Source organism: Gossypium hirsutum, chromosome A04 (genome assembly GCF_007990345.1).
Source record: "Gossypium hirsutum isolate 1008001.06 chromosome A04, Gossypium_hirsutum_v2.1, whole genome shotgun sequence".
NCBI classification, from domain to species: domain Eukaryota; kingdom Viridiplantae; phylum Streptophyta; class Magnoliopsida; order Malvales; family Malvaceae; genus Gossypium; species Gossypium hirsutum.
This window is the reverse complement of record NC_053427.1, coordinates 3,152,553-3,217,410: the sequence shown is the minus strand read 5'-3', so window position 1 is coordinate 3,217,410 and position 64,858 is coordinate 3,152,553. Positions and strand designations below refer to the sequence as shown.

Below are 64,858 nucleotides of genomic sequence, written 5' to 3'. Positions count from 1 at the left end.
ATGTTGGTGTTATATCTTATAATATATTTAAGTCAAGCAAACCTATAATTCATAAATGTTATTCATCATAAAAAAAATTATTGGGAAAACTAACAAAACAAAATAGTGCTGAAAAACAATGACAACTCGAAACCTATGTTTCACGGTTTCAAAATGTTAACTATTAAAACAACATATTTAGTTTAAAAAAGACAAACACTATATATAAGGTAGCTCTCTCCATTAATTTTAAGCATTAGAAAGTAAAGAATTCAATAAGCATTAGTTACCCTTATTTCTTTGATATTAGCAGCATTTCGAATGGAATTTCGAGGAGTAATATTTATTATTTTTCTTTTTCTTCTAACTGGAGTTGATTCCAATGCCTTCCCAACGAATGATTTGATAAGCAAATTGCCAGGACAACCAGATGTTAATTTCAGGCAATTTGCTGGATATATTGAAGTGGATGAAAATGTTGATGGTCGAAGTCTTTTTTACTATTTTGTTGAAGCTGAGAAAGATCCCTTGACTCAACCCCTCACAATTTGGTTAACTGGAGGTTAAGTTCTTTAAATTCCTATTATTGTAGTTTATGATGTTATGCGGATTTCCTAGTAGGTATCCTATATGAATGAGTTAGAAAAAGTTCACCATGAGCAAGTTAAAGCCAAGGGAAAGCTAGGGCTTCAGCCCCATCGGTTCAATGTTACAATTTCTTTTTTAGCCTCTCCCAAAAATTTATAATTAAATTTAATCCCTTTTATCCCCTTCGAATGGAAACATTATCACTTTTGGCCCTCGTTAGAAAGTAAAGATTCAATTTAACCCGTTTCCATGCAAAGGTTTTAGGTTTATGTCCATCCCTAACACTAAATTTATAGCCTTGATCTGACTATGATTTTTTAACTCATCTGAAAAGTCATACCTTTAAACATATACTAAATACTTGTCGAATTAGACTAGTCATTACATTAGATCAAACCATTACTCTATTTTTCTAGCTTTACTTAAGCCTGGCCGACAAGTTTGTTTGATTACTCACATACAATAAAATCTGTTGTGTAATACTATTCAGGACCAGGGTGTTCTTCAGTTGGAGGTGCCTTTGGAAGTGTTGGTCCTTTCATTGTTACGAAAGATGCTCATGGTCTCCAAACAAATTCCTTTTCTTGGAACAAAGGTTGTCTAATTTCCTATGATTATTTTTTTATTGAATTTTTTTTGTGTGTGTAAGTATATCATGTTTCATAGTTATTTCTTTCATATCCATATAAATTTATAATAAAATATTAAATGTGTTAGAACCATAAAATATTACAGAACGTCTAGTTTTCATCGTGTTTAAATGAATTGCATTGCCTTTCTTATATATATGTATATTTTTCTATTTCCATATCTATATAAAGTTCTGTCTAAAATATGTTTCAGTGTCAAATCTATTGTTCATCGACTCCCCTATTGGATCTGGATGGTCATATTCAAACTCAAGTAGTGATTATAATAACGGAGATGATAGCACTAGTAAGATCATAATGTATATTCTTTGTTATTAAATAAAATAGTTTGGGTATTATATATATATTGATATTTTTCAATTAATTTTGTGGTATGTTTCTTTTATTGGTTTTATCAAAAGCGTAAAACTTTATATTTTGGTCCAGGTTCCTATAGTTAGCACAGAAGTAGACATGTGCCTTCCATTAAGGGTGCAATTTTACTTTAATATCCCAGAAGTTCAAAAGGCTTTCCACGGGAACCAAACCAACTTGTCGTATAGATGGCCGGGTTGCTTCACGTAAGTTTTCCCCTAAATTTTGAAACAAAATAAACTTTTTTTCCCCGATATGTTCATATAATTACTTTTAGAAATTATTTTAAATTCGAAATTTAAGACTCGCGGTAAATTTTTCTATCTCCATATTGTCACCTCTTTCTTAAGAAAAATAAATAAATTACTTGTTTTATTGAGGTGGACGTTGTGTAAAATTTGTTAACCTTGAAATTTTCATTATATGCAACTCTTATTTATTTAGAGCTAATTTTAAATACAGCGAAGCTGATAACGACCTTGACATGCTTCCTGCGCTTAAAAACCTTCTTTAACAATCTGTTCCCATTACAATATTCAGGTTGGTATTGTATTTGTATGCCATGCTTTTCTTTCCAATACTTTCTTGAATTAAGTTAACTAAGTATGAAAAATCAAAGTGAACAATTTTGAAAAGAAATCCTCATGCCATTTGACTGATTTTTTTATTTTATTTTATTAATATGATTACCATGTTATAGTGGAGATCAAGATGGTATAATACCGACAGAGGGAACCTTACAACATTTGGAAAAGTTGGCTGAGGAGTTAAACATCAAGTTAACAAAAGAGGAAACATGGAGTTTTAGAACCAAGGTTTTATGTTTATAAATTTTTATTGAATAACCCGACTCAAAATAATACTATTTATATTTATAAATTTTCTTTCTTAATTTAATAAAATTAATGATAAATATTTAACAGGAAGGAGGGTTGAAGTATGAGTTTGGAGATTTACTAAAATTCTTAACAGTGAAAGGAGGTAATCATCGTGTTACATCTTCTCGACCATCTCAAGCTTTTTCTATTTTCTCAATTTTCGCAACTAACTGGATGCACTAAAGATTAATGATGAAACTTATGGAGCACATGGTCTTGACTCATGTTTAATCCATCATTCACCATAAAAAGACTTGTGTTGTAACCATTTATTGTGATATGTGTTATTTTATGATGCATGAACATCATAAATTTTTATATTATGAAATAATATAATTAATTAAGTCATCTGATATCTAAAAAATTATTATTTTAATAAAATCATTCATCAATTTTTATTTTCAAATTTCATTCATGAAATCAACAATTATAGAGAGCTCTAAATAGCAAAACCCAATATGCGTAAGTATTTCATACATGAAACAAGATTTTGTTTGCTGGAGCAAATAAATTGATTAATGCTTGAAGCTTTCCAAACTTCTCTTATAATTTTGTTACATGCATTTTGTATAATTAGTATATTAGAATATACGAGATACATACTCTAAAACAATGTCAATAGTTTTTTTTTTATATTTTCTTGATCATTACCGTATTATTTTATAATTTATAATGCTATTATAAAATGTGATACAAAATTAAGTGGCCAAGTATGTTTTAAGTGTCATAGGTATTAAGGTATCATGAAAATAATGTGTGGATACCATAAGTTGTATTTATAATTTGATGAGGGGTCTAATTATAAATATCAAAAACTAATTTAATAATTAGTTGTTTAAAATTAGGTAGTGGTCCCCAAGAAATAGAGATATATCTTGTATTTCTTTTCCATCCCTATCAGAGAGATATATAAAGAGAAAAACTATTTTTTTGAAAGATCAAAACCTTCTGAGAAATCTCCGACAATGGATTCAAGTATATTTCCCCATCTTGTTTTGTTCTTGATAATTTAATATGAGTGATCCTGGTTTATTTAATTTTTTATTAGATTGTTCTTGATAATTTGAAGGTAAATGCTTATTAGATTTCAGCTAGATGACCACTTGAAAAAGCCTATAAATAGGTTGTTTGTATTGCACATTGGCCAAACATCATAATTGGGTCACCAAAAAAGAAACAAATTCATAATTGAGTGACCAATTTAAAAAAAATTCATAATTGAATGACCAAAAAAAGAAATGGCCCATAGTTAGGTGACTAGTGGTGTAGTTTAGCAATTGTGGCCAAATATAAATTCTAATCCCTTTACTTTTTTACATGACACCTGTCCAATATCAATTGTTTTTCTTTTCTTTTTTTATATATATGAGAAGCTAATGGCCAAATTATCAATTCCAATCCCTTTACTTTTTTTAGATTATATTAGAATGGTTAAATTTTAGATTTAATCCCTATATTTTGCTCATATTTGAAATTTAATCTCTATACTTTAATTTAAACATAATTTGGTACCTCAATTTTTCTAATGTCATTAGTTAGTTTAAATACTTTAATCTAATTAAAATAGTGATGTGAACTTTTAAAAATTATTAACACTGTTAAAATTTTTAATTAAATTCAAGTCCATTACAATGTTATTTCAAATATCACACCAATAAATTTAATAGAAAAATTTTAACAATGTTAACAAATAAACCTAAATTTTTAAAATTGATTATATCCTTAAAAATAAAAGTATAGAAATTAAACTCCAAATATAAAAAAAAAGTACAAAAAATTTGAGCATATTACAACTTCTAAATTTGTACTCTATGATTTAGTCAAAAAAATAAATAATTTCCCCGACGAGAAACATGGGTAGTAACCATACTAGTCTAATGTATATTTTTGGTACACCTCTTTTTTTTTAGGAGTGCACACAAAATATAACTCAAACTCACAATGTGGGTAATACCTATGACCAATAAGCAAAATATTAGTGTTTTTAATATTAAGGTGCATTTGAAAAGTCACATAATAATTGAATTTAAATATATTATTTGTATAATTTGTGACACCCCAAATTCGACCGGGACAGTCTGACCTAAATTTCGAGCAACACATTAGTCATCATCAAGGTGACTCTCCGTTAAACAACTACAAATCACACCAACCATCCATACTCACCATACATATACAGAATATTTCATACAAGCATTTGGTCCTATTAAACATAAATTTATATCTATAAATTTATATTCCCTAATGTACGATGTAGTGGGCCAAATTTGCCCGGCCCAAACAAACACAAAAAACCCAAAATAAAATACAAGATAAATCAATAAACAAAAATTTTTTAAACCCAAGTTTTATAACAGTCCAATTACATGGCCTAATAACCAATAACAAGCCCAGTTACATAAATCCTAGCCCAAATTTGTAACAAACCCTAACCCAAATCTAGAGGCCCAATACCCTAAATGACCCAAGACCCAAATACAGGCCCGATAGGCCCAGAAAATTACAACCCCAGAACCCTAGGGTTCTTTTTCTCCTGCGTCGTAGCCTTCACCAGGTAGCCAAGCCCCAGCACCCACGTCAGCCACCTCCGTACCCTCGTGCACAGCCCCGTACGCCTCGCGCCAAAGGCCGACGCATGCCAGTGGACACCGTACCTGCGAAAGGAAACAAAAACAGCAGCGAATAGAAACAAAGAACGTTTGTATATTTTTGATTTATTTTTCTTTCTTTTCGGCTATAAAAAGCCAAGCTTTTGATCCTTGTAAGGGGTTATGAACACACGCATACAGAAGCAATAGAAAGCAAAAAAGAGAGCAAGGTGATTTCCTGCTTTGAATCTCGGGTTTATTACGTTTTTTTTCTCTTGATCTGCTTTTTTTTATTTTTCTTTTTCGTTCTTCATATCAAAATAAAAAAAAGGAGGGAAAAGATAGGACTTACCTCGCTTCTGGGCCGTCGGTCCCCTATCACTTCGCCGTAATCGAAGATAGAAGGGGGATCTGTGGCTAAAATGGGCCATACTTCAGAACTTGGAGCGTCGGTCATCACACCTTGCTGCGGACAGGTGCTCTCTCGAGGGAGAGAATGGAGGCGCAGCTAATGAAAAGGGGCTAGGGTTTGGGGAGCTTTGGAAATCTAGCATGAAAGGGGGTTTTTATACCTGCTTAGACGACGTCGTTTGAGGCTTATTACCGTGGCCCCAAAACGGCGTCGCACAAGCTTATGCGCTCGACCCGATCCGGTTTGCTGCCCCGATGACCCACGTGTTTTTGCGGTGAGGGATTATTTGCCATATCAGTCCTTCCCCATTCGCACCCTATTCAAACCAGCCTGCATGGGTGCTCCTTTTTTTTTTAAAATTTTTTCCCATAGTTTACACACGAATTCGCATTGGTCCATATCCCTGCGCTGCGTTTTAAAGCTGGGCCTATTCTCAGTTCTAGTCCCTGTATGCTGGCACGCTTTGCACTTTGATCCTCCTGGACTATTTTATTTGTAAATCAGTCATTTTCTTGTTTTAATTTCATCTTAATTAATTTATTCATACATTCATACATTGGTTATTTTACTATGTTTTGTATATTTCATGTAAATATTCTTATATACATTATTATATATTCATGAATATATATGTATATACACATGTAGTTTGTATTAAAGTTGGTCTCATTTCATATACATGCTGCTATCAACCCTTTTTTTTACATATGATTCCTTAAATCTATTCTCGTATTTTATTATAATCCTATGAAATATTTTTTAAATTATTATATGCATGCATATATATACACATATGTAACTATATATATCCATTTATTTATTTTCTTTTTAAATTTGTTTGTTTAAAGTTCATTTTATTAATCCTATATTGTTTTACATACACAGTTTCTTAAATTTATTCCCATCCTTTATTGTATAATCTTACATAATATATATGTATTTTTTAAAATCATCATTATATATATTTTTATTGATACCCATGTTTGATATATACACATACCTTATTAAATTTATGTACTCTATATACATAGCTTTCTTTACATATATACATAGGTAAGTTCTTAAAATTATTATATAATTCGTTATAAGATTAATTTAATCATGTATGTATTTCCATATTTTTACAAATAATTATTTTTAAAAGTTATATATATATATGATTTGTAGATCCATTATGTTTCTAAAGATTATATCGTATTATACTTTTTTATTATTATTTTTTAATATATTTTACACGTATTTTAAATCTTTATTATATAAATCCTCGTTTTTTAAAAACCATTTGTTCAACGTTTTGGTGCGGTTTTCGATTTAAACATTCATTTTATAATATGTACTTTAAATGATTAAGTGTATATCCCTAGTTTTTCCTTTTTTACAAATAGATTTTAAAATGCACCAATTCATTAATTCACTTGTAGTACAAACATTTGATTCATTAGGTCGTTTGTGTTTAGACGTCGTCTCATACCACTTTGATTTTCAAATTCTATTTCGTTTCGCATGTATTTTGTTGGTTGTTTTACATTGTAGTATATGCGTTATTATCGCATGGTATTCATCTTATTGACATGCCGATTATTATTATTACGCGATTGAAATTAGGTTAACTTAGACTAATTATATTTAATTACTTGTTCTGCTAATTGATTCATATTTTCATTCGCTAAGCATTGCGTCTCGCATGTACATATTACCCCATTCATTGTTTTCCTTTTGATTTTTGAAATGTGGTTCTAAAACCCAATTTTTTACGATTAATGTCATCTTATTTCAAATCGAATTAATATGTTTTTAAGTATTCATCCAAAAATTCTTCAAAACGAAGACGAAATTTGATGTTCGGCAATTCGCGGAATCGTGCCCTAACGTGTTGGGTTGCAATTTCGTATTTGCTCAAAATAATCGAATTTCCCTTCGAAATTCCATTCATATCTTTTAAAATCCCTTAAACTAAGATGAGATTTGATGTTTGGCAATTCGCGGAATCGTGCCCTAACGTGTTGGGCTGCAATTTCGCATCTGCTCAAAATAATCGAATATCACTTTAAAATTTCGCTCGTGTCTTTTAAAATCCCTAAAATGAAGGCGATATCTGGTATTTGGCAATTCGTGGGATCGTGCCCTAACGTGTGGGGTAGCAATTTCTCGATTGTTTAAAATAATCAAATATCCCTTCAAAATTTCACTCGGCTCTTTTAAAAATCCTTTAAAATGAGGGCAATACTCGGTGTTTGACAATTCGGGAATCATGCCTTATCGTGCTGGGTTGTGATTTCTCGTTTGTTCAAAACAATCGAGTATTCCTTTAGGTCTTGATTCATAAGTATTAAAAACCTTTCAAAACGAAGGTGATGTTCGATGTTTGGCAATTTGGGAATCGAGCCCTATCGTGCTGGGTTACGCTTTTTCATTTGCTCAAAACCATCAAGGATCCCTTCGGAATTTCATCCTTATTTTCTAAGGTAAGGCAATGGACAATGTTTGGAAATTCGAGGAATCGTGCCCTACTGTGCTGGGTTTCGGTTTTTCGTTGAACCAAACAGTTGAGCATCCTTTTGTTAATTTCAAATTGTAGACTTTCGGACGTCGAAACAAGAAGTTTTGATAACCCACTCGGGTTATTTAAACGTTATCGATAAGAACCACATTTCAAAAACATTTTTTAAGCTTTGACATAAGGACAGTAGTTAATCGATTTGGTACCAATTTCGGGCGTAGTGAGGGTGCTAATCCTTCCTCATGCGTAACTGACTCCCGAGCCCATTTTCTCATATTTTCGTAGACCAGAATCGTTGTTTTAGTAAACCAAAAATGTTTTATTAAAATAACCGAATTCTCAGGTGATCCGATCACACCAAAACTAAAGGATCGGTGGCGACTCCATGTATTTGTTTTTCAAACAGTCGATCCCCCATTTTTCTTTTAAACTTAAAATTTAAAATCACGAAAGGGATGGTTTCGACATACGAAATTAACAATTAAGCTTATTTAAGTAAATTAAAATTAATTAAAATTAAAATATAAATAAGCTTTATGAAATAAACTCAATTAAACAAGAAAAAGATAATAAAATCTCAAATGTATGTTTGTTTCATGAGAGCAGTTTTTATGAAATATTTTTAGTAAATTTTCCAAATAACATAAAATATTTTATACAATTCATTCAAACACCAGAAAATATTAAATTTTCATAAAAGTAACCTCAATTTGATATTTAAACTTGACACTTTTTCTTAATTTGGTACCTATACCTTTTTGGGCCCAATTTGATACCTGAAATTGGTATGTTTTCCTAATTTGGTACCTAAGCTTTTTCTTAGGTTCAATTTGATTGTTAAATATTATACAAATTACATAGAACACAAACAACGCTTTTTTTTTTGTTATGCTACAAAAATATTGTCAGTATTAGAGAAAATTTATGTTAAGAAAATAGGTATTGAGTTACGCATAATAAATTAATATTAAATAAGGAAAAAAATTTAAAACCCAAATGAAAAAATTTTCATTATTTTTAATTAATTAAAGAAATAAAACTAAAAGTAATTGAACATATAAAATACAAAAAAAAAATCATATCATCTGTCACCTAATTTTGTCATGCTTCTATTGAAAAGGGATAGCGATGACGTGAAATTACAATTTCATACAATTCTTTATCTATTCTTTATATCATTCTATCCAAACTATTTTTTCTCTATTTCATTCTCACTTAACGAGTTTTTTTTTTTAACAATCTCATTATATAGTTCATCCTCAATCCATAAATAGGACGATAACGTGCTTGAGTCTACTAGAATCCATATCCTCCTGAATTGTTAACAATATTCATACCAATCGAATTAAGACTCAATCCGCCGCTAAACGTCTTCTTAGTACTATTACTCTTCTACTATTAAGTTTGGATATTGATATTTTAATATTATTAAATGAAATAGAAAGCTCGTTCACATCCTAGCGCATCTAGTGTAGTGGTATCATAGTACCCTCCCACGGTACTGACCGGGGTTCGATTCCCCGGATGCGCAGTTTATTCATTATTTTTACCTCTTAAAATTACACCCAGAGAAAACAAAGGCCAAATATGAATTCCACCACTTGCATTCAACGAGTCAGCCCCAAACTCAATAACCTTTCATGGAGATGTTTTCTAAACTCTCTGATGAATTTGCTCCAGTATTACCTCCTTCTCTAGCTCTCTTTTGATGCCCTCCTGCATCCAAGAAATAGCTTGTTCACCGCTGTTTTCTTGCTCCTTTGTAGACATCCGCCGCCGGTACCACCTTGAATGGCGTGGCTCGCCCTACTCTTTTAAGATTCTCTTCTATGGTTTAGCCTTTTTCTTTTTCCTCTTGAAATAACATCATCATCCCGTACTGTTAGTCAAAGTCTTGGAGGAGCCTAGTTAGATTCACCTCAAGTAGCCGGAGGGTCGTCTCTTAGTTTAGGCCAAGAGGACTGATCGCTTGGACTTCTGATAGGAGATCCCAAACGGCGAGATCGAAAAAGGAAGCTTAGAGCTTCCCATGGTTCTAATAGCGACCGACCGCCACCCCCACTTGGCACTTTTGTCATACCATCAGTCGGCCACTGACCAATTTTCCAGTGTTATGAGGATCAGTTGCGGAATAATAAGTTGTGGACTCGATTTAGTCCACTGCCTTCCTTGGTGCGAACTCTTTGCTCGACTCTTTCGCTCGAGCGCAAAGACGTGTCCCTTTTCTGTGCCGATGACGGTTTTTTTCCACGAGTTTTCGTAGGGTCGTGATCTATTATCTCAAGTCTAGTGGCCATGACTTCATTATTACAAGGGCCGCAACGTTTGGAAAGGGATTCATGGCATCAAGGTGAAGGATCATCTTGATGGTCGTTTGCTAATGCAATGGCTTTGAATCAAGTTTAGGATTCTGTTGGGCTGCCTGGTTTAAGCTTTAGGTTGATCCATTTTTAGTGGAAGCTTTGCATCATGTTCTTTTGTAGCTTTGGTTTGTTCAAAGCTCTGTCAGCTTGGCTTTTGTAGTTTGTAAACTTATTTCATATATGAAAATATTAACTTAGGCTTAGCTTAGTAATGCTTTTGAAAAATATTTTTAAAAAGTGATATTATTAGAGGGTGAAAAAGTAATTAAGTAATAAAAATGTTTTTAAAAGAGAAAAAGTTAAAAATTTTAGTTTATCATTTTCAGAAGTATTTTTAAAAAGTAAAAAATTTTAGCGAAAAATAATTTATTTAGTACAACTTTTCTTTTAAAAGTATTTTTTTAAACATTACTAAACAAACCCTTCATTTTACTCAACCTAAATCATAATATCATTTCTTATAACCTGGATAAGAAAATTCAAAGAAAATTTATTAATAGGGAGATTAAAAAGTTTGAATTTTTAAGATTTAGGTGCTGTTTGGATAATTTTTTTTTAAAATTTAGTTTTAAAATGTTTGAATCTCAAAATTCATAATTTAAAATGCTTCTTTTTTTGAATAATTAATTGCTTTAGAAAATTTTAAGTTATTGAAATTTTGCGAGTTAAAAAATTATAAAATTGAATTATGTATATTAAAAACAAATAATATATAAAATTCAACATGGCTATAAATACTTTTAATAAAATTTAAAAATATATATTAGTATTAAATAAAAAGATTTTTTTGAAGTTTAGGTTTTTATTTTGTAGTGTGATGATGCATATCAACTTTAAGAGTAGGGGCGAAGTCAATAAATTTTTTTAACGGTCGAAATTAAATTGTAATTTTTATAATATAAAAAAGGTAATTTACTATTTTAATAGTCTATATCTTTATAATTTTTAAAATATTAAATTAAATTTTTATATTTTTAGGGGAGTTAAAGTACAATTTTATATTTACTAATTTAAAATCTTTATAATTTCAAATTTTGCAATGAATTTCATAGTTAAATGACATGTATAAGTTTTCACTCTAAATTATTTTGAATTTATATATTATCATATTTAGCTTTATCTAGATTTAATATATTCCCTTTTTTTAATATAATATTTAAAATTACTCATAATTTCACCCTTAACTTTTAAATAGAAAGATAAATATGCTTAAACGTACTCAAACTCACTTAGTTAATATATTTCAATTTTAGATTTGATATTTTTATATCGAATTGATTCTAATGCTAGTTTATCATACATTTTTATATTAGTATTTGTATATTCCTTCTTTATGCAATCGTTTCTTTTTCAATTCCAATTATAAAATTTATGAAATAATTTATATAAAAAATCATAAAAGCTTATAATAAATTATAAAAATATAAAATTAATAAAAAAATTAAAATTTTATAAAAAATTCAAAATATCCTAATTAGTTATAAAAAATTATGATAAATTATTAAAAATATAAAAAATATAAAAAAAATCATTTAAATCTCTAAAATTATAATGAACACATGACATCAAACCAACCATTGGATGATGAGATTAGTTGCCAGATCATTAGAGTCATTTTCATGTTGAATAAAATGTTTTTAATCTTCTAAAATTCTTATTTTTATTATTAAAATTTCTATTTCCAGTTTTTAAAGTACTGTATAATAGTTTGGACATTAAAAAGTTAAAAATTGTTTGCTAAGTATTATATGATATAAAGTATTTTTGATATGGTTAGATATTATAAAACCAAAATTTCATCATCCAATAATTGTAAATATTAATATATGTCAACATGAAATATTTTGATGACTATACACATTATCTAACAAGTGGTTTAATAGAATCCATTAGTTAAATATTAATATATAAAATCACTTTAACCATCAGACTAAAAGAGACTTATTTAAATAAGGAAATAAATTTGAATCGAATGTTACTTATCCCTGCTATAAATCGGAAACTCTGGACTCCAAAGATACCTTACTATGTAGCTTTATGATCTTCTTGGAAGAACATCTGATAGTGAAAAATCATGGAAGGGTGGACCTGCATTAGTAACGACGAAGTTAATAGAAGATTGTAACGGTAGAGAGTCGAATTCCTATCGGTTTTGTTGGTTCAATATCAGAAAATAACGGTATGCAATGTATTTTTTTGGCAGAAGAGGGTAAGTGGCAAGGTCCTTTACCTTCCTGTCTGCCGAGAATGTAAAACGGAATATAACTTTTAGATGTTGAATATAATTTTACCTTCCTGTTCGCCGAGAATGTAAAACGGGATATGTGCGACCATTTTGTTGCCTCCTTCATTCCAGTTGACAGTGCCTGGATAATGCACGAATCCATGTGAAGGGCGGGAAGGTCCCAAGACAGGCAAACAAATACCAGACTCATCAATTAAACCCAAATAAACTTGAGCTCACTTCGACACCTTTGAATCTGATATTCGAGATCGAGCAACCTGAATATGACAATGGAAAATTGTTAGGCAAAATACTTAAAAAGTAATAAGAGTTCATTTCCTTCTTAACAAACCTTGATCAAGGCTACGCGTGCTCTTGGCAATAGTTCACGGTGATGAGTGGCGAGCTTAGTGATAGCTGTGATAACAAAACATAGAAGCCTTGATTGTGATGACTTACTGAAGCTCTTACGGTTAGAATTGACCGCAGCTTCCTGTCTCAGACCTAGACGACTTCCAAAAGCGAAGATTTCAATTCAGCATATAACATTACAAAGAAGTAGAACGTAAAACCGAGCTATGGAAATGTTACCTGGATGAAAGATTTTCATACAAAAGTAGCTCTAGACTTTCAAAAAGTTCTCTAGCAGCATCTTTGTGAGTTGGACCACCCCCACCATACTCGCCAACAGCCCAACACAATTGTAATGCCAGTTCTGTCTAAACAAAGTCAGAATATATAAAATTAGATCTGTAACTTAAAGCACAGCTGCTGTTTACCTGGAAAAAAAAATATGATGTCATTTTCGGACCTTTTCTGTGCTGTCATATGCATTCCCGAGCCTGTCGATTATAGGCTTCTGCAGATGGTTAAATTGGACTTTAACTACATAAAATAATAAGTTTGCAAATATACGTGAAACTTGTACGACAGATACCTTCAAGAGTGGTATAAGATCTGGAGAACGATGAAATGCGGCAAGCATGAATTCTAGAAGCCTTCTACGAACCTGCAAATAAAAACTTCTCAGAATTTAAGCAATTCTTGTCTCACCATCTAAATCGCCGTACCGTAACAAGGACATCGACAAGCAAAATACTCAAATTCATACAAAGACACCTTAACTCATTCTGATTGTTAAGGAGGATTTAGAGGGGTATTCCATCCTCTTTAGATAATAAGAAAACCACTAGGCAGTGCTCCAACAAGCAATACAATGAAAGAACTACAATATATTGAAAATATATACACACCTCGTACATATAGTTCTGGTCGGGAAACAGTGCGGAAATCCTTGTCATCAGAATGGGAATTAATGCACAGATTAATGCTACAAAAGAAAGGCAATAACACAAAGTAACAAGGAACATCATCAACTCTTTAACAAAAGCTACATTCTATAAATAAAAGTTATATAAACACTAAAATGGATGTCAACCGGATTAGTAATGATTTAAAACATACAGCTATTTGCATCACGCAAAGCTATAGTGAAATACGCATCAAGAAGCCGAGGTGCTATCTTGAGTATTTGCTTCAATCTATCAGACTGAGGCTGTTCTTTGCAGCCTGTAGCACTGCAGCAATCCCAGGTGAAGTCCAGTGGCGTTCCTGAAACAATCAAACAGCTTTCAAGCGTCAACATGTTTCTAACTCCAAGAGGAAAAACGCAAAATTAGTCATCTAAAATAAACACTAAGCTTAAGCTATGCATAGTAGCTTGAAATTATGATATTGTATTATTGAATGACGAAACACTACAATAATAAAGGAAACACTAACTTGAACTAAAAAAAATCTGGCCTCAATGAAGCAACAATTGCCAAGTCCAAGGACTAACTTGAACTAATAAAATGTCCAAACCCCAATGTGAGAGTAGTTGCCAAGTTTAGACCTCAAATAGTGATTTAACTCATTCATAAATAAAAAGTAGTATACAAGAGCATTGAGACAGAAATCCTTCAGATAGAAAAAAAAGCTTGGAATGGTTACCTAATTATATTTTCCTCCAGTAATACCAAGTTTTTAAGTGCATTTGTCTAATTATAAAATGAAGTTCTTGAAATAGAAAACATACAACAAGGCCATCATTTTCATCCTTGAGAAGTTCAAGAAACAGAGGGTCAGCCACATTTATTGTACTGCTTTCCTCAGATTCATCTCCCCCTCTCTCCCCAATGGTAGTACCAGTATAAGCCTCATCCATGAGAGCAAGTAGCATCTGAATCATATAAAGGGAGTGTTTAGCATTTGAACTACATAATGAGCTTTTAACTTAGAACATACAATTTATAAAGTCCCACATTATAACCTCAGGAGCTTTACTCTTTTGGATCGAAGCTATATTGTTTCCTACTAGTGATCCTGAGCTTCGTTCTACCTTTTCCAAAGCCACAACCAAGACTAGTGCACATAAACAAATGTCAGACAGAACAATTAGTTCAAGAAGAAATAAGAAAAATCCACTTCATCAATCAAGACATGTGACACTCACTTGGCAAGTCCATTAAAGATGGAAATAGTGGGAGAAATGACCCAGGTGTCACCAATCCTGGTAGAACCTTGAGAAATGGCTTCTCTAATCTGCAATGCAGACACGTGAGGATTAGCGGCTCGTATCTTCCTCAAAAAGCAGTTCAAACAAATCATTTATGAGTACTCTAACAGTGTATTATGCAAACCATATCACAGGATTAAATATTTATCTTATTAGTTAGAGACAGTTTAGCCCGCTTATTACTATAAAAGAGTTCACATGCGGTGGAGGTGAGACCAAAGGGAAACCAGGCTGTTGCCAACCAGGCAGTCGACCACCATATCACAATCACTTGAAGATTAAGGCCTCTCTGAAAGGAATAAAACTTAGATAGGAGAACTTACTTTCCTCCATTCCATGCAGTCAGCTTCAGAATCAAAGGGAAAAACTACAAAGATATTAAGAATATTAGCATGAATAACACATGGATATATGCTTGATTCCGCGCTCAGTCTACTTTTCAAACAATAAATATATAAGTATTCATACTTATTTTGGCCCCTATATTATAATAAAATTCACTTTGGTCATTTTACTATTTTTTTCAATCACTTTGTCCTCTCTACTTTCATTCAATCCATCACGTTAGCCCCTCGACCATTTCCGTTAAAAAAATTCTACCTGTTCATGTGTTTGCCCCTTGACTTGTAATGAAATTTTTAGTTAGGCCTCTGTATGATAGTGAAGTTTTCACTTTGGCCCCTTGTGTGTTCAGATTTGATTGGCTTAAATGGCCACACGGGATCTTTTTTAACCGAAATGGTCAATAGGCTCAAGTGGTGGACGAAATGAAAGTAGGGAGGGCAAAGTGACCAAAAAAATAGTAAAAGGACCAAATGAGAATTTCACTATAGTACAAGGCCAAAACAGGTATTAAACCAAAATATAAAATTGGGCAAAGGGAAGATGAGCGATAACAAGTAAAACCACAGAGTATATTTCCAAATAAAACATAATTTCCAAAGCAAGTACTTAAAGATTACTTAAAAATGGTAGTCAGTCAGAACAAGCACATTAGAATGTTTTCATTTCACCTTTACAGGTTTTGTTAATGATTGAAGTGAATGCCTTAACTCATGTTTGTAGGAACAAACCATCCAGAGAATATTCGTTCAGTGCATGAGACCTCAGAATGGCTTTTGAGACAAAATTAAATTTGTACATTGTAAAAATCTTTTGTTGTACCAAGAAATAGGTTATATAAAGCAATATAACAAAAATAGCATCATTTTTATGAACTTAAACAACATTGTCCATTATTCATATATTTAGCATCTTTAATGCTTTAGAAAGCATCATGTTTATCAACAGAAACTGATGATCATACCTGAGGTAGTAAGTTGGGGAAAGATATGAGAAGTTTGTTCTTGTTTACATAAAGAAAATCAAGAGTTGCTGCTGCAACAATAGGATCTGCAAACTCACTGTAATCAACATTAAAATACCCTAAGCAATAGATTCAACGAAAATAGAAAGTTTAACTTTGTAAAAATGAATGCTAATATAAGCAAGATAAACTGAATGCTAGAAGAAAAGCCTCAAGTTTATTAGCATTGGACCAAACAAACTAATTATCAGTCCATCAAATCCGTAAGCTTTTGTTTTAATACATAAAGAAATTCCACAGCTCCATCATTATGCTTCAAATTTATCCACTAAATTTCATAATTATCCACTCTATTGTAGGGACAGGATCAAATTAGTCCTACTATTAAGTAGATCAATTTAGTCCCTGTACTATTAAAAAGAATCAAATAATGCCAAATTTCAACTGAGTTAACCTTTATTGTTTAAAAAATATCATTTTTTGTATAATACAGTTAATATTTTCAAAGCTTTTATGGTTTTGTAAATGAAATATTTTGTTTGAAATTAAATTGCCAAAAAAATAACAGAATAATAATTTTCATGTCATCATTTAAACAGTAAGTGGTAACTCTCATACAATTTAGTCTTATTTGATTCTTTTTAATTAGTACAATGACTAAATTAATCTATTTAATAGAAGTGACTAATTTGATCCAATCCCTATAAAAGAGGGACTTAGCAAGTAGTTTCACCATCTTTTTTTTTTTTTTCCTTTAGAGAAAGAAGTCTTCTCAATATAAACAAACCAAATAGATATGGCAGCCCAAAACCTATCTTATGCAACAAACAAGAAAAACCAATATAAGCTATTGATAATCTAAAGTATACCTACATAAAAATAAACAAAGTAACTGGTATAATACTCTGTATCATTACCGGCTCAAACATGAACGGATGAATGTATGCAAACTTGGATCAGCATCATGTAGAACCACCTCTCCAAAATCAAGGAAAAATTGAAGAATTCCCTGATCAATAAATCCGAAAGAATAAACAAGATAAAATAGTACTACTAAACTACAAAGCTACCAAATATAAACACTTCAACTCTCAAGCCAAAATTTTCCAAAATTCAAATAAAAAACTGAAGAACAAGAAAAGTGGAACCAGTAAGAGGAGTCCGTTGGAAGAGTTAGATTGAGAGAGGGAAGCAACGGATCGTTGGAAAAGCTTGTTGAGATGAGGGTAAACCCTAGCAACCAAATCATCGGAGGTTTTATCTTCTCGCTTGCAAAACTCGCAGAGCTTTTTAACGGCGTGAAGGAGAGAAGGATCGGAGGCAGGGCCATTGGTGATATTGGAGTCCCTGGCACTGTTCGATACAGTTCGGAGATAGAAATTCCAATCTCCTTCCTCGGCGCTCATTATTTTCTTTGTTTTTGAAAAGAAAATTGAAATTTCCCGCAACGGCTCTCTCTCTAAAGAAAACAAACGACACCGTTTTGTGTGTCTTGAATCACATGGCCAACCCCCCTCTGAGTCTTATTTCCATTTTTGTTTTCTGTTCCGTAAATTAAGAGTAATAAACTAACCGTTCTTGAAATGTTCAAAGGATCTGTTTTATTTATTAATTTTATTTTCCGGAAAAAAATTTAATTCAAAGGTTTAATTTTCTTTGATGGAATTATATTTTTGTTTAGTTTTTCCTCCCCATTTCGGTATACATGTAATGAAAAAATTCGAGTTGACGAGCCTTATTTTGTAACTAACTCGATTTAAATTTTTTTTTGATTTGAGAAGAGTCAAATCAAATAAAATTGTTCGAGTTAAATTAAAGAATTAAATATGTCAAGTTAAAATTTTATTACAGTTTAACTAATATCATGTTAGAACATATAAATTTAAAATTTTTTTTAAAGAAAAATAAAAAATATATATTTTAGTACGATAAAAACTTGAATCTTATTTAGATTCTAAAATTATTATTCTAGAAATTTTTTTATTTTTTTAACTTTCTTTATATTTTTTAGATTTTTTTGAAATTTTTTTAATTTTAGTATGATAATGTGACTAGTATCACTAGAACAAAACTAGATCGAACAAATTAAGAATTGATAAACAAATGAATTGAACCGATTGATTCAGAAACTACTTGAAATCGATAAAAATCGAAAATCAAGAAAAAAAGTAATATTTGAACAGGTTGAACTAGTTTAATAAAAATATTTTTAAATTATTTTACATTTTTATAAATTTTTAATTAATTAATCATTATTGGTTCAACAATCAAACCAATTAAAATAGTTGAATTAGGAACAAATGATTTAACTTGTTTAAGCACTAGTCTAGTTATTAAAACAATAACTGTGACATATTGATATTGTATCACATCATCGCCTATAAATTTATATTAATTTTTTATTTTTCAAGAGGTACCGCAACACTTTCTGCATCATTAAACTTTTAAATTTATTAAATTTAATAATTAAAATAAACCTAATTATCAAATTTAAGTGTTAAAAAGTAAGAAAAAGAAAAGCAAATTTAGGGTAAAAACTATATTATCACTAATTAAAATATTTAAATTCAAATATTTGATAATTTTAGTAACTTATTTAATAATTCTAAATAATACCTACCCAGTCAAATAATTCTAGAGTTTATACCCTTCAAAATATATATAGCAGGTGAGTTAGCCGACAGGTTTGACAGTGATATTCAAAGCATATTCTATGTTGGATACTTGAAGGAATTTTTAAAGAAGTAATAAAATATAAATAATTTTTTTGACCTTTACGAAATATTGTACGAATATCTCATGATAGATTTAAAAAAAAAAGAATATGAATATAAAAATACATTAAAATTGTATCAAAATTGATAAGTAATTAGTCACAGTTTTATTTTAAAAAATTTAGTTCATTTATTTTTTAAGTTTAAAAATATAGTTTAAAAATATAGGTATATTTATTAACATTGTTACATTTTTTTGTGCGACAATTTAAAATTATAAAAAAGTTCATTTGATATGCATGAAATAAATGACATTGTAATAAACGTGAATTTAATAAAAATTTTAACAATTTTAATAAATTCTAAAAAAATTCACAGTGACTAACTAATGACATTATAAGAGTTGAGGCATGAAATTATTTCAAAATTAAAATATAAAAATTAAATCTCAAATTTGAATGAAGTATAGGAATCAAAATTAAAAATTAACTATTATTATATAATCTAAAAGAAATTAAAGGGTAAAATACAAAAATAATCACTTTTATTTGCCTTAAATTACATTTTAGTCACTTACGTTATCGTTTTGTTATGAAGTGGTCACTCTACCTTTAAGCTCCGTTACCTCCCTAATGGCGATCTTATATGGCAGTTCAAATTAAAATTATTTAATTAAAAATCCATTTTCATCCTACCAACTGAACATTCAAGTTGGCATTTAAAACTCATCTGGAATACCACGTAAGACTGACGTTATCGAGGTAATAGAGTTTAACGGTAAAGTGACCACTTCGTAATGAAACGATAACGTAAATGACTAAAATATAATTCAAGAAAAATAAAATTAATTATTTTTATAATTTACCTAAATTAAAATTAAAATTAAAATTTAACCATTATATTAATACATAAATTATAAAATAATTTCCATCCACTTATTTAAATAAGTGTTGAAGACACTAAATTTGACCCTATGACTAACACCATATGATACATAAACGACATTATCATAGGCTTAATTTAATACTATATTATAGACGCCCATTATGTGAGTGGTTGATATATGAGTTATTGAATAATGTGGTTTTGCTCAAAAAAAAATAAGAAAAATGTGGTTGAAATTTTGGAAAAATATACAACAAATTATATTTTTAAATTTTTTTAAAGTGAATTTTTTTATATAATTAATTATATATTTTTAATATAATTTTTAGAATTTTATAAAAGGTAACAACATTAAAAACTGAATTTTTTTATCTAACCCTATTTATTTAAGTTGATTTTATACTTGCATTTATAATAATTTTATATTTCTTTAATTTCAAAAATTGATTTTTTATTTCATGCGCATAATAAATTTAGATAGATGTATGTACATATTAAGATTAATTTGGATGTCCATTTGTCTAAGTTCATTTTGGATGTATATTTTTAATATTTTTATATTTTTATAATTTAAAAATAATAATATTAAAAAATATGATACTTTTAAAAAATTAATTATTTTTTAAAATTTTTTAAATTTCCTGCTATAATTATAACTTAAAAAACCTAATGAGTTTTTAATAGTTTTTTTTACATTTTATTTTATTTTATTTCTAGAATTATTAAAAAAAATTCTAAGAATGTCGAATAATATTTTTGCTATAGTTTAAGGGTAAAATTAGTTATTAACTTTTTGAGTTAATATTTCATATCATCTTTTCATTAAAAGATAATGAAAATTAACGAACAAGTGATCAAAATGTAATAATCTAATAACGTTTGTGACTATTTTGTAATATTTAAAAATTAGATGATCAAATATTAAATATTCATATAATTTAACGAAAAGAAAACTAAGTTGTTTGAGTGGGGTGGGTAGTTGGAGCACCTTTCCTTTGACGCAAGCGAGCATTGGATCTAACACCAACAACATATACATTAAAATATGTCACAAATTTAGAAATTTATTTTTAAATATTTTTTAAATTTCAAAATTTAAATTTAATTGTTAAAATTATTAATTTTTTAAATTAAATTTGTTAAAATGATTTTTTAAAATAAAAAAAACACTTGGTAACAATGTAATTTAAAAAAATAATAAATTTAATGTTCCATTTGTTTTATTAAAAATAGCTTATTTTTCTAAAAAATAATTAATATTCATGATGTTAAGGACTAAATTGTAAACTCTGTCAAATTTATAATTGAAACAAGAGAACTGATATGCATGAAATTTTTTTATATGAAATAAGATATTATAATGAATTATTTGATTAAAATGCTTATATGGTAAAAAATAAATTACATGGCAATAGGGACTAAATTGAAAATGTACAGAAAATTAGGTGTGAAACAATTTAATATGTGAATAATGAAATTATGATAAAAGTTTAATGAATGTGATATGAGATGATGAAATATGTATAAAGTATCGTAAAAGTGAAAATTGTTGAAAAATATAAAATTTTTGTAATGATAAAGACTAAATTGTTAAACCTGATAAAATATGCGGATGAAAGAGTAGGAGTGAAATACAAATAAATTTGATAGGTGAAACAATATATTGAGATAAATTATGTAATTAAAATGTAAAAAGAAGAATTTAACAAAATAGTTTTACTAATCTTAACAGTAAATTTAGATTTTAATATCTGGAAAATATTTATAACAATATTAGATTTTAAAATTTATTCGAATACAATAATATATATATGTTTAAAAAAATTAAAGATTAATCACGAAAATAAGGCGAGATAGTGAAGGTCTATTTTATTTTGAGAAATTAATTTTATTATTTATTCTTTAATGAGTGTAATTAATTCAGAGAATTAATTATTAAAAAATAAAAAAAGTAATGATTAATTTCTAAAATTTAATTTAATAATGGAAAGAAAAAGGGACTGATATTTCAGAGCTTATAAAGCTTTCCAGCACTTTGCTTGGTTTGTCTCTTCAGCAAAATTTTGCAAAACACTCAGCAAATAGATATTTCCTTTAAAGGAAAAAAAATTCAACTTTTTTTGGTTTAAAATAAAAATAAAAATAAAAATCGTGGATTACTAGGTTTTTTCGTAATTGACGGTAACCTTGTTTCAAAGTTTTAAAATTTATTTGTCTTTTCTTGATCTTGTCAAGTTTTTAAAGAAATTCTCAGTTTTTTTCTATTAGTTCACGCACAAAAGAAAAAAAAATTTGATTCAAGAAATACCCAATTTGTGTTTTGATTTGAGTAGTTTGAAAGGAAAATGAGTTTTAGCTTTAAGCAATCAGGTTTAGCTACATGCATGAATGTTACAAATTCTGGGTTTCATAAAAGATTAATTTCAACAATTTGTAGCAGATCTTCGTTTTCACCATGTTTAAACCTTCAAAATCCGGAAAGAAGAAATCTTTCAGTGTCAAAACCATTGCATATTTCATCGATTGAGAAAATTAATGAGAAAAAAACAGTGTTTGAATGCAAGGCTTATGAAGCTGACAAGTCACAACCTATTGAAGTTGAAGTGAAATCAGAAGCTGCAAAAAGGTTGAAAATTGGGATTTATTTTGCAACTTGGTGGGCTTTGAATGTGGTTTTCAATATATATAACAAGAAGGTTTTGAATGCTTACCCTTACCCATGGCTGACTTCAACTTTGTCCCTTGCTTGTGGTTCTTTGATGATGTTAATTTCATGGGCTACGAGGATTGCTGAGACCCCAAAAACAGATTTTGAGTTTTGGAAGACTTTGTTTCCGGTGAGTGTTTTTTTTTCCACTTTTTGTTTTGTTTGGTCGCTGAGAAAGTGAGAGAAAAAGATAGAAAATTCTGCTGGTAGGTTTTGTTTCTGATTAAATTTAATTGTAGGATCATGTTGTTTGGAATATAGGGAGGAAAAAGTTAAAAAAAAAAGAATGAAGATGCATGTATTTGAGTTTTAAGAAAATTATTTGTTTGTCTGATTGCTGAGAAAATGAAGGAAAATAAAGGGAAACTAAAATTTGGTTAAAGAAAAAACTTTTGATGGGTATGTTTTAAATGCCCCCATTAACAATTCAAAGACTGATTTTGAAATATTTGGAAGGCTTTGTTTCAGGTGAGTTTTCTTTTTGTTTGGTTGCTGAGAAAGTGAGAGAAAAAGATAGAAATTGTTATGTTGTTTGTACTGTAGGAAGGAATAAAAATTAAAACCGCAGATGTCCTTTGTTTGAGTTTCAAGGAAAGTGCTGTTTGTTTGGTTGTTGAGAAAATGAAAAGGCAAACTTAAACTTGTATTATGCAGCCTATGTTAAGTATAATTAAACCCTGCATTAAGTAAAATTAGTATTATGCATCCTATCTTATATTTAAAGAAATAAATTGACAATTTGATGTGTGTTTCTAATACACAATCCGGTTTTGTTTTTCCGGTTTTCCTAGGTTGCCGTAGCACATACCATTGGACATGTAGCAGCAACCGTGAGTATGTCGAAGGTTGCAGTTTCGTTCACCCACATCATCAAAAGTGGTGAACCGGCTTTCTCTGTCTTGGTTTCGAGGTTCTTGCTTGGAGAGACCTTTCCTCCATCGGTTTATTTGTCCCTTGTTCCGATCATCGGTGGTTGTGCTCTTGCCGCTGTAACCGAACTCAACTTCAATATGACTGGTAAAAATAACAAACCTTCTCTAATTGTGTGCTTATATGCAGTGAATGCTCGGATATTGGAACCTTAGCAAGCTCTTATTGTTTAAAATTCTATTTTACCTTGGTTCAATATATGGTCCTCTCAGCTGGTTATCTGGAATGGCACTGAGATTGTAATTTCAATATATGTGTTCAGGTTTTATGGGAGCTATGATATCGAACTTTGCATTTGTCTTACGTAACATATTCTCGAAAAAGGGGATGAAGGGGAAATCCGTTAGCGGGATGAACTACTACGCGTGTCTATCTTTGTTGTCTCTCTTAATTCTTACACCTTTCGCTGTTGCCGTAGAGGGACCACAGATGTGGGCAGCAGGATGGCAAAAGGCCTTATCGGAAATAGGACCACAGTTTGTCTGGTAATAACATGAAGTACTAAGTTTTATTTCCTCGTTCGGTTTCCATATGATTAGTATTTTTGAGATTTATGTGTTTGATTTTGGAAGATGCTTTGAATGCATTAGATGAACGTATCGGAATTCGTTCGCTGATTAGGATTCCATTAGCTATATGACCGAGTAAGAGAAGACAGATGCATTTTAGTCTCTGTATTTTCACTTCATGATGTCAAGTCCCACTCGTTAGTCTGAACTACAAATAGATGATGGAATGCCATCTGAAAACCCATTGTGTGTCTAATGGTATTGACACGTATGTGGATCTTGAATTCGATGCTTCTTTGCAAGAACTGATCCATTTGGTTTATTTATTCATCGAGGTTGATTAATTATAGTTACATTTAGATGGTACCGTTGTTATCTTTTCACCCCCATGGTCTTGTATGCTCCTCGAGTTACCCATATATTAGCTCTCTCTTTAATTTCCTTCTGTTTATTGACATAAAACATAAATTATGTAATTGTAACAATACGTGATATTCTTACTTATTTCCATCCAGTAACAATGTTTTGTTGTTTTTATCGTATTTGAAAGGTGGGTAGCAGCGCAAAGTATCTTCTATCATCTCTACAATCAAGTCTCATACATGTCCCTTGATGAGATCTCTCCCTTGACATTTAGCGTTGGGAACACCATGAAACGTATATCCGTTATAGTCTCCTCAATCATCATCTTCCACACGCCGGTCCAGCCCATCAATGCTCTCGGAGCTGCAATCGCGATCCTTGGAACCTTCTTGTATTCCCAGGTTAGTGTTCCTTATATGATATTTAGAACACTGCATCTAACATTTCACAAGTCTTAATTTAGCTACAAATCATGTCGTCTACTAGTTTGTTTTTTCTCCATGGTGAGGGATATATTAACAGTGGTTCTATATTATTGATCAAAATCGAGTATCTTTGATCCTACAAGATTTTGGGGTTAGATGTATCTTTTGAATCTTTGATAATTGAGTTCTTTCTTCAATTGAGAGTTGAATGACTTGCCAACCTAAAGAGCGATCTGAGGGTTGCTGTAGTTAGTGTTGAATTACGAACCAATAATGTCGACTTCAGGGATGTAGCAATTGAACCATCTGAACCAGTGTCGACCTAACCATAGGTGTCAGTATATCATGTTGAGAATGATTGAGTTTCGATATTCCCTAATCATGTCCGATCTCTTTTGCAGGCAAAAGCGTGAGGAAAATCAGGGTTTTGAGAATTTTGATTCATTATGTACCATAGATGATGAAAAAAAGAGCAAATATCATCTGGAAGAAGTTACCTCAGATGAGATCATGTTTTAATGTCTTTTTCTTTAGTATTGGATTGATGCTGGATTTTGGTCATAGTGTAGATATATATATATAATAATGATGATTATAAACAATGTCATACATTGGATGTGTAGGTTTTGTTTTTCTAAATGTTTTTAATGCAGCTGAGAATGAAAATGTTTGAATAAACAAGGATTAATGTTGTGAACCTTTTGTCTTTGTCAGCTAAAATGAATAAAGAGCAAAGAGAACATTGTTGCAATGGCTAGAATTATTAGAAGCCTTTTCTAACTTATAAATAGATGTTTTAACACACTCAAATTTACGTCCTCTTGCATGCATTGATAATAATAATGTAAATATCGACTCAATGGGTGACTCAAATTTAATATTTAAAACTTGACAAGAATTTAATTAAATTTATATGAAATTAAATTATTGATGTGCATTGATGATGGTGTTGAAGGCAATTAGAAGGGCACCGAACAATGGTAAATAGAATGCATGGCTCTTCAGTTCATCCATTGTATTTGAAATATATTTATTGTAAAAGCTAATTTAGCCACTTGCTTTCTTGTCTCCATTATCATGTGACCCATGCCTCTTCATGCCTTCAAAGGATGGATACTTACATTAAAATTACTAAAATTGCTTAATTTTAAAGTTTTATTTGTATTTATTTTGCCAAGATAATTTTTTTAAATTTTTTGCAATATTTTTATTAATCTCTCCATAAAAAAATGTTAAATTTGGTTATTAGTACTATACTTTACAAAAGTTATGGATTTAATAATTATATTTTAATTTCATCATTTTTAATTTATGTATCTTTTAAAATTTAAAATTATTGTTATCACCTAACGATAACGGTTAAGTTCATTAAATTAAGTTTAAGGTTTATGTTATATGTAACGATATGTCAATTTATTATTTCCGCATATTACTCATTAAAAAAAATTCGATAATGAATTAATGACTATCATTTACGTCAAGCATGGTAGTCAATATCGTTCCGGTACTACTCATACCGACCAAAAACGCTCCATTTGATGCAAATTCCAATGGATACCGACCATACCAATGTGTACCAATTGATTTTACCTGTACCAATCGCCCTTTGGTACAATTTTTTTAAAAAAATATATTTTAAATTTAAATTTTTATTATTTATTCATACAAAAAATAATTTCAAAATATGAATTTCAAAATATGTTTTAAATTTAATTTATTTTTTATTGTTTATTTTAGATTTTTTGAATTATGAATTATTATATACATAGAATGAAATAATCTTCTTGTTTAATTTATGCCGTAATATTTTTACTTGCTTATTTTGAGTTTGTTGAATGATATGGATTATATTTGTAAAGCTTATAAAATCTTTTCTTTACTACTTCAACTAAAGTTCTATTTTTTATTAGTATTTTATATTTGAGATTTAATTTCATTATTTGATATTTGAAAATACCTTTATATGCATATATCAAATGTTTCACAAAATAGCGATAAATCTAAAATAATACATTGAAACAAACTGATACCGATACGAACAAGTATTGGTAGAAAACGGTACGTTCACTGATATGATACTGACTATCTTGGTGTCAAGACTAAAATTTATTCAATTAGAGCATATAAACTAAATCTATAGCTGTATACATGGTACAATACTAGTAATTAAATTTAATCAAACGAATTTAATGGATAAATCCACAACCTTTGCAAGACTAATGTAGAATTTAAAAAAAAAAAAAAACAACTCAAAATTTCTTCTTTAAAAGTAAATCAGATAAAAAAGAGGATAATTTTCCTTGAAAACTTTTGTAAATGTGTTGATACATATTATAACAAAGCAAGTAATAATACTTATTGAGGAACAATAAGAAACACCATGAAAGTATTTCAGTAAAACATGGGACAAAGCAATTATTTTCAAGGTGGATGAAGAAAAATTAATGGCCAAAAACATCATCATCATCAGACTAATTATACCTGCAAATGCTTATTTGCTGTTTGAACATCCTTATCACCTCTGCCACTGCAGTTAACCACAAATTTGGTACCATTTGGTAAAGTTGGACACAGTTTCTCTAAGTATGCCAGCGCATACGACGTCTCCAACATTGGGATTATGCCCTCCAGTCGAGATAATCTCTTGAATGCTGCATTATATCACAAATGGTTCCATCAGAATCCACTACAAAGAAAACAAAAACTTCGTATCAGTGACAAATAGTAATATCAAATGATAAAGCTGGATAAAATGTGGAATATAACATTATCAATACAAGCACCAGAGTGCAAGGAAGCCGATCAAATGGCATAAGTTAAAGGAATCCAACAACTATACGAAAATAGGTGTGTAGGAAATGTTTAGATGTGCAAAGTGTGACTCTGACTCATCACCTGAAGACCAATTGCATAGGCGATATTTTTAGTAAAAGGATAGAAGGATGCAAGAAGTGCTTCAACCTTCAAGAAAAATTTATATGTAATCAGTCAAAACATTTTTGAAGGGTAACATATTAAAATCGATATCCCATTATAGAGTTCTGAAAATAAACAGTTGAATTCTGAATGTATATTAGATGATTAAAGATAGAAGGTGAAAATTACGTGAACAAGGACTGAATGCGAAGGAACATGTTTCTACTCCATATGAAACTTTCTTAGGTCATATAGATTAATCTTCAGAAGTAACCGGACAAAGCAACTGGCAATGTTCCAATATGAAGTGGCAGACAGGTTTTACCTTCAGTCAGTAATCTCATAATCAGATATGATATGAACGAAGACTTGAAAATAAATTGGACTGTAGTTTCATACCTTCCAATGCTTCTTCATCTGTGACACTGGTACTCAGCACGGCCTTCATCTTTCAGAAAGTTGTGCTCAGGTCGAACACCGGGATAATTCAAGCTGTATAACCACAACAAAATTTGCCGCATGCTTGCCACTATCCGGACCGAACCCTGCTGCCTCTACACCAATCAACCTAATATCCTTGTCGTTAACAAACTCATTGAAAAGTCCCATAGCATTTGAACCTCCATCATTGCGTGCAACCAATACATCCGGTTTCCCTCCCCATTTTTCCAGCGCTTGTTTTCTTGCTTCTTTACCAACCACTGCATGGGACTCTCTGACCATCATAAGATACGGATGTGGACCAGCAATCAATCCCAAAATATAATGAGTTGTCTCCACGTTAGTCACCCAATCCTGGATAGCTTCCGATGTAGCATCCTTCAGCGTCGCGGTGCCTGAATGAACTACTCTAACCAAGAATCTGATAAAGAATCTTCATTATAACACTTACCTCCGCACCAAGAAGCCGCATTCTGAAAATATTAAGTGCCTGTCTTTCCATATCTTGAGCACCCATGTCAATAACACACTGCAAACCGAACCTTGCACACACAGTAGCTGTTGCAACTCCATGCTGACCAGCCCCAGTTTCTGCAATAATCCGGTTCTTGCCCAAATGTTTAGCGAGTAATGCCTAAGCAACGGCATTATTGATCTTGTGGGCACTAGTATGGTTAAGATCCTCCCTCTGAAGTTATATATCTGACCCTTCACCATCGGGACAGCCGTTCTGCAAAATAAAGTGGACTTTCCCTACCAACATAGCCTTTCAAAACCCCAGCTAGTTCTTCCTGCAAATCATAAATAGTTTTCTTGAAAATGACTACTTCCAGTACCAGAAACAAAAGTACATGCAAAAGAGCTTACTAAGCTCAAACATGTTCTTTTACATTTTTTTTAAAAAAGTAATTATAAAAAATATATAATCATAACTTGATTAAAAATTGAACCAACAAAATAAAAAGTAAGATCAATTAAAATATTATGGTATTGCAAAAACGATTTTTTTTAACCATTCATAGAAGTGAAAATACTCTTGATTAGTTCTACTAAAGAAATTAAGTTTATAAGAAATGCCTTTTTTTTTTTCCTTCAGGAAAATGGAAGTCAATATCAAAAAATCAAAACCTAACTTTTAAAACTAAAATAAGAAGAAAGACGATAATCATTTCCAGATACTTATATAAAATCAACAACAAAGAGAAGTCAACAAATTTTCTTCTGTTAATCAATAACAAATTTCCTAGTGAAAATAACAAGCATTTCCCAAATTGGCAAATCCCAAATTAATTTCCTATCAACAAACACAATGCACAACACATGAAATACCTAACTCGAAGTAATTCAGATACGTATTCATTAAGGAATCGGATACGAATACGTATAAAATGTATCAGTGACGGAACTAGCCTGAAATTTGTCATCTTTGGAGAGGGAATGAAAAGCCGTTTCCAGCTCAGAGAGAGCAGACATTAGGGTTCCGGGAACATATTTCCCGAGACGACCGAACGAGCCGGGTCGTTGCCATCTAGTAGGATCCGACTCTATGGGAACCGGATCAACGGTTACTGGTTCTCTACTTAACGTACAAATGTACAATTAAGGGAGAAAAGTTTCGCAGGCGTGTGCGGAGATGTAAATTTACTGAAATTGAATGGAAATATCGAGGAGTAGAAAAAGACGAAGGGCTATTCACAAGGAAGTCCGTATGTACCGATGAAAGTATAGTTTTTGTGTTAGTACCTGTATCTTCGGGTTTATTAATAGTCTAAAATTTTAATAAATTATATATTATTTTTATAAAAACTAATTTTTATATATATATATTATATATATATATGCAAATATATATTTATTACATCAATATAAATTTTAAAATTATTAATTAGGTTGAATAATTTAATTTAAAAATTAATTTAAAATATCAAATTTCTCTACCAATAAGTATAAACTCGTACAAGTTTAGTTTCCATGATCTCATCTTTCATAATCTCACTTTCACCTTTTCACAAACCTCATGATATGTAAAAGACCCACGCAAACATATTTATGATTCAATATTACAACACTTATATAAAATCCATAACATATTTAGAGTAAGTTTATTCACATGTAAAAAGTTTTATAGAAAATATTTTTTATATTTTTTAATGTTTGTTTTACAGAAAATGACTTATAGGTCAATATAAAATAAATTATTTTTTTTGTAAAATAATTTATCATTTTGAAAAATGTTCCTCTATAAGTGATTATATATATATTTATAAAAATTAACCTAAATCAAGTTTAATATTATTATATTAATAATAAAATTTATTTTTATTTTTAAAAATTTTAAAATATTAATATAAAATATTATATTTTTTAATATTATTAAACATACATATTTAATTATTTATATTTAATTATATAATAAATTATTAATATAATTAATATAATTAATTATTTTAATAAATTATTTAATATTTCAATTTTAATTTTATAATAATATTTATTACAATTATAAATATATTATTAATAATGTTTTGTAGTACAAAAGTTAAAATCTGTTATAAGTATATGTACTCTTCACAAATTTATAATTTAGTCTCGATAATTTTATTTTCAAGAATTTAATCTCTTTACTTTTCATATTTAAAAATCAAGTCCAATTGTTGACATTATTAAATTTTTTTGTCAATTTGGTTGATGTCACATTTTCAAAATAAAAAAAAAACTTATTTGATAGTTATATAACTAAAGAATAACTTTATAATGAACTTAAATTTAACAAAATATTTTTAGTATATACAAAAACGATATAAAATATCAATTTATAGATATAAAATAAACTCAATTAAATAATAAAAATATGAGAAAATCTTAAATTTATATTTATTTCATTAAAAACAGCTTTTATAAAATATTTTTAAGAAATTTATCAAATAACAAAAAAATATTTTATATAATTTATTTAAATACCAGAAAATATTAACTTAAAGTAACTCATTTTCTAAAAATTATTTTCTAGAAGTCATTCAGTAAAACAAACAAACTCTTAAACTCTGTTTGGTAACATGTAAAAGCTTTTTCGTAAAAGTTTTCAGGGTTTTCTGATGTTTGGATGGCTAAAAACAATTTCCTACCGTAAAATCAAGTGTTTTTTTAGGAAAATGTTTTACCCTTTTTGAATTCGGTAAGACATTTTCAGGAAAATGAAGCTTCCCCTCCCCCTCCCCCTCCCCCTTCCTCTTGGGTTGCAAATCAGTGCCATTGACAATAGTTTGGTCAAGGAGCTTTTCCGGTTCCTCCTCCATCCAGGTAAAACCCCTCTTTATTTTTTCTACACCATTTTCTAATTCTAATTATTCTTTTGTTGTTCATTTTTCTCTAGCTCTCTCAGCGATATTTTCCCTCAATTTCACCTTCTTTTTTTTCTTCTTTTTCTGCCCTGAATTGATAGGTTTAAGGTTTGTGAATTGCGTTAGTTCCACAATGTAAAACGTTATGAAAGATTCTCGTTTTGTTTCAGTGCTATAATAATCTTATGTCTTACCATATTTAAATCGGTTTTTTTGTGATTGTGACGACTTTTTCTTGGTGACGACTTTTTCTTGGATTTGATTGATGATCTGTGTGTTTCATGCCTCTGTATTTGGAAAGAGAGTATTGTAAGGGTTTTTACGGGACTTAAGCATGAAACCAATTCTGTTAGTGCTAATGTTTTTGCTCGATGTTGTCAAAATGATGATTTTTTAAGTTGTTTAAGGATTTAATTGTCTCCTTGTTGAATAGAAACATCTGAGATTCTTACTGGGCTTTAGTTGCATTCACAAATAGTTTGGTCAATGACCTTTTCCGGTTCCTCCTTCGTACAGTTTTTTAAATTCTGTGTTCTTGGATTGACGGGAGCAAAAGTTCTTGATCAGAGTTGTTCTTATGGTTCCTTGTTATTCTGTAGAATCGGTGAGTTTATTTGTATTAGTTGAATGGAAGCTTTTGAATCTTATGGTTTTATCAACCTATTCATCTAACAGCAGTGCCTCCGAAGTCTGATGGCTGATGTGCTTAAATATTTTGTTTTCCAGCCCCTTACACCCCAGTCATAAAATTGATGGAAATAAATGAACTAAAGAAATTGCGAGGAATATATTTGTCCATTGACTTCAGTTCATTTAATTTTATTTGAACTCTTTTGATATAGGATTTGGCATTTGATCTGTCCATTTCTGCTTTTTTGGGAGATAACATCTACAACTTTGGAGAACTCCTTGCTCATCCAATTGTAAGCACATATTTATAAGTTTCTTAAATTCACTATATATTGCAGCTGGTCCAATTGTTATGGTGATGATCGATGCAGTCTTGATTAAGAAATGTACTTTTAATTGCACGAAGATAAGGTTCATAGGCCTCGTTTAAGATACTCATGTTAATGTATGTGGAGGTTTAATAACTGAAAAGTGCCTGCTATTAAGAGCCTCTTTTCGTTTTGCATTTCTTTTCATGCTATTGCAATTACATGAATACATTCTTATTTTTCATTGTGTTGAATTGATTTAAAAAGGAGTCTGTGTGTTGTTGTTTCTTTTTCTTTTTCTTTTTTTCCCTTCTAAAAAGATGAGTTTTTATTCCAACTCAAAAGATGAGTTTGAGTGATCAAGCCTTCTATCTGTTCACTTTTATTGCTTGTATGGTTTTAAGGCTTTTCAGGTTATTGTGTACTATATATGTATGTATGTGGAATTTTTATGCTATATATGTGCGTATGTGTGAGAGAATATTTGATTGATAGTCTCATTACTTGGAAGGTGTGCTAAATATGTTCTGTAAACGGATTGTTCTTTAATGTTTTGAGATTATTTAGTGCTTATTTTGAGGTTGTTTAAGGGCAGTTCTTGGTTTTGGGCATATTTTATGTTAGTGCTTCTTATTGCTTAATGGATATTTTCAAAATTTGATAAGCATCTCTTGTTTGCATATAGCTTATAAATATTGTACATATATATATATGAAATTGATGTTTGATAATGTTGGAATTGTAACTTGGTAATAGTATGTCGTTCCCACTATTCAATTTTTTCTTTAGAGCCCTCCAAGTACACATAAAAACTTAGAAAAAATTGAACTTACTCGTGTTAGAAACATATTCGTATCCTACACTCATGTTCGAGTCTTAGTAACATAGGATAGTCTATACTTTTCTCATGTATCATTTCTTTTTGCATTTGTTGATTATAGTTTCATTGTTATAATCAGTTTTTTGCAGTTTGTTGGATGCATATGTATTTGAACAATCTGTTGGATAATTTTTATTTTTTGCAGTTTTCTTTGGCTTGTTACTGCAAATCAAATAGATTCTTTCTTTAGGCAGGCAGTCCTAGAAATTCAAGTGTTGTGCATTGGTATTAAGTACTATGTTTGGTGTTTCAATTTTCTATATTTTCGGTCTGGTTGACACCAATCACTTGGATACATGCAGGCTTCTTTAGCGTTTACAAGTCTGGTCATTGCAGCTGTTGGATAATTGGATGGGCAAAGTACATAACGCTTGGTTATCAACTGAGGCTAAAAACACCTGATCTCGTTGCATCATGAATTTTTTTCTCCAGTTCCTTTCTGCCATTGTAACAATTTCGTTATTTGAAAAGGGAAGAAGAAGGGAAAGTGAAATGATTAGCAATGAGGATAGAGATAAGTGTTAGTCATTTGCGGGAATAGCCATATTTGTATGATTCCTTTAGTAGGTATTGCTTGATCCTTAAATCTTTGTTCTGAAAGGAGCGGCTCATGTACTAAACTTTTCACTTTTTGGCATTTGTTGGATCTACAATGGCACTGGAATGCCTGAGGATACGGTTAAAAGTGCAAACATCATCCTTATCTTTCATTTTGTATTGGGATATTTCATTAGATACAATCAAATATGATCCACTTTTATGTGGATGAAAGTGCATTTTCATTTCAAATTAGATATTTTTCTGCATGATCTATATATTGTTTGGCTTCAATACGTTACTGGATGAGTTGTTGCTACTTGGTTATTTAACTACAAATATGATGATTAGTTTTTACCATTTACATGTGATGTGAATGAATCTTATAGGATAATTGCCAATCTTGAACAATTAAACCATGTAATTGATATATTTAATTTGATTTATTAATTTATAAATAAATCATTGCAATATATGTAAAAATAATTTAAAATATAAATTTATTAATATATATTTATCAATATATGTAAATACAGTTTTTTCGAAAAATATTTTTAAGAAATCTGTCAAATAATAGAAAATATTTTACAGAGATTTATCCAAACACTAGAAAAGTAAATCATTTTTCAAAAATCATTTTTCGGAAAATATTTTACTGACAAATAAACGGAGCCTTAATTCAATACACGTTTCTTCATGAATTTGGGACTTATCAGACCTCATATCTAATGTACATACCCATTTCATCACTCATTCATGTACTCTATAAATTCTAACATACATACAAGGGTCAGCATAGAAACCCACCAAAAAATACAACAATTCTAAATGGCAGGACCTTCACTCTTAGTACGGAGGCCTTCAAGAGTGTCCTGAGTGGGGTGCTAAAACAACAAAAGAGTTGGCTAAATACAATGAACCCAACTTCAAACAGGTTTCCAATCTAAGTTTTTCAAGAGAAAGTGTAAAGAAAATTTGAAAAGAAAATATGGATGCAAGGGGAGACGTAAAACTTGCCCAATAAGCCACTATTAACTTTATACAACTAAACACGAAAACTAGGTTTAGTGGATAAGTCAGATTATCCCACTAATCTCCACGATTCTCGTGACTAAGTACTCTCTTTCTCACATCATAAATGTGTGTTTTATCGGCTACAGTAACTTAGTTCCATTCTAACTAATTCTCATTTGTCTAATTAAATCTTCCAACTAGAATAATAAAATAATAAATGTGTTAAATATGACTCCTATTTTCAGTCAAATTTGAAAAGTAGTCTTTCAGTTAAACTCTGTTTACTTATTTCAATCAAACACTGATTAGTTTAGATTATTTTATTATTATTTGATCTATAAATTTAGCCTATAAATAGGATCTTTTACAACCTTAGAAAAAACACCCATTAGAGATTAGAACTCATAACACATTTAGAGAATTTTGTGTTTACGTTTTGTGGGTTCTTTGTTTTCGGGGTTTAGTTTTATCTCCATCTTTTGTACTCTTCGTTCTTTTGCCATTATAGTAAAATTATCTTTGCCCGTGGTTTTTTATCCTCTTTGGAGGGGTTTTTCCACGTTAAGTTTGTGTTTTCAATTTCTCAATTTATTTTGCTATTTTCTTGTTCGTTGCTTAATAGGGTCGAAATCTTAACAAGTGGTATCAGAGCTAGTTCAATTTTCATAGATCAGCCCGTTCAGAGATGGCAACAACAAGGTTTGAAATTGAGAAGTTCGATGGTGAGACAAATTTCAATCTGTGACAAGTTCGGATGATGGCAATTCTAGTTCAATCAGGCTTAAAAAAGGTTGTTATCGGGAAAAAGCCTAAGAATCTAAATAAAACAGAATGGGAAGAGCTTGATAAAAAGGCTTTATCTGCAATCCAGTTGTGCCTCACGAATACGGTATTGCAGGAAGTATTGATGGCGAAGACCTCATCTACCTTATGGAAAAGGTTAGAAACTCTTTATGCGACTAAGTCTCTGACTAACCGTTTAGTGTTGAAACAACGTCTATTTACGTTTCGCATGAACGAAGGTGGGCTTCTTAGAGATCACATCAGTCAATTCATTACTTTTTTAAATGATTTAAAGAATGTTGAGGTTCATATTGACGATGAAGATCAGGCTATGCTATTATTGTGCTCTTTACCCCCTTCATACAAGTCTTTCAGGGAGACCCTGATTTATGGCAGAGACAAACTCTCGTTCGAAGATGTGAAGGGTCATTTGTTGAGTAGAGACAAACTCGACAATGAGCTTCATTTGGATAGCAAGACAGATAGGCAAGCTTCCGTTTTGGTAGCATTAAAGAAACGAGATAAAAGGTGTCGCTATTGTAAAAAAGTTAGGTCACGTCAAAGTAGATTGTTATAAACTGCGAAATAAAAAAACTGCTGAGAGTAACGAGGAAGATGTAGCTGGTGCTAATTTGGCCGATGAAAATGGGGATGATTTCTTGTTAGTGTCAACAAGTGATAACACCAAGCTCACGTCCGAGTGGATCCTAGATTTAGGATGTTCTTTCCACATGTGTCCCAATAGAGAATGGTTCTCCACATACAGTTCGATTGAAGGTGGAGTTGTGTGCATGGGAAACGATTCATCTAGTAAGGTAATTGGTATTGGTACTGTTAAAATTAAGATGCACGATGGGACGATAAGGACACTCCCAGATGTCAGATATGTACCTGATTTACGAAAGAATCTCATCTCCATAAGTATTTTAAACTTGAAAGGATGCAAAATCAACATCGAGTCGAGCGGTATTAAAGTATCTCGTGGAGCTCTTGTTTTGTTAAAAGGTAAAAGAACCGGCAGTCTTTATATTCTGGAAGGTTATACAGTGACCGGTGAAATCGGACGTCCCTCGTCCGTTACGGAGTTGAAGTCAACTTGTTTGGAGCGGAGGCAACTTGGTCATAGGAGGGAAAAAGGTATGACTGTTTTGTTGAAGAGAGGTTCTCTTTTAGATGCAGGTTTTGAAAAGTTAGGGCACTGTGTTCGTGAAAATCAGACCCGGGTTAGTTTTGATTTGGCAGTGTACAAGTCGAAGGCTAGAAGTCTTCCAGTTTCTAAGCACAAATTCGACTCAGTTAATTCCCTGCATAGTTCAAGATAGGCTCGTGGCGGGCTTTGGCAAAGATGGCGTTGTGGAAATATGAGTCAAGGTGGAGATTTGTTAAATATGATTCCTATTTTCAGTCAAATTTGAAAAGTAGTCTTTCAGTTAAACTCTGTTTACTTGTTTCAATCAAACACTGATTAGTTTAGATTATTTTATTATTATTTGATCTATAAATTTAGCCTATAAATAGGATCTTTTATAACCTTAGAAAAAACACCCATTAGAGATTAGAACTCATAACACATTTAGAGAATTTTGTGCTTACGTTTTGTGAGTTCTTTGTTTTCGGGTTTTCGGGGTTTAGTTTTATCTCCATCTTTTGTACTCTTCGTTCTTTTGCCATTATAGTAAAATTGTCTTTGCCCGTGGTTTTTTATCCTCTTTGGAGGGGTTTTTCCACGTTAAATTTGTGTTTTCAATTTCTCAATTTATTTTTCTATTTTCTTGTTCGTTGCTTAATCGGGTCGAAATCCTAACAAAATAGTTCTTTCAAACTAAGGAGTTAACATAAACATCTAAAAGCTGAGGTGGTGTATACACTACAATAAAGTCTGCCAAACACAAAATTCACCTGTAGGCGCATTTGTAGGATCTTATACTTAATCAAAACTAATACTTTACTCATTCAAAATTTACTCTAAATATCAAATCTCAATAAACAGTAACCGTATACTAGGACTTAGCCGAGCAGGCTATTACAGTTCAAAATAACTCAATTAAAGTGTAGTTGGTTGTGATAATTTATGCTTAAGATATATTAAAATTATTTAATTTATTATAATTAAATTATCTATTAAAATTAAATGAAATATGTCACTAGCCTTCATATCTTGCCATGTTGTTTTAAGGAAATTTCCAATATTCAATATAATTTAATATTTTGATTTTGGGTACATTTCATGTCTATTTTATGGTTCATGTTTGAGGTTCATGATTGTTTTTATTTTTAAGATTTGAATCTATGTCCTTTCCTTAAAAGTGCAATATATTTTACCATTGCACTCAATATTTTTTATCCTAAAATTTGTAGCTGAGACCTATAGATATAGACATAGAATTTTTTTATTAATTTCACACAATCGTGGGTATATATATTATTACAGAAAAGATAAAAAAAAAAAAAGAAGAGAAAGAGGAGAAACAAGGCACACAATGTTTAATAGGAAAGGTAGAACAAGTAGGAATCCGGTAGTATATTATGGGGTGGCTGTCAAATTTATTTAGTAGTATTATTAATATAAAGAAGTAGACAGCCTCCATGGGTCACACAGCATAAACCGATAGAGATAAGCATGGAGCAATATATGATGCAAAGAGAGGCAGGTTAATTGCAACCGCTCCACATGATTTGTGCTGTCAGGTTTAGAGATCCATCTGCATTTGCATGGATATGAGCTTCGGAGGAAAATGCACCCCCACATGATAAGGGCAAGATGTCAGAGCTATTGTAGGGCTGAAGGATGCTCACTATATCCTCCCAAACAATATGGTTTTCGGTCGGAATGATCTTAGTAGCCACCTGATATATAGTTTAATTAATTAATTTCTTCTGCTACAAAATCAAAATAAATGAAAAATATATTGATTAATTAATACCTTACAATCAGTGGTCCAAAGAATAATCCACTTAACCCTAACAACATCATACACCAGGCCTCCGTACAGACCGTCGACCATCATATTCTGCGCAAATGGAGTGGGTAATGAATCTTTTTTAATCGTTACCGGAGCACCTTGGTAATTCGAATACATCAAGCTCGCAAGGCAGTCATCAGAACCATTCTTAAGCTCACCTTTTACCACTTTGTGAGTTGGAGGACAAGCCATTTTTAACTCCTTTTTTAGTTCACTCTCCTTCTATTCTGCTTCATATCTACCTCCATACACATATTTATACACAACCTTCTAGCATTACAAGTAAGACTTTTAAATTTAAATATGATAACAAAGTCATTTTATTCAAATATTTAATAACATAACTTCAAATTCAAAGTCATATTATTTAGTTTTAATAAAATAAAACTCGAAAAGCCTCCCTGTTAAGACGACAAAACCCTTATAGTTAAAAGGATATTATTGTCATCTATCTTGGTATTGACCTTGGTTAAACTGGACAAATTGCCTTTTAGGCCCTCACTGCCAACAAGAATTTAATTAGCAGTGTCCAATGGTACTTTGAAAATATATTGGGAGATAATTTAATTAAATTGAAGACAAAAGCTCCATAGTTAGAGGGATATTATCGTCCTCATGTATATTTGGCCAACAATTTTTATTTGATTATTTATATCAGGTAGTCATTTTATTTAAAATTTAGACCTGAATAAGAACAAAAACCTTATTGTCATCCCACCTTTTTTTTTTTATAAAATAAATATTAGACTTGTAGTTAGGAGGATAATATTGTCATTTCACCTTTTTATAAATAAATATTAGGCTTGTGAGTTTTAATTGTGCAAGGATATGAATAGGTGATTGAAAATATACATAATTGTACTTTATTAAAATCCATTTTTTAAAAATTACCAACAAGGATTAATCAAATAAGTTTATATTTAATTAACATATTTTTAAAAACTAATGATAAGTGTTGGATGTAGTGGTAAAGAAGGAGCATTACAATTTCGAGAGAACATTTAAGTTCAAATATTGAAGGTGACATTTTTAGGACCTTCAACATGAACAATAAAATGGACATCACAAATAACAAAAAATCATATTTCTTTTAAAAAAATTTAGTTGTCAAAATACATTAGGCTCCACTTGTTCCAAATAATTGTTCTAGTTCTTGTTTGCGTATTTGACTTGCAACTTTTATATGAGTAGGTGTATCAAGTATTCAATTTATTTAAAGTAAATATTTTTTAGTTTTAATTAATAAAAATGAAAATGACAAAAACCTTATTGTTAAGAGTATATTAATGACGTCTTTCGTTTAAGTTTTAACTATGCGAGATTTCAACCTCTAGATTTTACTGACACACTTAACATGATGTTTGTATACGAGTATATGTTGTGTGATTATGTAAATTAATGTATCTATGAATATGTTATATGACCATGCATTGACTTTATGGCGAAACTAATTTGTTTTTGTTGAGTTAGTGACACATCTGTTCTACAAAGTGTGGAATTTCATGCCTTCTGATTTTGTTGTTGTACAACTGCATGTCTTACATGCTTTTTATTCAGATTCTATATTTGCATGCCATGTCACAATTCATGGGGTTGGAATAATATGGTAAAGAGAAATATCTATTAGTTTAATGATCTGCACTATCTGGTGGGTTAACTACATTTCTGTTATGGCAGCTTGACAACAATTATAATGGTTTGACCACATATTTCTAACTTGATAGTTTGACTGCAATTATGGTGGCATTGTCCACAATTATCTATTGGTGCGTAACATTTCAAACCTGACCTAGACGTTATGACTAGATCTATAAGAGTGACTACGACTCATTTGAAAATCCAATAATCGTTGAAAACTTATAAACATGACGCTAGCTTTCGCTAAGTAAAAATACAGTTATTTAAAGAACTCATCTTAACCAATTTGATGAAACCGTTGATTAGTTATACTTTTAAAACATTTAAGTTTGCGGCGGAATTTTAATGTAGTTTGATTTTGTAAAATGCGATTTGTTATTGGAAACCTTGGTTTTGCATATACAATGAATATCATAAGAAATACATCAAAATAATTAAAGACAGGAAATAAAACAAGTTAAAATTCAAAGTTTAAAAATAGTCCAAAAATTATCGAAACCGAATGAACTAGATTTTTAATTACTACTAAATAATAACGTTTAACTGAACTCCCACGGCACAACAAATATTTCTTTTTAAAATATGAATCGTGAAACTGACTTCACAAATACCCAAAAACCAATTTTCTTTTAAAAAAAAATTAGTTGTCAAAATACATCAGGTTCCACTTGTTCCAAATAATTTTTCTTGTTCTTGTTTGAATATTTGACTTGCAATTTTTATACTAGTAGATGTATCAAGTATTCAATTTATTTAAAAAAAAATATTTTTTAGTTTTAATTAATAAAAATGAAAATGGACAAGAACCTAATTGTTAAGAGAATATTAATGACATTTTATGTTTAAGTTTTAACTATGCGAGATTTCAAACAGTAAATTTTATTGACACACCTAACATGATGTTGTGCCAAATTGACATATTTATGTGCTTTATTTTGATATATTTGGGGACATGATGCTACTAAATTCTGTGTTTATTGCCTAATTTCAATGTAGGTGGAGTGTAAGTACAAAATGTGGAATCACATGAAAGATTTTGGCATGGGATCATTAGTAATTTGGCATTCATGGCTTTTTAGCTTTTAGGATTCTTTTTATTTTAATAATTCTTTTTAGTAATTCCAGCAGTGTAACGGAACTCCAGCCACATCTATCCATGCTACCCTCTCTTCCACCATTGTAAGTTCCGATCAAGGTTCGATTGAAACAAAGAACTCTCGCAAATAACCAAATCCCAAACAGCTCCTCTTCTGGTATGCAGACCAAGAAGAATCTACCTTGGGTTCTTCTGATTCTAATCTCTCCTAATCCTACCTTTACGATTCTTCCTTGTAAGTTCTTAATATCGCATCAGGTAGCTGTTTCATCCACCATACATCTTTGTAATTTCCATAATTGTTCCTCCTCAACGTGTCCCTGGACCGCAATAAAATTTTATTTCTAAGTAGTCATCTTATTTAAAATTTAGACCTGAATAACAACAAAAGCCTCATATTTAGGAGGATATTATTGTCATCTTACCTTTTTAAAAAAAAAATAAATATTAGACTTGTGAGTTTTAATTGTGCATGGATAGGTGATTCGAAATATAAATAATTGTACTTTATTAAAATCTATTTTTTAAAAAAAACCAACAACGATTAATTTTTATATTTATCTTTTACATTCTTATATATTTTGATCATTGACCATCTAGATAGGAATCGCTAATTTACGACCAAGTTGACACATGCAAGGGAATGATCCTTAGTTAGATTTCCAAATGAAATAGTTTAAATTGTTAAGATATTATTACTAGTCTTCCATCTTATTATTGTTAAGAGGATATTATTAACATCTTACGTTGTTTTATATTTGGAAGTTTCAACTTGATAATACCTAGCTCATAGATCAATCTTTGAGAAAACTCTAGCTCCAGTTAGCTGATCAAAAAAGTTCTCAATCCTGGGCAACTTAATATGGTCACTTTTTTCTGCTGCTTATAATCAATACATAATCGGAGGGTCTCATCCTTCTTCTTAACAAACAATATTGGTGCACCCCAAGGCGAAACACTTGATCTGATGAACCCGTTATCTAACAGTTCTTGTAGCTGAACTTTCAAGTCCTTCATGTCTGCTGGAGTGATTCTATACAGCACACCTGTTATAGGAGCGATCCTCAAAGTCACATCAATAGAGAACTCCACATCTTGAATTTAGGTCCATTTGTTAGCGTTGTTATAATTCTTTTGTTAAACTTGTTGGCATGTCATTTTCAAATTAAAAAATATACTTATACTTGGTACCCAAGGAGCAGAAAAAATTACATTGTAATTGACTAGAATTAATTTAATAGAGAATTTTGATGGTGTTAATAATCCTTTTAAATTCGCATGAGCGTTTCAATTAGAATAACATATTTAGATTAACGAAAGACATTATAAGAATTCAGGTGCCAACTTATGTTAGAATTAAAGTATAGAGATTCAATTTCAAATTTGAGTGAAATATAGAGATAAACTTGAAATTTAACCAATTTTATATAATCTACAAAAAATACAATATGTCTTAATATTGCACCCAACACTTTTATAAAGATATAGATATAGATATAGACACAGACATAGACATTTTTTTATTAATTCACACAATCGTGTGTGTATATACTATTACAGAAAAGAAAAGAAAAAGGAGAAACAAGGCACACAATGTTGAATAGGTAAGGTAGAAGAAGTAGGAATCCAGTAGTATATTATGGGGTGGCTGTCAAATTTATTTAATAGTATTATTAATATAAAGAAGTAGACAGCCTCCGTGGGTCACACAGGACAAACTGATAGAGATAAGCATGGAGCAATATATGATGCAAAAAGAGTCAGGTTACTTGCAACCGCTCCACATGATTTGTGCTGTCAGGTTTAGAGATCCATCTCCATTTGCATGGATATGAGCTTCGGCGGAAAATGCACCCCCACATGATAAGGGCAAGTTGTCAGAGCTGTCGTAGGGCTGAAGGATGCTCACTATATCCTCCCAAACAATATGGTTTTCGGTCGGAATGATCTTAGTAGCCACCTGATATATAGTTTAATTAATTAATTTCTTCTGCTACAAAATCAAAATAAATGAAAAATATATTGATTAATTAATACCTTACAATCAGTGGTCCAAAGAATAATCCACTTAACCCTAACAACATCATACACCAGGCCTCCGTACAGACCGTCGACTAGCATATTCTGCGCAAATGGAGTGGGTAATGAATCTTTTTTAATCGTTACTGGAGCACCTTGGTAATTCGAATACATCAAGCTCGCAAGGCAGTCATCAGAACCATTCTTAAGCTCACCTTTTACCACTTTGTGAGTTGGAGGACAAGCCATTTTTAACTCCTTTTTTAGTTCACTCTCCTTCTATTCTGCTTCATATCTACCTCCATACACATATTTATACACAACCTTCTAGCATTACAAGTAAGACTTTTAAATTTAAATATGATAACAAAGTCATTTTATTCAAATATTTAATAACATAACTTCAAATTCAAAGTCATATTATTTAGTTTTAATAAAATAAAACTCGAAAAGCCTCCCTGTTAAGACGACAAAACCCTTATAGTTAAAAGGATATAAATGTCATCTACTCTTGGCATGGACTTGGCTAAACTGGACAAATTGCCTTTTAGGCCCTCACGTATGCCAACAAGAATTCAATTAGCAGTGTCCAACGGTACTTTGAAAATATATTGGGAGATAATTTAATTAAATTGAAGACAAAAGCTCCATAGTTAGAGGGTTATTATAGTCATCATGTATATTTGGCCAACAATTTTTATTTGAGTATGTATATCAAGTAGTCATTTTATTTAAAATTTAGACCTGAATATGAACAAAAAATTTATTGTCATCTCACCCTTTTTTTTTATAAAATAAATATTAGGCTGGTAGTTAGGAGGATATTATTGTCATTTCACCTTTTTATAAATAAATATTAGGCTTGTGAGTTTTAATTGTGCAAGGATATGAATAGGTGATTGAAAATATACATAATTGTACTTTATTAAAATCCATTTTTAAAAATTACCAACAAGGATTAATCAAATAAGTTTATATTTAATTAACATGTTTTTAAAAACTACCGATAACTATTGGGTGCAGTGGTAAGGAAGGAACATTACATTCCCGAGAGAACATCTAGGTTCAAGTCTTGAAGGTGAAATTGTTAGGACCCCGACATGAACCGTAAAATAGACATCGCAAATACCAAAAAATCATATTTCTTTTAAAAAAAATTCAGTTGCCAGAATACATCAGGTTCCCCTTGCTCCAAATAATTGTTCTAGTTCTTGTTTGTTTATTTGACTTGCAATTTTTATATGAGTAGGTGTATCAAGTATTCAATTTATTTAAAGCAAATATTTTTTTTAGTTTTAATTATTAAAAATGAAAATGACAAGAACGTTATTGTTAAGAGGATATTAATGACATCTTTCATTTAAGTTTTAACTTTGCAACTAGATTTTACTGATACACTTAACATGATGTTCGTATACGAGTATATGTTGTCTGATTATGTAAATTAATGTATCTATGAATATGTTATATGTCCATGCATGTGACTTTACGGCGAAACCGATTTGTTTTTGTTGAGTTTGTGACACACCTGTTCTACAAAGCGTGGAATTCCATGCCTTCTGATTTTTGTTATTGTACAACTGCATGTCTTACATGCTTTTTATTCAGATTCTATATTTGTATTCCATGTCACATTTCACGGGGTTGGGATAGTATGGTAAGCGGAAATATCTGTTAGTTTAATGATTTGCACTATCTGGTGGGTTAACCACATTTCTGTTCTGCCAGCTTGACAGCAATTATAATGGTTTGACCACATATTTCTAACCTGATAGTTTGACTGCAATTCTGGTGGCATTGTTCACAATTATCTGTTGGTGCCTAAAATCCGAAACCTGACCTAGATGTTATGGCCAGATCTGGAGGGGTGACTACGGCTCACTTGAAAATCCAATAATCGTTGAACACATATAAACGTGACGCTAGCTTTCGCTAAGTAAAAATCCAGTTATTTAAAGAACTCATCTTAATCAATTTGATGAAACCTTTGATTATTTATACTTTTAAAACATTTAAGTTTGCAACGAAATTTTAATCTAGTTCGATTTTGTAAAATGTGATTTGTTATTGGAAACCTTGGTTTTGGATATACAATGAATATCATAAGAAATACATCAAAATAATTTAAAACGGGAAATGAAACAAGTTAAAATTCAAAGTTTAAAAAAGAATAGTCCCAAAATTATCGAAAGAGAAGGAACTAGATTTTTAATTAATACTAAATAAAAACATTTATCCGAGCTCCTGCCACATCGACTCGTCCTAAATTTGAAGGTTAGGTGAGCCTTCGAGCTCAGTGTGTAACTCATAATAACAGAATCACAAATTTAATTTAAAACATGTTTTCAGAAATCATTCAAACATATATTTCATAACAAAGCAGAAATTGAACATATCAAATACAGAAACACAATCCTACCTCCATCCGCTACACATCATCTCTGACCATCCCGACACACCATATAGGGTATATGTACCTACCCAACCCTACACACCACTTAGAGACTGTATGCCGCTTTTTCAGAACATTTGCAGTTTAGCTGCCAGATCATAAGGCATTAATTCCCCGGTAACAAAAATATATGTGTGGCTGAGCCACCAAATACGTCAAATAGAATAAACTTCCTACATTCCTCTGCAAACATATATCCCATACAATGCTCATGTAGAAATATAGATATAAAAATGTATATGACATATGTTTATCATGACAGATACAAATTTTTTCATTCGTTGTTTTCTCGGATTTTTGTTACGCACATGGATGTTTTCTAACATGGGTTACAAAAATGAGTATACCAACACCTAAAAACAGCATACACTTAACGGATTAGCCAACAATAACGGATCATTTCAGAGGATATGCTCCACAATTTTCCTAAAAATACCAATCTTGTCCCTACCAATTACTCCAAACAGCCACAATAGTTCCAAATTGCAAAAATCCCTTACCTTCTAATCATCAACACCTCCAAAATCTTGAGTCACTGAAGGATTATTCGTTTCTTGAGTTTCCCCTAAACCCAGCGAACAATTAACAACGATAAGACACACCAACGAGGCTATAACCAACGAAAGAAGATTTCCATAATGAAAAAGAGAAAACGATAATTACACTTGAATCAATTTACAATCTATTCAATCAACACTTACTACTGAACTTGATTGAAAGAATAAAAGAAAATTGGGGACAACAAAGATCAAGAAAAGAAAGCAACAACTTGAGATCTTACCAAAGGAAAGACTAGCAAAAATAATCCTACTTACTCACATAGGATGGGATTTGAACTCAAAACCAAGAGGTAAGCAAAAGTCTTACCGCTAAACCAATAGGGTGATTCTATTATAAATTAGTGAAAATGGTATTTAATTCATAACGACCAAGATAGGAATAGGGACAAAAATAGCAAAATTTTCCAGGAGTGAGGTTTGAACCCATGACCTCAAACACACAACCAAAACCCTTAATCCCCAAAGCAGATACCTACTTATTGAAAAATTTAATAAATAAAATACACCAATATTTGGGAAGTTACATGGTGTGCTTTTGGATGGATGAGTTATGGGAACTCTAATTTGGTGTGTAGTAGAGTTGGGTAAGAAATTTTCTAAAAAATATGTGCATGTTTTTCTGAAAATTACAGCACCGCATTCTCAGTTTTACTGAATTGTTCGTTATGAAGCTCTCTGGAATACTTTGATTTGTTTATTGTGTTCTTTATGTTCTTTGTTTCAGTTTAGTTACACACTAAGCTTTATAGCTCACTCTTTTGTTTTACCCTTTTAGGTATTCATCAATCTTAGAATCTGTCGACGCGAGGGAGCTTGGATTGGATTTTCAAAAAATTAATTAAGATGGTTTTACGTTTTTAACTATGTTAGACAGTAAAGTATTTTTTGGACTTTGTTTTGGGTTTTTTTTCTGTTCGCCAGTTTTTGGTATTTTTAACTTAAAACTGCAAAATCACTCAAACTTACAAATTGGTATTCGATTTTAGAAACTAAAATCTGGCAATTTTCCGCTGCTAAACTAAGAAAATGTTTGAGTGATTTTGACATAAAATAATTGTTTCGAGTATGAGATTATCTAAAGAATACACAAAAGGTCTAGCTAAACATTTTATTTCCTGACCATTCATTTTTAGAATCTTCGTTTTCCAATATAAGATGAGTTACGGGATCAAGTGGCTAAATTTTTAAATTTATCATTGTCCCCTTCACACTCCGGTCATAAGTTCTAGGCCGAGTGTAGGGTGTTATAGTGTTCACCTTTTCTCTATTTCAGAGATAGGTAGGATCATCACATTGTATTGCTTTTAGTGTGACTTAAAGAGGGATCCCTTGAACGGTGTTAGAAATGATACATAGTTTGTACAATTAATTTGACGTCAAATTACTTTACTGAAGAACAAGTTGGAGAGTTTCGATTAGGAGTGTAGGTGGGTGACATGTAATATACCACGCCCAACTCGGTCGTACTATCTGGGTATGGAACGATATGAGTCAAAACTTTTGAGATAACTGTACTTCTTTTTTAAAAAAAGAAATTTCAAGTTTGGCGGGTATTCGCTTACAAGAGTAGTGTCCCGAAATTTTTAAAAACATATTGGGTGAAAGCAAATTAAAAATAGTATGGATACAAATGAAAAAAAATTAGTATGGTTTGACCAACACTTCGAATTGGGTTAATTATTTATTTTTTTGATTAAAATGTAGTGTACCAATGTAAATATTATAATATACTCAAAGTTCTTGTACTCTTCATGTAACAACCTATTTTTAGTGGTGTCGAAAATAGTGGTTTTGGAACCACAATTCTAACGAGTGAGTTTTTATTTTATTATTATTTTAATGACTACAAGATTACATTAATGTCATATTAAAATTTTGTTAAAAATTTTTGAGGTTTAAGAGGTTAATTAGGTAAAAAGGACTAAATTATAAAAGGTGTAAAACTTGAGTTTTATTATTTAAAAGGATCAGATTTGTAGCACCCCAAACCCGGCCCAGAAGTTATGGCCAGATCCGGCATGCCACATCAAAAACGTTAAAAAATTTTTCCATTCTAAGTCCAGAAAATCTTACTTGATGTTCAAAAGATTAATTCATTAAGGGTTAAAGTGAATGGAAGCTGTGCACCAGGTAGGAAACCGGAAAAGAGGTGGTGAGTCCATCGGACTGCTTAAGTACCAAGCTCCCTTCGGATCCAATCCTAGACATGCATACCGCCATTGCCACACCTTAACGTCATGGATATTTCTAGGAAACCGATTCGATTAAGTCATTTTTAGGAAAAGTGATTAATTTTGGAAAATACTTTCATTGCGGAAGCTTGCTTGTTGTCGTGTTATTTTGAAATCAATTGTTGTTTTTGAAAACTCGCCCTAAAGCTATCCAATTTCAACAGTTAAAATAAGTAATACCTATCTTAGTAATACATATTAAAACCATCAAAAATAATTAAGCGGCCTTATTACATTTAAAAACCCAAAACTTCAAACGTAAATAAAAGGATGTCCAGTTCACCAGAAGAAAATCAAACTTTCAGAACGGGTGGCCACTCCGAATTCCCTCACAGCTCCAAGCCCACTATGGTTGGGGATTTCCTGCGTGGATGAAAATAAAAGGGGTGAGTTTGGGGAAACTCAGTGTGTAAATTAACCCAACCATAGCCTATATCAGCTTAAACCACAGAAATAGAATAAGTTGGCCTTAGCCCAGAACAGAAATTCAGAATAAAGCCATAAGCCCATAACAGAACAGAACAGAACAGATATTACATGTTTATGCAGAAACCCAACCATATCCAACCGTATACACCCTCGTACCAACCTTACACCGTGTGGGGAGACAACTCGACCCACCCAACCGCTACACACCACAGAATTTGCAGCATGGCTGCCAGAACAGATAATGTGACAGAGTCACCAGATACAGATAATCGTGGCAGAGCCACCAGAACAAATATGTGCAGAGCCACCAGATCAGATATTGTGGCAGAGCCACCAGATCAGATATTTGTGGCATAGCCACCAGAATGCTTCCTCCATAATATAACCCATGTCCCCATGCAACAGATATATAATCATGGCATACATCATACAGAATCAGATCGTCATGCTTTTCAGTCAAAATTAACCCTAGGGGTATAACGGTAATTTTACACCTAGGGGTATAACAGTAATTTTCCATACATAGGGGTATTATAGTATTTATCTACTTTTAGGGTTTTCATGCATATCCTAACTATTTAGTACTATTAGAACACTTACGCGCATACTTACCGAATTGGGCCCGTTGGCCCATGAACCCGATCTTTGGCCCATTAAGCCCAAATTATCAAAATGTACGAAACTGCATTTTATTACTTTAGATTACCAAATATACAAACCCAACTATCTTACGAGCATTCGTACACTCGCAAATTCCCAAAATACCGACTTTTCGGCATTTCGGCTTTTGCCAATCTAGTCTATGAGAGGGTGTCAGTTACACACCTGTTTGCGACGATATGCTGACGAGATCCACACACGAACCGCCTACAATTGGATTACTAACACGTTAATCTAACTATTCAAATACGAACTACGTATTAACCCCTTACAATATTCGGCCAACCACACCTATAGATCATAGTAAGCTTATAAGAAATCAATAAGCAACTCATTAACAAATTTTTGTCAATGTTTACCACATAATCATAATTTCACTGCAAGCTGTCTTCCTGAGCAACAGTCACTAAATCATTTATAATGGAGCTACGAAACTCCAAATCAAGTGTCGTTAATTTTCCCTGAAAATAGACTCATATATCTCTATCCATAAAATTTTCAGAATTTTTGGTTAGCCAATCAATACCAGATTTTTCGCAAAGTTTCCCATGTTTCACTGTTTGACTAATCTGACCACTCTTCATTACGAATCAAATTTCTCATTGTACAGAATTCAAAATATGTTCTTGTTTTTTCATTAGAAACTAGACTCAATAAGCTTTAATTACATAATTTATTCAGCTTCTAATTCATCTCCCACAATTTATGGTGATTTTCCAAATCACGTTAATGTGCTGTCCCAAGCAGATTTATTACCAATCACTCTTTCACACATACCTTGCATGCATGTTATTTAAACATATATATCACCAATCAATCATCACATATCTATGATTTTACTTAAGTATAATCTCCATTTCATCATTTTAAAGCACAACATGTTAGCCGTTTTTCCCTTTAGCATCTAAGGCACATGCATGTTCATTTGTTTGGCTCAACTTCACCTATCTTCCATTTTTCATCAAAAGAACATGAAACAACAACCATTTCCTTCATTTTAATTCATGACTAAATGCTCACAACACAACTAAAAATCAAAATATACTTCAAGAGTTAAGGTAGAATCAAGAAGAACTCATGAACCTCAAAATAGAAGCAAGTACCAAGAACTTACCTTCAATTTTCCTCCTCCTAATGACCGAATACTCAAGAGCTTTCTCCTCTCCTTTCTCTTCTCTAACTTTCAGCTATAATGAACAAAGATGGACAAAACTTTATTCTTTTCACCCCTTTTTCTTTTAATAAAACTTCATATTTCATCCATTTAATTCTTTAATACAAAAGACATGAAATTCTTATCACGAAACATTTACCTAACCCATTATCATGAAACATTTACCTAACCCATTATCATGGAACATTTACCTAACCTATTATCATGGAACATTTACCTAACCTTTTATCAATTTGTATCAATTTGTACCATAAATTACGGATATCAAGTGTACATTTTGTCTACAACAACATGATGGCTGGCCACTTCATGTAAAATGGGAGGTTTGTCATGCAAATCCTCCTATTTTGCACTCCTATTTATTTGGCCACTTCAATTTAGCCTATAGCATTTTCAAACATTTTCACATAGGTTCTATTTATAATTTCACCCCCTTTTTCTTATGGAAAAAAATTAACTAAAATTGTTGGGTTCTATCTTAAGTTTGGGCTTTCTAGAGGCCCACTAACATAATTAAACCTATGCCAACATTCATAGGATTCCCGAAAATTGGGGCGTTACAAGATTGATGTGAAATCTTAATCAAATGGACTTCGATGGAAATTAAAATATATACTAAGATAGTGGATTGTGATGGATAGGTTTTATGGTAGTTTAAATGATTTTTAAAGGTTAATTTAGTAATTTAATAAATAAATGATAAAGATAACCTAAAGGAAAGTATCATCTTCCACACTCTTCTTTCTAAAAGTGACGTTAGCCATTAAAGGAAGAGGAGATTTCAGAAAATGCTTGTTTCCCTTGCATGGTATGATTTTGTCTCTCGTTTTTAATATATTTTTTATGTTTTTTAGTTCGTTTTAGCTTAATCTAGTTAGCCCGGGGGTTAATTTGCAAAATATTTAAAGGTTAAGGGGCTTGCCATGGATGCTTTTGTATTTTTTTATGTTAGTTGATAGATTATTAATCTTTGTTGTAAAATAAACATGTTTTGTTAAGTGATTTTTGTTGAATTTTGTAATTAGGACTAAATTATTAAAAGTATAATTCATGGGTTTTATTGTGAATGTAAATAATAATGGGTTTTTTAAAGGTCCCTTGTAACATTGGTTAAGTTGGATTTAGGTTAAAATGGTTAGATCTTAAATTAAGAGCTTAAGGACTAAATTGTGAAAAGTTAAAATGTTAAGGGGAAATTTTTATTTTGTATAAATATGAATTATTGATTAAATTGGATTCTAGAAGTACTTAATAGAATGAAATTATTTATTTAGGTCAAGATAAACCACAATTAGACTTAAAATCGAGGAAAAGCCAAAGCTTTGGATTAGTTCGACTTTACTTCTACGACTTTAGTACCGAGGTAAGTTTGTATGAACTACAATCCTTTTAAAGTTAGCCAAATTAACTATTTACTATGTTGTTTTAATATAATTGAATTTGAATATAAATGAATCAATGCTATGATGAATTGACGGATAACGAGTCCCGGTTGAATCTTAAGAATTCTTAGGATGCAAATGACATGTCATTAGGGATTTCATGTTTCGGTTGTTGGTCTTGAATGCCCTACTGATGGCTGAGGTCCTGCATTTGTTGTGGATTCTCCACAGCTCGTGTGAGCAGCATCGTGTAGCTTACATTCCGACCCATAGCTCATGTGAGCAGGCCTATTTCACAGCTCGTGTGAGCATGGATGTAAATGAAATGTTAGGATTATATGTAAAGGCACACTATGTGTGAGCTTTCTCGAGTATCCACTGTAATTCTAGATGGTTCAATGGGTAAGAAAATGAAGTGAATGGTAAGTATGCAAATGGAATGAATCATGATCTTATGGCAACATTGATGAGTTAAATGATGTGTTTATATAAGGAAATTTACTTATCTTCTGGTTGAACTCATTTGTATGATGAACAAGTGTACTAACTTGTGAAATTGATGATGTTGTATAGGCTTAAGCCAAACTTATGGTATTGGTAATGATTTATGACTAATCTATGAATTGTATAAATGAAATGTTAAGTTAAGTTTAAGTTTATACGAGCTTACTAAGCACTCGTTGCTTATGTATTTACTTTCCTTTTTTTATAGATTATCGGAAGCTCGTCGGAGACCTATCACCCTATCCAGCAGTCAATTCGGTAGTTTTTGAGTAATTTTGGCCAAGGTTAATAATGACATGTATAGGTTGTTTTGTGATGGTATTTTGTGAACGTAAGTTTTGGTATGTTTGTGCCATTGAAGTTTATGTTTGGTTGATGGGCTTATAATGCTTGTTAAGTTAGGTCTTCTTGACCGCCTTTTGGTAATTGAAATGTATGGTCTTTTGGCATGTTTGTGATGGACTGAAAATGGTCACTGTGATGTGTTTTGGCAGGTGTTTGAATTAGGTTAGATGCTTATGATATGGTCAATTTTGCTTTGGTCTAATCCATAATGTTTTGATACAGTTGAGGTGCCTTTGAGTGGCATATTGGTTAGATGAATTAGGATGTTTGAAATGACATGTTTATGTATGTTTGAATGATGTTTAAATCCCTTAATTGTGTACCCAAATGGAATGGTTAGTTATGCATGAAATAGACTTGAAGTGGCTTGATTTTAGGTAAATTTGAGGGTTCACACGGCCTGGGACAGCCTCCACGGGGTCACCTTGTTGGATAGGTAAGGTCGAAGAAGTAGGAATCCAGTAGTATATTATGGGGTGGCTGTCAAATTTATTTAATAGTATTATTAATATAAAGAATAGACAGCCTCCATGGGTCACACAGCATAAATTGATAGAGGTAAGCATGGAGCAATATATGATGCAAAAAAAGTAGGTTAAATGCAATAGTTCCACATGATTTGTGCTTTCAGGCTTAGAGATCCATCTTCATTTGCATGGATATGAGCTTCTGGGAAAATACATTCCCAGGTGATAAGGGCAAGTAGTCAGTGCTATCGTAGGGCTGAAGGATGCGCACTATATCCTCCCAAATAATAGGGTCTTCGGGTTTAAGGATCTTAGTAGCCACCTGATATATAGTTTAATTAATTAATTTCTTATGCTACAAAATCAAAATAAATGAAAAGAAAAAAGAACATATAATTAATTAATACCTTACAATCAATGGTCCAAAGAATAATCCACTTAACCCTACCAACATCATACACCAGGCCTCCGTACAAATCGTCGACTAACATATTCTGCGCAAATGGAGTGGGTAATGAATCTATTTTAATCGTTACCGGAGCACCTTGGTAACTCGAATAATTCAAGCTCGCTTGGCAGTCATCAGAAACATTCTTAAGCTCACCTTTTACCACTTTATAAGTCGGAGGACAAGCCATTTTTAACTCCTTTTTTATTTCACTCTCCTATATAATCTGCTTCATATCTACCTCCATACACATATTTATACACAACCTTCTAGCTTTACAAGTAAGACTTTTAAATTTAAATATGATAACAAAGTCATTTTATTTTATATGTGTAAATATCAAATATGGCCCGACTTAGTTTTACCATTTTTTTAATATACTTTAAAGTCAAAGTCATATTATTTAGTTTTAATAAAATAAAACTCGAAAAGCCTCCTTGTTAAGAGGATATTAAATGATTAGGACAGGATATTAATGTCATCTATCGTTGTAAGTAGGCATGGACCTTGGCTAAACTGGACAAATTGCCTTTTAGGCCCTTACGCCAACCAGGATTTAATTAACATGCTTTTTAAAAAAGAATCACTTCAACTTTTAGCTCTAGCAAATAAGAATACTAAAAATATTTCAAAGGAATAATAATATTTCTAGTCTTTATTACGAAAAGTTAAAATATAATGAGTAGGTCTATCATTACATTGAAGACAAAAGCTCCATAGTTAGGGGGATATTATTGTCATCATGTATATTTGGCCAACAATTTTTATTTCAACTAGTCATCTTATTTAAAATTTAGACATGAATATCAACAAAAGCCTCGTAGTTAGGAGGATATTATTGTCATCTCACCTTCTTTGTTTAAAACAAATATTAGACTTGTGTGTTTTAATTGTGCAAGGATATGAATAGGTGATTCAAAATATAGATAATTGTCCTTTATTAAAATCCAATTTTTAAAAGCAACCAAGAAGGATTAATTAAATAAGCTAATATTTACCTCCTCTTCGGTTAACACATGGGTTGACATGTCTCATTTACTTTTTTGACAAGTTTGTCCGGTATCTCCAGCAACTAAGTTGAGAAGGGAGATCTATTGAGTTGACCAAAAAGCTAATTGTTAAAAGGATATTAAATGAATAGGTAAGTTACCTATTGCTCTTTTACATTCTTATATATTTTGATTGTACAAGCCCAATTTTGGGCCCAAATAAACATAACCCAACTACTCAATTAAAATCCAATACAAACCCAAAACCCTTAGCCCAAAACTTAGCCTAAAACACTAACCCAACCCAAAAAAAAAATCAGAAAAAGAAAACCCAAATCCCACTACTTCACCACCCTTGTTGGCCACCCACCTTGGCCACCCACCTTGGCCACCTACTCCACCACCCTTGTTGGCCACCCACCTTGGCCACCTAAACCACCCCAACCACTCCACTTGCTTACAAAAAATTTATTTGTAAAAATTTGGCTATAAAAGCCATTCAAGACTATGTTAGAAGGGGGTTGTTTTTTGTTTTTTGGAAATGCTAGTTTTTTGAGATTAATCAAAGATCAAAGCAAAAGAGGTTTCTTTTATCTATTCTCATCTTAAGTTCTTTGTTTGTTTATTGTTTTCCTTTCAATTTTATTTTGTTTTTTTATACGAAAGTAAAAATAAAAGTAAGAAGCTTACCCATATTTTCATTACCGAAAAAGTTTTTTTTGAGGTCCGGCCGCCGTGTACGGTGACGCCGATGGCGGCTCGTGGGGGTCCATGACTGAAGCAAAACCGGACCAACGGCCGAATTTAGAAAAGAGGGAGAAAAAGAGTTGAGAGCTTTGTTTTATTTTTTTATTTTATTATTTTTACTATTATTTATATTATTATTTATATTATTTATATTATTATATTATATATGCCCTCTCCATATTTATTTATATTATTACTATCATTATTGTTACTTCTATTATTTTTTATTTCTGACTACTATTTTTATATATATATGTATTATTGTTTGTATTATTATTATTATTATTATTATCACCCCTATTGTTATTACTTTACTTTTGTATTCTAATATATTATTAATATTACTCATATTTTCATTATTTTTGCTATTACTATTATTATTATATATTAGTATATATTTTTATGTATATATATATTTATATATAGTATTGTTTTTTTATTACTTTAATTTAATATTTTTATTATATTTGCTTTTTTATTTCTATATTTATTATTATTTATATAGTGTGTATTTCTATTATACATATATATATTTTATATATAGTATTATTATTTACTTTACTTTAATATTATTCTTATTATCATTATATCCAACCTAATAATAATTCTTTCATAAAAGTAACATTCCGTATTTGGTAATTGAGACAATCGTGCCCTAACTTACTGGGTTTCGATTTTTCTCCTTTAACCTAAATAACGGAATACTCTTTTAAATCGCGACATGAGTTTTGAAAAATGCTTATTCTCGGAGATACAGGTGTTGTGCCCTAACTTACTGGGTATGGCATTTTGTTACCTCGAAATAAGATTTTTACAAGTAAAGGCAATATTCGGTGTTTGGGAATTCGAGGAAACGCGCCCTAACTTACTGGGTTTCGATTTTCCTCGTTCACCTAACTAATGAATAACCTTTTGAAATACACGAATTTTTATATAAAAGGCAAGCTCGCTCTCGAAAATTCAAGATGTCGTGTCCTAACTTACTGGATGTGACATTTTATATTGTGAGACGAGAAGGTCCTTAACATTTGAGCATTTTCTTTACAAAGAGGGATCGTATTTTAAATTCTTTCAAGTTTTCAAATTTTCGACACTAAGACACTAATAATCAACTAGGTACCAATTTTGGGCGTATCGAGGGTGCTAATCCTTCCTCGTGCTAACCGACTCCCGAACTCATTTTCTGATTTTCGTAGACCAAAAATTATCGTTTTAGTAAATCTTAACCTTTATTAAAATGATTAACTTAAGGTGATCCGATCACATCTAAAAAGATTGGTGGCGACTTCTATTTTCGTTTTTTTTTCTCCAAGTCTATACCCGTTTTTTCAAAAGAATGGTTACGACAGCTTGGCGACTCCACTGGGGAGTTTTATAAGAGAGTCAAGCCACAAGTTGATTAACTTTTATCTTTTTTCGAAAATTGAGAATTTGGTTTTGATATACGATCTCTTCATTGCGTTTCACCCGTTTTTCGTACTGTTTTCATCATTTTATTCCTATTTTCTTTAATCATTTCAAGTTTTTATGCATATATCTTCTCGCATTGCATTGCATGACCCTTGTGGTCACACCCTTAAGTGGGAGTGAGAAACTACGCCTTCGTGAGGTTTTCACCTCCGTGCAGGATAGTGGATCACTTTCGGAATACATCCGTACCTATGGTTTCGTGAGATTTTCATCTCCGTGTAGCATAGGAAATGTATTCTCTTGAATTGAACTCGACTCAAATGAGCCTATAATGGGTGAGGATCGAGGAATCTGCTGGTTCAGGTACCCTTACTCTAGAACCAAACCACATATAGAGAGACCTAGGAGCCCACCCTAGGTAGAGCCACTCCGAACCCCTAATGGTCACCCGAATTGCTTTATTTGTTATTTATTTATCCTGCACTAACGTGTTTTATTTTGTTTTGTTTATAATTGCATTACATTACATCATCCTAGGAAGGAGGTGTTGATTCATATTTGATTGCTAAATAGAACAGTTTGTCATAAGAAAACGAATTTTTTGATAAATGGAATTATAATACGGTTGTCTAAATATGATCCAAGTGAACACATGAAAGAAGACTGATAGCCCGTGAAGAAATACAAGACTTCGCTTCATTGCCTGAAGACAGAAACTGACAAAGATTATTCGAGAGCCGTCACATCTTGACCTTCGTAAAGGAGCTGACAAGTATCACATAATAAGTGAGCAACGAGTCACAGCCTGGATCGAGCAAAAAAGGAGTTAATATAGACATCTCTTGGAGAATTCGTTAGACTCGACCACAAGATCCGGATATGAAGAGGAAGATAGGTGTCTTCACTTGGAATACAAGAGAAAAGCCGTATATGTAGTCCGTTTTATGTAAAAGAATTTGCTTTCTAGAAAAGTTGTTCTAATGAAATTAAATTTAGAATCAATGCCTTCCTTTTTTTTTTGCGTTCATGCATTTGCATTACATTACATCAAAGAAAAGAATGTATTGATTCGAAATTCAATTCCTAAATAGAATAGTTTTTCATAAGGAAACGAATTTCTTGATAAAGTAGATTATAGTGCGATCGCCTAATATAGTCCAAGTAAACACGATGAGAGAAAGCTGTAGTTCACGGAGGAATACATGATGTAATTGCCAGAGATTCAAGCCAACAAAGGCATGACGAGAGAAAGCCGGAAGTCCACGAAGGAATACATGACTTGATTTAATTGCCAACAAGATTATTCAAGAGCCGGCACTTTTGATGAGTATCATGGAGATAAGCGAGCAAGAGATCGGGGCTCAGATTAAGCACATAAAGGCATCTTTTAGAGAATTTACAGGATTCGACCATGAAGAAAGATCAGCGTTTACTTGGACTATGAAGGCAATACCGCATATGTAATCTATTTTCATGTAAAGAAATATGTTTTCTAGAAAATTATTCTAATGGAATTGAATTCAAGATCAACATCTTCCTTTCTTTTGCATTCATTCCATACATTTGCATTACATTGAAACATTTGCATTAAACTTTCACTAAAGAACCCTGATTAAACAAAATTATTTCAGTTAATTGGAAACCAATGAGAATCAAGGAACCGAACACAGCCACTATACCCACGTAAAACCAAAGCAATGAACCAGAGATTAAAAGGATAGAACAAATGCAAAGGGAGATGCAAGAACAATTACAAGCGTAGATGCAAGAGCAACTGGCTAAGATACAGCAAGATATGAGGGACCATATGTTGGAGTCCCAGAAAAGCATGATGGACCAATTAACTCGTCTATTGGCTGGCGGATTAGAAAAAGGGAAAAGCCCTTTGATCAATGCGGGAGAAGATAATGAAGATTCTACCTACCCTCCGGGTTTTGCCCCAGCGGACGTTCAGACACAACCTGACATGTACCCAAGAAGGCCATCGGTCATAATTAGGCCCCAACTATTTCAGGCCGGTGTTTCAGCACCGATGAATTATCAGGCTGGCTTGGGCTCTAATCCGGGGGACAACCCAACTAATCCTGTGGTCCTCAATCTTGATGAAGTAATAGAAGTAGAAAAGACAAGGGTAGAACTCCCGAGAGAGCTTGAAGAAAGGTGTAGATGGTTGGAAGAAAAATTTAAAGAAATGGAAAGCACCGACTATCGTGGTGGAATCGATGTTAAGGAATTAAGTTTGGTTCTGGACCTGGTACTCCCTTCCAAGTTTAAAACTCCAGAATTTGAGAAATACAATGGGACTAGCTGTCCCGAAGCTCATATCACTATGTTCTGCAGACAAATGGCAGGCCATCTCAACAATGACCAACTATTAATTCACTGCTTCCAAGAAAGTCTAGTTGGGGCCGCTTCTAGATGGTACAACCAACTGAGTCGTGCCCAGATCAGTTCATGGAAAGATTTAGCACAAGCCTTCATGAAGCAGTACGGTCATGTGGCGGACATAGCCCCTGATAGAATCACTTTACAGAATATGGAGAAAAAGTATAATGAGAGCTTTAGGCAGTATGCCCAGCGATGGAGAGAAGTGGCCACACAGGTCCAACCCCCTCTGTTGGAAAAAGAAACCATTATGCTCTTCATCAATACTATGAAGGCACCTTTTATTAACCACATGCTGGGTAGCGAACCAAGAGTTTTTCGGACATAGTAATGTCTGGAGAAATGATAGAAAATGCCATAAGATGTGGGAAAATAGAGGCTGGGGAAAACGCTAAGAGGTCAGCACAAGAAAGAAAGAGCACGAGGTGAATAATGTCAGCTCATATTGAAATCGATCACCGTAAGCCAACCAAGGTCGACAACTACTGGACAGCAGGGCCCACCCAGCAAGAGCCCAAGCAAAACAAAATAGGGAAAACTTCAATTTACGCCCATTCCAATGACGTACAAGGAGTTATACCAGAGTTTATTTGATGCACATGTCGTGTCTCCCTTCTATCTAAAGCCAATGCAACCTCCATACCCCAAATGGTATGACGCAAATGCCCAATAAGAATACCATGCGGGAGCCATAGGACACTCGATAGAAAATTGCACCACTTTTAAGAAATTGGTTGAAGGACTCATCAATATGGGGATTGTGAAATTTGATGATACACCTAGTGCAGAAAACCCATTACCTAATCATGGGGATAAGGGTATAAATGCTATAATCGAGAGTTCAGGGAAGGAAATTAAGATGAATGTTGCAGAAGTAGATACTCCACTAAAAGAAGTATGGAAGAAAATGGTGGAAAAAGGGTTGATAGCACAGAATTCAAGGGTCAGACCTCGAGAAGTGAAGAATTATTGTGAGTTCTACGATCAAGAGGATCATGAGATTCAGAAATGCAGCCAATTCAGGGCTTTAGTACAAGGATTGATGGATAATAAGGAGCTGAATTCTTGAATATGTTGGGAGCCTGGAAGAAGCGATGTGTGTGCCTCCGAAGAGGGGTCGACGAAGGATGTTTACAAAGTCAACCACCCAATGGTTATCATATCACGTCGAGAATGAATGAAGCCGGGGCACGAGTTGCGCCAAAGGTCGTGATCCAAAAGCCCGTTGCTTTTCCTTATAAAGATAGCAAAAGGGTACCGTGGAACTATAGCTGCAATGTGACATTCTCGGGAGAGGAGACCCCGATTAATGCATCAGAGGAAGTTCAAGACGAAGGTTTTTATACACGCAGCGGAAGGCGTTATACCCCAAATACAAAAGTCGAGCAGGTTAAAGAAAAATCATTAGCAATTGAGTAAAAGAAAGAGAAGCCGGCAGGGCTTGAAGCAACTGTTAATGAATCAGTGACTGACAAAGAAGCCAAGGAATTCTTAAAATTTCTAAAGCATAGCGAATATAGTGTGGTAGAACAGTTGCACAAATAGCCAACGCGTATATCGGTACTGGCCTTACTTTTAAGCTCCGAAACCCATCGCAGCGCATTGATGAAGGTGCTGAATGAAACTTATGTTGCTAATGATATCTTTGTAAACAAACTGGACCGCTTAGTCAACAATATAAGTGCCGGCAACTTTATATTCTTCAATGACGATGAGGTACCACCAGGGGGCCGAGGATTAACTAAAGCTTTGCACATCATGACTCGCTGTAAAGGGTACACATTACCGGGGGTATTGATCGACAATGGGTCTGCGCTGAATGTCTTACCCCTATCTACGCTGAGTAGGTTGCTAGTGGATAGTTCTCATATGAAGACATGCCAAAGTGTAGCGAGAGCATTTGATGCACAGAAAGGAAGGTAATGGGGAGAATTGAAGTACCCCTCTTAATCGGGCCGAGCACGTATGAGGTAGATTTCTTGGTCATGGACATTAAGCCTTCGTATAATTGCCTATTGGGGAGCCATGGATACACTCGGCAGGGGCAGTCCCTTCATCGCTGCACCAAAAGTTGAAATTAGTGACTGAAGGTCGGTTAGTAACGATCAATGCTGAAGAGGATATCATCGCGACAATAACCAGTGACACCCCATATCTCGAGGAAAATGATGAGGAGATCGAGTGCTCTTTTCAATCTTTGGAGTTTGTGAATGTGACGTTCATCACCGAAGGAAATAAAATTCCAATACCTAGGTTATCTGAGACTACAAGAATGAGACTACGGCTAACTATTGGAAAAGGGGCTCTACCCGGAAGAGGACTCGGGAGATACCTCCAGGGAAGGATTAATTACCGATGATGAAGGACAACAAGATCGTTTTGGGTTAGGGTTTAAGCCGGACATGAAACAAAGAAACAAGGAACTTGAGAAGAAACAAGAAAGAAGGAGAGCGCGATCGAGCGGGGGAGAAATCGAATGGGAACTAATGATCTTCCCCCATATATCGAAGACTTTTGTGTCTGGAGGGGTCATTCACTCCGAGCGGAAGACGTCAGGAAAGGAAATCTTGGAAGGAATGATGGAAAGTTTGGACATCAACGCCACATATGAAGAAGGAATGGGGGTAGAGAATTTGTCAGGCATTCGCCCCTATGAGCCGAGAAGTGTTCTAAATAATTGGACTGTGGAAGAGCTTCCTGTAGTCTTTAGAACTAACTCAGAGTAAGGTCCAAAACACACTTATTGCTCTAGGCCTAGGAGTAAGAAGTGTCCTTTTGTGAAATAGGGTTATGTTCGAAATAGTTATTTCAATAAAATGCATCCTTTCGACTTATTCCATGCAAATATTTTTCATTCATGATCATACCATACATATCTTTGTTCCTAGATTCTCTTGTTCTTTGTATCTTCCTTCGTACCTACAACAGGTCTTCAGATATCAATGATGTGAGTGACGTTGCTACTCATTCAGAGTCTCCTTTTGAGCGGGATATGTGTCTAGAAGGATCTCAGGACTTTGAAGATGACAGAGACTGTAACTTATCCCCTGACTTGTTAAGGATGGTGGAACATGAGGAGAAACAGATTCTACCCCACAAAGAGACAGTAGAAGTCGTGAACTTAGGAGATAAACTAGAAAGGAGAGAAGTAAAGATCGGAGCTTGCATCACCACAGAGACAAAGCGGGACCTTATTGAATTACTCCAAGAGTTCAAGGATATCTTTGCATGGCCATATCAGGATATGCCTGGGTTAAGTACTGACCTTGTGGTACACAGGCTCCCCATCAAAGAAGAATGCAAGCCAGTTCAGCAAAAGCTTCGAAGGATGCGGCCCTATGTTCTGTTGAAAATAAAAGAGGAAGTCAAGAAGCAATTTGATGCTGGTTTCTTACAAGTAGTTAAGTACTCGGAATGGGTAGCCAACATCGTCCCCGTCCCTAAAAAAGATGGAAAGGTACGGATGTGTGTAGACTACAGAGACTTAAACAAGGTCAGCCCGAAAGATAATTTCCCGTTGCCTTATATCGACACCTTAGTGGACAACACGGCAGGTTACTCACTCTTCTCTTTCATGGATGGTTTCTCGGGGTACAATCCCTGAAGACATGAATAAAACCATATTTATGACCATGTGGGGAACCTTTTGCTATAACGTAATGCCGTTCGGATTGAAAAATGCGGGAGCAACATATCAGAGAGCCATGGTAACCCTATTTCATGATATGATGCATAAAGAAATTGAAGTCTATGTCGACGATATGATCGCCAAATCTCGGACTGAAGAAGAGCATGTGCAAGTCTTGAGGAAACTATTTTTGAGGTTGAGAAAATTCCAGTTGAAACTCAATCCCGCAAAATGTACCTTCGAAGCCAGGTCAAGTAAACTGCTAGGATTCGTGGTCAGTGGAAAAGGGATTGAGATTGACCCAGATAAAGTCAAAGCCATATAAGAGTTACCTCCACCACGTACTGAGAAGGAAGTTCGAGGATTCCTAGGAAGACTAAATTACATCGCTCGGTTTATTTCACAACTAACCGAGAAATGTGACCCCATATTCCGTCTCCTTAAGAAACACAACCCTGGTGGTTGGGACGAGGAATGCTAGAAGACTTTCAACAAAGTTAAGCAATATTTGTCTAATGCCCCAGTGTTGACACCACCTAATCCAGGTAAACCACTGATATTGTATTTGACGGTATTTGAAAATTCTATGGGATGCGTGCTTGGCCAACACGATGAATCGAGAAGGAAAGAAAGAGCGATATATTACCTCAGTAAAAAGTTTACTGAGTGTGAGACGAGATACTCGTTCATTGAAAAGTTGTGCTGTGCCTTGATCTGGACAACCCGAAGACTGAGACAATACATGTTGTATCACACAACTTGGCTAATCTCTAAAATAGACCCTCTGAAGTACTTGATGGAGTCGACTGCCTTGAACGGAAGAATGGCCCGATGGCAAATTTTACTTTCTGAATTCGATATAGTCTATGTGAACCAGAAGGCCGTAAAAAGGAGTGCGATAGCAGAGTTCCTAGCCAGCAGATCCCTAGAAGACTACGAGCCTCTAAAATCTGACTTCCCAAATGAAGATCTAATGTACGTAGCAACCACTGAAGAAGACCCTCAAGAAGGTCATCCTTGGAAGCTAAACTTTGACGGAGCATCGAATGCCGTGGGCAATGGAATCGGGGCAGTCCTGGTATCCCCGAACAGAGATCATTATCCCTTCACTAGTAAATTGGATTTTGACGCACGAACAATATGGCAGAATATGAAGCATGCATCATGGGAATATGTGCGGCCATAGAACGTAAAATCAAGATGTTAGAGGTATATGGAAATTCTGCCCTAGTGATTTATCAACTCAAATGTGAATGGGAGACAAGAGACCCCAAATTGATCAATTACCGGAGGTTGATCCTTGAGTTAATTAAAGAGTTTGATAATATTGTCTTCTACTACCTCCTACGAGAAGAAAATCAGATGGCTGACGCCCTAGCAACTTTAGCTTCTATGATTAAGGTGAACCAACCAAAGGATGTGAAACCAATCCAAATGAGCATTTACGAGGCCCCGGTTCATTGTTACAACCTCGAAGAAGAAGAGGAAAATGATTATTGCCCTTGGTACCACGATATCCTACGATATGTGAAGAATTGTGAGTACCCCG

General features: G+C 32.3%; 4 protein-coding genes, 1 long non-coding RNA gene, 1 other non-coding gene and 2 pseudogenes across 7 annotated transcripts; 3 read left to right on the top strand and 5 right to left on the bottom strand.

Annotated features, from left to right (window-relative positions):
* The first annotated feature begins 9,409 nt into the window (after positions 1–9,409).
* On the top strand, positions 9,410–9,480 carry TRNAG-CCC (transfer RNA glycine (anticodon CCC)). The gene has a single exon. It is a non-coding gene; the product is annotated as a tRNA-Gly (tRNA).
* Positions 9,481–12,187: 2,707 nt separating this feature from the next.
* Positions 12,188–18,170, bottom strand: LOC107898366 (AP-5 complex subunit zeta-1-like; annotated as a pseudogene).
* A 3,850-nt stretch (positions 18,171–22,020) lies between these two features.
* Positions 22,021–25,629, top strand: LOC107898222 (glucose-6-phosphate/phosphate translocator 1, chloroplastic). 2 transcript variants are annotated; one of them, XM_016823818.2, is made up of 5 exons: positions 22,021–22,835; positions 23,497–23,722; positions 24,054–24,120; positions 24,695–24,908; positions 25,334–25,629. In XM_016823818.2, the coding sequence occupies exons 1-5, from the start codon at positions 22,344–22,346 to the stop codon at positions 25,343–25,345; spliced, it is 1,011 nt and encodes a 336-aa protein (XP_016679307.2). In that variant the 5' UTR covers positions 22,021–22,343; the 3' UTR covers positions 25,346–25,629. The 2 variants fall into 2 exon arrangements, with proteins under 2 accessions (XP_016679307.2, XP_016679264.2); XM_016823775.2 differs by having other exon boundaries at positions 23,898–24,120.
* Positions 25,630–27,211: 1,582 nt separating this feature from the next.
* On the bottom strand, positions 27,212–29,888 carry LOC107957283 (tryptophan synthase beta chain 2, chloroplastic-like; annotated as a pseudogene).
* Positions 29,889–31,327: 1,439 nt separating this feature from the next.
* On the top strand, positions 31,328–34,237 carry LOC107898150 (uncharacterized). The gene is made up of 3 exons (XR_001684343.2): positions 31,328–31,589; positions 32,473–32,553; positions 33,751–34,237. It is a non-coding gene; the product is annotated as an uncharacterized lncRNA (long non-coding RNA).
* Positions 34,238–38,314: 4,077 nt separating this feature from the next.
* On the bottom strand, positions 38,315–38,990 carry LOC107898061 (uncharacterized). Its single transcript, XM_016823639.2, has 2 exons — positions 38,707–38,990; positions 38,315–38,629 (listed from the first exon to the last, which is right to left on the bottom strand). The coding sequence occupies exons 1-2, from the start codon at positions 38,935–38,937 to the stop codon at positions 38,435–38,437; spliced, it is 426 nt and encodes a 141-aa protein (XP_016679128.1). The 5' UTR covers positions 38,938–38,990; the 3' UTR covers positions 38,315–38,434.
* A 3,986-nt stretch (positions 38,991–42,976) lies between these two features.
* Positions 42,977–43,798, bottom strand: LOC107897949 (uncharacterized). The gene is made up of 2 exons (XM_016823558.2): positions 43,517–43,798; positions 42,977–43,439 (listed from the first exon to the last, which is right to left on the bottom strand). The coding sequence occupies exons 1-2, from the start codon at positions 43,745–43,747 to the stop codon at positions 43,245–43,247; spliced, it is 426 nt and encodes a 141-aa protein (XP_016679047.1). The 5' UTR covers positions 43,748–43,798; the 3' UTR covers positions 42,977–43,244.
* A 10,070-nt stretch (positions 43,799–53,868) lies between these two features.
* LOC107952502 (uncharacterized) lies at positions 53,869–54,350 on the bottom strand. Its single transcript, XM_016887752.2, has 2 exons — positions 54,110–54,350; positions 53,869–54,024 (listed from the first exon to the last, which is right to left on the bottom strand). Exons 1-2 carry the CDS (start codon positions 54,338–54,340, stop codon positions 53,869–53,871), a joined length of 387 nt encoding a protein of 128 aa, XP_016743241.2. The 5' UTR covers positions 54,341–54,350.
* Between the last annotated feature and the right edge of the window lie 10,508 nt (positions 54,351–64,858).

What these genes read in the sequence shown, in the direction of transcription:
- LOC107898222 (XM_016823775.2), top strand. Translation starts at nt 22,344, where the DNA reads ATGAGTTTTAGCTTTAAGCAATCAGGTTTAGCTACATGCATGAATGTT. An exon ending in TTTGGAAGACTTTGTTTCCG is followed by an intron (nt 22,836 to 23,496) that starts GTGAGTGTTTTT and finishes CGGTTTTCCTAG; the next exon opens with GTTGCCGTAGCACATACCAT. An exon ending in ATAGGACCACAGTTTGTCTG is followed by an intron (nt 24,121 to 24,694) that starts GTAATAACATGA and finishes CGTATTTGAAAG; the next exon opens with GTGGGTAGCAGCGCAAAGTA.
- LOC107898061 (XM_016823639.2), bottom strand. Translation starts at nt 38,937, where the DNA reads ATGGCTTGTCCTCCAACTCACAAAGTGGTAAAAGGTGAGCTTAAGAAT. An exon ending in TTTGGACCACTGATTGTAAG is followed by an intron (nt 38,630 to 38,706) that starts GTATTAATTAAT and finishes ACTATATATCAG; the next exon opens with GTGGCTACTAAGATCATTCC.
- LOC107897949 (XM_016823558.2), bottom strand. Translation starts at nt 43,747, where the DNA reads ATGGCTTGTCCTCCAACTCACAAAGTGGTAAAAGGTGAGCTTAAGAAT. An exon ending in TTTGGACCACTGATTGTAAG is followed by an intron (nt 43,440 to 43,516) that starts GTATTAATTAAT and finishes ACTATATATCAG; the next exon opens with GTGGCTACTAAGATCATTCC.
- LOC107952502 (XM_016887752.2), bottom strand. Translation starts at nt 54,340, where the DNA reads ATGGCTTGTCCTCCGACTTATAAAGTGGTAAAAGGTGAGCTTAAGAAT. An exon ending in TTTGGACCATTGATTGTAAG is followed by an intron (nt 54,025 to 54,109) that starts GTATTAATTAAT and finishes ACTATATATCAG; the next exon opens with GTGGCTACTAAGATCCTTAA.